The sequence below is a fragment of the Papaver somniferum genome, unplaced genomic scaffold, assembly GCF_003573695.1.
Source record: "Papaver somniferum cultivar HN1 unplaced genomic scaffold, ASM357369v1 unplaced-scaffold_117, whole genome shotgun sequence".
NCBI lineage: Eukaryota > Viridiplantae > Streptophyta > Magnoliopsida > Ranunculales > Papaveraceae > Papaver > Papaver somniferum.
This window is the reverse complement of record NW_020620714.1, coordinates 11,432,530-11,504,618: the sequence shown is the minus strand read 5'-3', so window position 1 is coordinate 11,504,618 and position 72,089 is coordinate 11,432,530. Positions and strand designations below refer to the sequence as shown.

General features: G+C 36.0%; 2 protein-coding genes across 4 annotated transcripts; both read left to right on the top strand.

Annotated features, from left to right (window-relative positions):
- The first annotated feature begins 33,972 nt into the window (after positions 1–33,972).
- On the top strand, positions 33,973–35,344 carry LOC113329866 (cytochrome P450 71B35-like). The gene is made up of 3 exons (XM_026576690.1): positions 33,973–34,338; positions 34,388–34,537; positions 34,817–35,344. The coding sequence occupies exons 1-3, from the start codon at positions 33,973–33,975 to the stop codon at positions 35,342–35,344; spliced, it is 1,044 nt and encodes a 347-aa protein (XP_026432475.1).
- A 14,485-nt stretch (positions 35,345–49,829) lies between these two features.
- On the top strand, positions 49,830–56,345 carry LOC113329963 (protein EFR3 homolog). Of its 3 annotated transcripts, XM_026576818.1 has the most exons (21): positions 49,844–49,985; positions 50,106–50,115; positions 50,417–50,579; positions 50,827–50,901; positions 51,129–51,244; positions 51,384–51,498; positions 51,631–51,759; positions 51,918–51,965; positions 52,078–52,241; positions 52,365–52,549; positions 52,649–52,941; positions 53,183–53,332; positions 53,457–53,741; positions 53,864–54,013; positions 54,200–54,275; positions 54,368–54,501; positions 54,680–54,883; positions 55,077–55,217; positions 55,327–55,452; positions 55,640–55,846; positions 55,957–56,345. In XM_026576818.1, exons 3-21 carry the CDS (start codon positions 50,445–50,447, stop codon positions 56,104–56,106), a joined length of 2,883 nt encoding a protein of 960 aa, XP_026432603.1. In that variant the 5' UTR covers positions 49,844–49,985; positions 50,106–50,115; positions 50,417–50,444; the 3' UTR covers positions 56,107–56,345. The 3 variants fall into 3 exon arrangements, with proteins under 3 accessions (XP_026432604.1, XP_026432602.1, XP_026432603.1); XM_026576819.1 differs by lacking the exon at positions 50,106–50,115 and having other exon boundaries at positions 49,830–49,985; positions 54,374–54,501; XM_026576817.1 differs by lacking the exon at positions 50,106–50,115 and having other exon boundaries at positions 49,830–49,985.
- Positions 56,346–72,089: the final 15,744 nt, after the last annotated feature.

Genomic DNA, 72,089 nt, shown 5'->3' with positions numbered 1-72,089 from the left:
GAAAATAAAATCAAAACCACAAAACCCTTGTTTCTCCTCTACGGCTCTGCGGCCGCAGCTCCTATTCGTCTCCCCAAAACCGGCCTCCTCTATTCTCTTGACTCCAATATACAAGTAGGTATTGCTGGGAAATAAGAACGACTAGATATAGATATTGCCGAAGCCCAGTCCAATAGTCAACCGATTTCTATATCTATATCCAGATCACTACCAGAGTCCGCCCAACTCCTGACTTAATATCTTCTACGTTGAGTGTAAACGCCATCCTCCAACAAAATCAAACCACCACAGATCGTAGCCCCAAGTCCATGCATAAACTCATCATTTCAGTAGTAATAAAACTCCAGAAGGACTGCAACTTCAGAGTACAGCCAACTGATTGTTTATTCTCCATCTCAACTATCCTCCATGGCTTAACCGACGAAACCCATCTTGACTGCTCCATTGTTCACGGCCATGACAACAACAACAGCATCTTAGTTTCTCTCCGTCTCTTGCCCTCCTGAATCTCATCACTGCTAACTGCAACTATCTCAGTATTCGATTACTAGAACTCCATTCATGCATTTATTCTCCATGAGCAACCGATAAAACGACACCCTCGAATATGCAGCACGCTCGTTCAACCTTCACCAGCAAACCACATACATCTCCACTTTCGATATTGATTTGTAGCACTAACCACCAACAGTTCATGGACTCCATCGTTGTTACTGTGCAATCGAGAATTATAGACTTCAGTGATCACCGTCTAAACCTCCTACCAGATATCCGACCTTCCTCCACTGTTCAGTCCGTCCATCTAGCCACTGGTCGCCTTCCGTTTACTCTTGTCGTGCCTGGTTGCACAAGCTCAGTCATCGAACTCCAATTCCATCTGTTGTTGTTGCATAACCAAATACCCAAAGTCCATTCACATCATAAATTCCATCGGCTGCAATCAAGCAGCAACAGCTCAATCACCACCATCGGTCTGTACATATCCAACACCCAGAAATCTCCATCGATCATTTACAACTTCAGTTCGATGCCATCTCCTTTCTCTCCCCTTTAAATCTCGGTCACAGGCCAACCAGTTTCTGTCCTTCTCAAGGATTTTGCTCCACCGACTGACAACAACTTTCTTCATTCTCTGATCTGCTGAATCTCGTCCCTGACTGGTTGCACAAGCTCATATCAAAAAGACCCACTGAGAACTCCGCATTAGCTACCAACATCAACGGCAGTGAACTCTTCATCTCCTTACTGATTTCAGCCATGAAAACAATTAAAGCCAACAGCTTTCTCCATTGCTTCATTATCGAACACAACTGATCATAGCCCCAGCCAGCTAATGGAGCTCTCCTTGACTCCTAGCGTGAATACACAACTTAATCCAGTGCATCTCCAACTGCAAAACCCAGCTTTTCTGCCAATCGATCACCACCGGTATGAGAATACCGACACTTCAGCCATCTTTTGCAACGCAGCCATCAGTTCATAGCACTCTCAAGAGCAATCAGAGTCTCCCCTTATGTTGCTGCCAAATTAATCTCTCGGCATAAACTAAAAACACCAGCAGCTGCGATTGCTCCATCAACACCTTCACAACCAACTACGGCACTAGCTCGAGTCCATATTAAGAGAATCCTCTGACTCGGCTTGAATCAAACAGCCACTGCTTCCATTTCTTTGGTTTTCACCCTATAGTGGACCACACGTGCTGTAAGAGTAAGGAAAAGAATTTTGTTCCATGCGGGCTTTTGCCGTGATATATAAGTGTTGCTGATACATACACAATATCAGGCCAGCCACATTTGGTCGTTTTCGTCGTAAATACCATGTAACTTCTTATTTTATCCGTTTATTTTTGAATGATAGAATTTGCTTGTACTTTCTACAAAAGCACTAAAACAATGTTATTAGCCAGTACATCGAGTCCTAGCTAGTATAAATATGGTTATAAAATGTAGCACTTACGTGCTTATCAGTGAGCTAAGTCCGCGAACCCAGTCCGCGAACTGGCGAAGTTCTCAAACCCGAAAATTTCTTCTGCAGTTTGTAAACTCCATCCGGGAACTTAAGTCCGCGAACCCAGTCCACGAACTTGAGTAGGTTATATCTAAAAGCGATGTTTGTGAACTTATTCATATTAACTAAGGAATGCAATTGCAAACCGTAGCTATATAATTCATGAACCGATTCAAGTGAATCACATCGTTTTTGCTTCAATTGTGTCTTGTGTAGTACATAAGATTTCCTTGCAATTGAACAACTCTCTAACTAATTCATTTGAGTCATTTGAACTAGTTATGGTGAAGAAGAATATGGTTGATATGAAAGTGATCATATGAATAACCATTTGGTTAACTATTGTTGTACCAACTAATGTACAAGTTTGGGTACGGTTACACAAGCTTAGAAACGTGCATTTCATTTGTGTATAACAAGCTATGTATTCGATCTAATGGTTGATAAATATTAGCTTGAATCTAATCAGTTTTTCATCTAACGGTGAATATTGAATGTTTTTTTACCAAGCTAACATTGATTCCAAACCCTGATTTGAAAGACTATATAAGGGAGAACTCTAGCAACTGGGAAAGCTAATCCTCACACATTCTGTGTGATACTAGTTGTGCTAAGCTAGAGTCGATTCTCATTTAACCTTTGGTTTCTTCTTCTAAACCAGGTTAACGACTTAAAGACTTCATTCGGATTGTGAAGCCAGACCGATACTACTTTCTTATAGTTGTGTGATCTGATCTTGTTGTTTCTATCGTACGAGTACAATTGTATTAATTGGCTTGAGATTTCTATCTCCGATAGGCAAGATAAAAAGTAATCACAAACATCTTCGTCTCATCGTTTGTGATTCCACAATATCTTTTTTCGCTGCGTCGATTAAGACTATTGTGAGGTGATCGATAATACTAGGCTGTTCTTCGGGAATATAAGTCTGTATTATCAATTGGTTCCTGTTCACCTTGATTTATCAAAAGACGGAACAAAACTCGTAGGTATATTCGTGGGAGACGGATTTATCTATTACTGTAGACTTTTCTGTGTGATACAGATTTGTTTATTAAAGTCTTCGACTTTGGGTCGTAGCAACTCTTGGTTGTGAGTGAGATCAACTAAGGGAATCAAGTACGTAGTATCCTGCTGAGATAAGAGACGTAGGAGCATAACTGTACCTTGGATCAGTATGAGATTGGTTGGGGTTCAACTACAGTCCAGACCGAAGTTAGTTTGGAGTAGGCTAGTGTCTGTAGCGGCTTAATACAGTGTATGTTCAATCTGGACTAGGTCCCGGGGTTTTTCTGCATTTGTGGTTTCCTCGTTAACAAAATTCTGGTGTCTGTGTTATTTATTTTTCGCATTATATTTTGTTATATAATTGAAATATCACAGGTTGTGCGTTGTTCAATCAATTAGAATATCCAACCTTTCGGTTGTTGATTTAAATTGATTGACACTTGGACATTGTTCTTTGGTACCATCCAAGTTGTCTCTCTTTGATAAAGACTCGCAGATTTCTATTTGATCGAGTATAGATCAAATCGAGAGATGGAGATATAAAATTCGTTGAAGTACTTTTATCTAGATTGAGTCTGACTGTCTAGTTGATTCTCTAGAAAGTATATTGGAGTTTGTCCATACAGATTGCTAAGCGAAAGATTGGGTGTGGTTGTTAGACCCCCGCTTTTTCACTATTGTTTCACAAAACAATTTGGAATCCGCTGGTACCCCGTAACAGAGTATACGGAGGGCCGCAGTGACCTTTTGTTCGGGACTAAAGCCTCGTATATGTCGTGCATCATACTGATAATTAAATAAAGGTTGTACCTGACAAAGCTCGGCAATAATCCTTTGCGTCAAGTTACGGCCCATGCGGAATCGTCCCTGAAAATTCTCTTCGGAATATACACAGTCATGATTAAAATAATCATGCATCATCTTTTCGTGGTAAAAATGTCGATTCCGCCACGTCCATCTTCTAGTCGCAACTTTATATGTCTTTAATGGCTTTGGTATGATCCCAAATTGTAATTGCAATATAAAATTTCGGCTTCTTCTATGTTGATTTGCATCTTCGTCTATTTGACGCAAAAACCCCATACACAATTCTTCATCTTCCTCAGACAACATTTCATCCATCTCCCTATCTTCCTTAGAAGAATCAAAATCAGAATTCATGATTGAAAATTGAGAGTAGATGAAATTAAGAAAAGATTGATCGGATGAAAGATTGTTGTGAATTTTTGAGATCAAATTCGAAACGTATTTATAGAGGTAGAAACTAGTGGTTCCGGTGACTGTTGGAAAGTATCCGTTGGCGACCTTGATACGAACGCCAGCGTGCTACGTAAAAATGCCAGCGTTTTTGCCACGAGCGCCAGCATTTTAACCTCGAGCGCCAGCATTTCTGTTACGCTCATGCGCTTAGTTATCTAACTCCCGGTGCTTTATCATAGTGGAAAAGCCAGTTTGGCCATCCACCTGGCTCAACAAAATAATGGATTTGGCCATTGCCATAGGAATTGCTCTAATCCTTTGTGAATTTGCGGCATCAAGAATTCTTTGAACAGTGTGAATCAGTGCATCCAAACATGTCAAGACTCGCACAATGGCGGAGCCAGAACTCCTATAATGAAGAGAAGGCAAAAATAAGTTAGGGTGGACAATTAGATATAAATAAGATCTCTATAAATACACTTTGAAACTTAAAATTTTAAAAATAAATTACTGTAGTGCTGGAGAACCATCTCACCAAGATAGGCAGCCGTCAATCCTCACAATGGATTGGCTCCGCCACTGTACTCATAAGCCTTAAAAGCAAGATTCTGTTGCTTAGAGTAAGACCTGATAAAATTAGAAATAGAATTGCAACACCTGAATGCACATGCTTTTCAGTTTCGTTATTATTATGGTACACTTTTTTTTTTTTGCAAGACAACGGGGATCAAATTTAAGCAGCAACGTTTTTGCCGTTAGGAAAACTTTAAGAATCCGTCCATCATTTATAAGGTGTTTGGATACCAGAAGCAGAGGTTAATATCAGAAGCCTGAGTTAAAATATTTTTTTATTTCTAAAATTCATTGTTAAATTATGTACCTAAATTAATTTCCGATTTTTAACCTTCAAAAATCAAAACATAACTTTTTATTAAGCATCCAAACAAGTTACTCTTCGAAAAAGAGATACTTTCATTTTTTTATTTTAGACTAAAAACAGGACGAATTAAAAAAAATGAAAGTATATTATTTCTAGAAACCGAGGGAGTATAAGATAGACACGCATGAAGTAAAGTAGAACTCTAAAGTAAACAGCAAACGCTGGACATGAATTGTTTGAATTTCTATTGGTGGCCAGGACATGCACATTGGGCAGCCAAGCAGCAAGCCAAGAGTATACAGAAGGAGTTCAACTAATGTGCATGCACTAAATGTAAATGCATCACAAAACATGCCTGGCCGGTTTATTAAACAAGTATTCTGAGATGAATTGCAAGAAGCAATGTGAGATCAATACCTTCACATATGCATGTTACATGCAATTCCTATCCTTCTTGTTTCGTTGGGTGCACTCTCGGTACCTGGAGGTGTCCAGTTTCCATGATTATCAATCAGATTCACTCACATTGTGTTTTTCTTCCCCAAGTTTATATATGAATTATCTATTAGGTCTAATTTTAATTTCGGTTAGAGATTTGTTTGACAATTAATGCATGGAGTGAAAATCAAGTTACAGGGGTGTTCAGAGATGTTCATGGAAACTGTCTGAAGTCATAAGCAGGACAATCATGATATTGTTCTAAAATTGTTTTGAATCTAGTTCTCGTAAATCTAGGGTAGGTGGTTTCAGAAAAAAAAAAAAAAAAAAACTCATTAGGGGAAGTCGGGAACACTCCTTTGACGACTGTCGATGGTCAGAATAATATTAAACTCAGAAAATTATCAAATAACAGTATACCAAGGGAGAAAATTATTCAACACCCAATATGCCATTTAAGTTCAGTCGGTAAAGGGAAGAAAATATTCCCAAACTATTTTTTGGTTTAGTTAGCATTTCTTTTCTCTCCCTCTATTTTTTTTTTCTTTTTTTTTTTTTGACTTTTTTCGGTTGGAGATAAGGTGCTTTTCTCTTTTTTGTTCTACTTGTATTAATAAATAAATATTTATTTAAAAAAAATGTTCTCCGGGGTGCTCAAGCTGCAAAAGTTACTGACTCTCTTATTTGCTAGTTGCTTTTTGGAAAAATATAGGAAAATATTTGGTGTACCCGGATATTTATCCCGAATAGTCTACCGTGTGAGAGTGAGAGAGCGTAGGCTTAGGAGCCAAAGTATAATTGAAATTATAATTGTCTGGTTTGGGATTTTATGTTAATTCAATTGGGAATTTATCATATATTTATTGGACCTTAATGAAGAACATTATCATGATTGATGAGAACGATGAAGATAATTGTTTCGTATTAGACACCGTTATCTATTATTTAAACATTTTTAGAGGAAAACAGGTGGCACACTGTCATTGGTTGGGACAGCAAGGGATAGGAAACTACAGAATAGGTGATCCGGAGCCGACTCTTAGCGAAATTTGCCGTTGGATCTCTCTTGGTATATTTCACGGGATAAAACCCGACAAATCTAACATTTCTCAAAAATGAATTCCCACGGGAGTATTATACAGTACACTCACTTATGCCATCTATAAATTGTTGGGTGCAATAATCAAAAACAAGGAAAAATCAAATAAGTAAAAGTTATTGATACTTAGGTCCTTTATAATGGAAGTGATCGATTTGATGAAACGGACGAGTTCCCATATCTCCGCAACAGCAACAAGGCAAAACTTTGGAAAAACAGAGTGAGTCATGTATTCAACATGTTGTCCTTAAGACATTAGCGCCCGGCGACACTCAAGAGTGATGTTATAGCTCTCACAGGACGGATATCTCTAGGATAAAACACTCTACTACACCTACTACTAACATATGTAGTAGATGCTCAACTTGAGCTTGGCAACTCCGAAAAAACCATAAAGGAAAATCTCGAACACTTGAGAAAATAATATAAAATGTTTTTTCCCTTAGAGATCCCTCTAAATATAGAGCAACCCCTTTCTCATAGATTTTTTACAAAAGTAGTGAATTTGTTTATATAATTGACAAATACAAGTTAAGATGAAAAACTCCCCGATCTGGGACTAAAAGGTTTATATAGTTTTTTTAAAACTACTAAAAATTAGAAACTCCACAATGTGGAACTAATAAATTTCATTCACAAAAGAAAATAATAAATTATAATTTTTTATTAAAACTTTAAAAAAATTATTTTTTATTAATCATTTTCCAACATAAATTTGTACTAAAAGTGCAACAATCGTAATAAAAAAAAATTATCCCGCACATTGGTTGGTTCTTCAAGTTTCCATAAAATCTGGATGTACTCTAAAATGCATGAGCAATTCTAAACAGACCGCTCAAAAAAACAATGTGGTAATTTCTGAGGAATCCAAATTAATTTGATTCCTCTCTCTTATGAAAACTCATCATTAAAATTATAGATATATATAGCCCAAAATACAAAATCTATTGTTAGGATTAGCAATTTTAGATTGATTTTAGATTTTCATATTTTACTCCGGACTAAATTAACCTTTACAATAAAAAAACAGTTATCGAAAACTACGGATAGGTTACGCATTATTCTAGGGGTGAAGACTTTTTAGTCCAGAAGAAAGATAAAGAGACCTAAAATTTCATGAAACATATCATGGGTCCCACACATATCATTTGCATGTCTTCCAGTTCTCCTCCTAACATTATTTTGTTGATTCTACTTGACTTCATCTATCAAACCTTCCTGATCATATTCATACTGCATTCTCGAATGATCTTAACTCAAACACTTTAATGCCTTACAATTACTCGAAGATGGTGCACTGATGATAATAACAATTATCACAACTGGTGATAATATCTGTTTTCACAAATTGCCATAATTAGAAGTTGAAAATTGAGATTATCACTGGTTGTAAACTTGTGAAAACTGGAATTTTCACACGTTTTTTTAGTCAAAACTCAAATTTTCACTGTTTTTTCAAATGAAAAATGGAAATTTCAACCGCTAAAAGTGTAATTCTCACTAATCTCTCTGGACGCTAATAAATGTGAAATTAAATTTTGGAGGGATTAGTATTAATCTCGTTTTATCACAAATTTTGTTGTAAACAAATTAAATAAAGGGAGTTTTTATAAATTAGATAAAGGGAGTTTTTAAAGGGAATTGGTTGAGGAGACAATTTCAACGGAGCTTTTGGGGAGCTTTTGTAGGGGTTAATTTTTATCTCGTTTTATCACAAAAAATTTTAACCAAATTAAGAAAGGTTATATTTGTAAATCAGTTACTATTATACTTAATTATGGGTTTACCATATATAGGATCTTAACGAAGGTTTTTCACCCTTATAAAGCATATTTTGGACAACTAAGGCAAGTCAAAGAGTGGTCCAGATTTCTTTTAGGGAAAACTAAATCTACGGCTGTACAATGATGAGTTTAATTAAATATCAATAATCAATAAATGTTCTATTAGAATTTCATAATAAATGTTTGTTTAGTTAATCAAATAAATATGTTTTCATTAATACAATACATAATCAATTTATCTTATCTAAATCAGTAAACATTAATGATGGTTGTGATGGTGGGTGGGGGTGCTGGATCAACGGTGGGGATAATGGTGGTGGGTGTTGGTTAGAATGGTGGAGTAATGACGTTAATGGTGGTGGTGGTGGTGGTGGAAGAAATAATGATAGTGGGATGAGAAAGATGTACTAAGGTAGATAAATTACTTAGTTACCCTTGGTTAATTTTTTTACTTGATATTACTTTTTTTAAAATTTTAAAATAATACTTTTGTTAATACAGTACACAATAAATTTATGTTATATTGAATCAGTGGATATTAATATTGGTTGTGATGGTGGGCGGGGGTGGTGGATCACCGATGGGGATAGTGGCGGTGGGTGTCGGTGTGAGAGTGGTGGAGTGATGACGTTAACGGTGGTGGTGCTCGAATAAGTAGTGGTAGGAAAAACTAAACCTACGGCTGTAAAATTATCAGTTTAATTAAATTTCAATAATAAATATTCTATTAGTATTTCACAATAAATGTTTGATTAATTAATCAAATAAATATGCTTTCATTAATATAGTACATAATAAATTTATGTTATATTTTTTGCGTATTAATCTAAATTTTCCATTTGGACAAGTTAGGAAAGATAAAGAGCGGCTGAAATTTGTTAGGGAAAAGATATATCAATGGTTGTGGTTGTTTATATCATTATTAATTTCACATAATAGATATTTTACTAATCTCTCATTATAAATGAAATATATTTTATTAAATAAATAATAAATTTGTTAATAATCATACGGATGATTGGGGTGGTCTTTGTGAGTGGTGGTGCATGGAGCCGGTGACGATATTGTTGGTGGTGGAAAATGTAGTGATGATGAGTGGTTCTGGTGATGGTAGTGCAGGTGCTCAGTGTGTTAATGGCAATAATGTTTATTCTATGTCGTTAAGACATAAGTAACATTTATTATGGAAGTAGTGGTTGATTTTCTTAATGTGAAAATATCAAAATAAGATGGTTATTAATACAAAAGAAACTATTATACAGGCTGACCACAGTTTATTCCGAAAAACAACCCCTGAAAAATCCAACGATAATAGGAATAGTAAAGGTTTTCAGTTGGTCTCACTACATGTTACGCCCGGTGATTTTTTCGAGAAAAATATTTAGCTCAACCTAGCAATTCTCAAAAAGAAAACATAATAATTAAAAAACATAGAAAATAATTATCATTTTATATAGAACCAATAGAAAAAATGTCAAAAATTAAAATTGACATAATTTTTTTACTTACTACGGAGGCCGCGCCGTTACGGCACGGGTGAAGTTCTAATAGATATATAAAGATGGACTAGAAAAAAAATTCCACCAAAACAACACTCTCACATGAAGATGGGACCTACCCTTTTTGGGATTTGCAGCGGGCCACTTTTGGTGGGGCCTATTTAAGAGTTTGCGAGACAAGTGTTTTTGTGTTGTTTATTTTGACAGTTCATCCAGAGTTTTTGAAAATGCATATGAAAAATCTAGAAATCTCTGGGAGCCGAGGCATAAGAAAGGAGAGGACTCTCTTTTCCAAAGTAATTTAGGCAGTCTGAACTGCCAAAACAACTCATTATGGGAGCATAGACTGCTCCACTTCAATTGTATAATCCATATGGGATTTTTTTTTTTCTCTACATGAAAAAGAAAGAAGCAACCATTTCTCCACATATATCCTACTAGTACTCCTCTCATGCATCTTAAAAGGGAGAAAAATGTCAACACTATATTTCGTATCTCATAACCGTTTCTCCAAATAAGCCTCATCATCGATATTGTTGCACCAAAGGATCATTAGTACCAAGCGGAATTTCACATCGTAATTGTACCAATGTTTAGATCATGAATTATTGTTGCATCAAAGGATCATGAATTCCCATCCTTTTTGTTTGGTTCCGTACACACTCGATATTTGAAAGTGCAGTTTTCAGGCTTAGTTCATTCATGTCTGGTACTTATGCTTTTCTTCCCCAAGTTTACACATAAAATCTCTATAATCTCTTTAACTTCTGTTCGAGATTTCTTTGAGAATTGAAAAAAAAAATGCACAGAGTAAATATCGAGGTATAAGGAGTTCTGAGATGTTGGTGGAAACTATTTAAAGTACTCGCCAACAAGGACGGACCCTAGAAGTATAAATTTTCTTTTAAGACCCGGGCTAGAAGCTTGGTCGAACAAAAATAAAATAAAATTTAGGCCTGTGGAGTAGCAAGATCATCCGGGCTTTAACCCCCTTTAACCCAGGGGTAAGTCTGTCCCTGCTCGCCAAACAATCATGTTATTTTCTTAAATATGCTTTAGGTGGTTGCAGAAGTTTATTCAATCTCTTAACTGTTTTTAAACATTAAAGATTAAAGATAAATAAATAAATAAAAGTTAATTAGACATGCAGACTACAAGCTAAAAAGATACTCCATCAATAATACAATAATGCCAAGTTAGAGGAGGATAATTGGTGTTGTACTACTTAATCATCATTCTTTGTTTAAGTATTATATTTTTGATGTCCCCTTTTGCTTTATAAAACAGGCTAGACTTTAATACTTCTATAGTACATAACTATTTTTTCTTCCAGGAAAGGCCGTCCGTTCATTTTCTACCTCCCGTCGTAAAGCAGTATTAATTACAAAGTTATGGCATCAAAATTGGAATCAAGCAACACAATTTCTCGGCAAACTCTTATCTCTGGCAGACTTCAATGCCATTATCATTGACGATGTTAAGTGTCTTTATTTTTTCCATGACAGATGTATTTAGGATGGGGAATGCTGGTCATTGGAAATGATAAGACTGCTACATGGGGTTACAGTGTTACCAAATTACACAAGCATAAACAAAACAATTAGCTCTCTCCTTGATTACTGGGTTGGTAACTTTTGTGGTTTATTCCAGTCGTATTAATTAAACTAGCTCTTATACAGTTCAGTAAACCTTTATTGCAGTCAAATATGTCACCATTAGGTTCAGATGTATTTTAAAGTACATATAAGGATTTATAAATCTATGACCCTGAACAAGCATAGTTGGACATTGTCGCACCACATGATTATTAATAATTAACAATGGTACATCATATTTGTAACAAGAGTTCTTGATAACTCCTTGTATGGCTTGCAGTACAAAGTGCATTCCACAGTGGATAACTTAAACAAGAAAGGATGTCAGATTCAAGATTATTTATGTTGTTTCTGTAATACAGAGGAGGAGGATGCTAATCATATCTTATTAAGGTGTCCTTTTGCAAAAAGTGTTTGGCAGCATTTTTGTTTCTCCTTGGAGATACAAAAAGATGGGTTAGAAGAACAATTCAAATCTTGGCATGCTTCCAGATGTAAAAATCTTGCTAACAAGATCTGGTATATTCTTCCTTTTGCAATTATATGGGTATTGCGGAAACTATTATATGGGTATGCGGAAAGAAAGAAATAGAAGGATAATGGCTAAGAAAATTGGCAGAGACAAGGAGATGGTCATCATTGAGATCAAGAGGATTATCTACTATTGGGGAGATCAACATTCTTGGTTTCGTTTCATAAGATTTAGGGATATCTTGATGAACTGGAAAACTGTTTTGGATAATGGTTAATCTGTAACTGCGTCTGACATTTTCTGATTATTCCTCTGGGCTTTTAGGTTCTCAAAGTACCTGTATTGGGCTTCTTTCCTAGATTTCTTTTTCTAATAAAATTTATCGTTTTTGGAAGAAAAAAAATCTAGAGTTCTTGATGGATCGAGAAAAAACCAGCCTAAAAATTATCGTTCTCACACTTTTTGTTTTTAGAGTTACATTTAACGGGGCTAGATGTACTGTTGTTTTGGACACCATTAAAAATCGTCCACACACAAAAAAAGGGATACATTCCCTAAAATTTTGTAAGGGCCTGGTTTGTATGACTGTTTGTGAGAATATTGTTTTAATTTTGTTTAAAAGGGCGGTATGCCCAGAATTTTTGTTCTTTTATTATGTCTCACGGCATTCCGGAACCCATAATTCTCGAAAAGAAACATTTTTAATGTGGACGAAGAATTCATTAAATAATCAAAATTATCGACAACAACTAAATTTATTTACCCAATCAGATCCACGGGATAGACACTATGCCCCTTTTTCTAGTTGGTATGCCCTTAAAGTAACATTTTGAGAAAAGTATTAGCCACTTTGATTATTATGCGCTTATTACAACTAAAATTCTACATGAAGTGAAATATAACTGTAAGCATGAACAACAATTTAGACATGAATTGTTTAAATTTAAAGGTTCAACATAATTTGTTATATTATCAGTTCATAGCCAGGACATGCACATTGGGATACCAGGTTGCAAACCAGGAGGATATAGAACGAGTTCAATGCGCACGCAGCAATGCATCAAAAAACATGTTTGACTGGTTTGTTAAACAAGTACACTGAGATAAATTACAATAATTTTTTTTTGAAGAATTGTTACGTCTAGAGTAACGATATATATATAAATAAGAAAAACTAGCATTTTAGCTAGCTCGATTAAATAAATGGAGGAATTGTTAGTTAGGAGTAGTTGTACACAAGAAAACACTACCTCTTTATTTATAGAGCTAGATTAAAAAATAGATGGAGGTATTGTTATGTAAGAAGTATATGTGTATAAGAAAACACTAGCTCTTTAACTGGCTGTTATGATGTTAAAGAATATGGATATTCGACACAAAACCTGTTTACAATTAGTGGATGAGCTATTTCATATTATTGAGTGTTTATTATAAGGATATAAGCAGCATAGGATTATTATCCTCGATATATACTTTTTTTTTTTGATAATCAAACCATTAGTATTTCATACAAAATAAGAAACGTTTACATGATGGTTTTTAAGAAAAAAAAAAGTACACCATAAGCACAAATACGATAATAGATGCAAAATGAAAATAAATTGCGAAGAGAAAGAGGGATCCACAACGATAGCACCCAAATCTTGTATATATGTAGAGATTGGAGAAGGAATGGTATTCGAAATCATAGTTCGATCATTTTGATTGATTTTCTTCTTAAAAAGAGATACTCCTATGAGAGAGGAGTGATTTGCCAAAAAAAATTATGCGTAGCGAGAAGCCTAGAAACCCTAGATTTATTATTCAGTTGAAGAATAATTAGATCTTTCCTCCGTCAAATCGTTGATGTACTTGTATCCAAGAAACCAAATCACGAACAAATCTATAGAACGAAACACTATCAAAAGTGCAGATAAAATCGCCCTAATAGTGAAGAGAATAATCTCCCTAATAGCGAAGAAAATAATCGCTCTAATAACGAATAGATTTATTCAAAATAATTAAACAACTCCTAAAAACAAACAATCTTTGCTCAGATCTAGCCCCAGAACGACTAGATCTGAGCAAAGGAGGAAGAAAATGATGGATTTTCTAGACTTTTTGGGAATGGGTGAAAGAAGAGACAGAGAGAGAGAAAATGCATATTGCACACCATTATTTTGTTTCCTTTAGTAAACATTCTATATGTGAAAACGCAGTTTTCATGATTATCAGCTAACTTCACATATTATTTTATGTTTTTATTTCCTATCTATATCGTAATCTATCTTCTGAACTGTTGTGATGATTAGAAGCACACAAAACACTTGCAAGTATACAAGGCCAAGATTTGTAATAAAATGATGAGTAGGGGTTTGTCCACAGGGAGAGGAGCATACAAGAAGTCTTCCTAGCTAAGGTGTGTAGTGAGCTAAGGGCAGGTAAAGCAATATGGCATACAGACAAGAACCACAGCAGCAAGGGAAGAAAACAGACAAATTAAATCAGCAAAGAACCAAGGCTTGGAAGCCAAGGGCAAGGTGAGGATTGTGCACTGACTTCAGTGCACAAAAAGCTTCAAAGTGCAAGGAAAAAAAAGCAAGAAAATTAACTGAATTGAAAGCACACAGGACTGAAAATGCAAGTTACTGAGAAGGGATTGGTGGTTAAGCCAAGGCTTAGGATCCACCTTGTGTCCTAATCAAATGACATGTTTCTAGGTTGTGTTTGATCCTATGCATACATCTAGAAATAGAAGAATACCAAATTGCTCACTAGTCTGCCCCTAGCATTGGCTGTCTTTTGACAGTACAGCCAATCACAGGCTCTATGAGCATTGGTATCTCCCATTTGCTCAATCAAAACATAGCAACAGGAGAACTATCCTAGCTTCTAGTCACATGACAGTGCACAAGGCTTCAGCTGAGCCTTGGCCTGATGCTGTTTAGCTCATGCTAAACATGAATAAGGCAATCACATTCATCACATGTAATAATTCAAGCACAACTAGCAACATTTGAGATAACTAAAAACTTCTGCAATGTTCAACTGTTAACTGACAAGCAACTAAAATTGAAATTCATTAAAATTTTGTGACAAATTCTCTACTGGCTAGTCCAGAGAGATATACAGTGTGTTTCACACACTCCCCATAACACTCATTTATACCCAATTACCCATTTAGGGTTTTCCCCCAATTTTCCCCCAAAACAGTGAAATTAGGTGAAATTGATTTACCTACTGTTGATGAGATACTCGTTCCATCTCGTCGACCCACTCTTCTTCTGCTTCTTCTCGTTCCTCTCATGCTCCAATTGTTGCTTTAATCATCACTTATATCCCCAATTTCTCACCTAGGGTTTCAGTGAGCAGAGAGATGAGAAATTGGAGAAATTAGTGATGCTAAAGAGATAGTACGTGATGGTGATGATGGGCTTAGGTAGAATAGAGTTGGGGAGAAGATAGTGGAGTGATTTGGGGTAAGGTGGTGGTGATAGAGACGGACATGGTGGTGGTACGGGTTCTGAAGGAAGAAGAGATGGAGAAGAAAGAAGAAAGGTGCGTTTGGCTGGGTATAGGGTGTTCGGCACTTGGGTGTGAGGCGAGTGTATCGAGTTTGATGATCTGCGACGCTGAGCCGTGGGATAGGGAGATGAAAGATCAATCGGACGGTGAGATGAAGTGAAACTTGTAGCGACCGCTGGATTATATAATACAACAAAATAAACGATGCCAGATGGAGTTAGGTGTTGTAGTGTTAGGCGGAGATATCAAACTTCGATGCACAGCAAGGGAGCGACCGTCGGATGCTTCTGAGAACTGATCTGACGGCTGAAGACGCAAGCGGGTATGGATTTGGGTTTTAGGCTTTTGGGTATAGAATATGGGTTTGGGAAATGAGTTTGGGCTTGGAAAACCTTGAGCCCACTTCTTCTTTAAGAACAACTTTCTTCTTCTTGAGCCCATTTCCATCTTTTTGGACGTGCGCTCCATTCTTTGCGGCTTCCTTGCGTAATTTCTCCCGGATTTTCACTACTTTTCTGCTCTTTTCGCTCCGCAACTCATCCAATCTTTATTTATTACCTAAAAATGCAAAATTAAGTAAGAAAAATATTTATTATTGAAAACAATGAAACTACAGAATATGGGATAAAATGTAGAATTAATGCATAAAAGATGAGTTAAATTGCCAACAAAAAGGGATAAAATATATACAATATTTGGCACTCATCAAATACCCCCAAACCTGAATTTTACTTGTCCTCAAGTAAAACAGAACTAAGGAAATCCTAACTATACCACTGTCGCTGGTCTCTCGAATGCATTTGGCGTATGCACTAAGCCTTTTAAACCACTAAGTGTCCCTAGTGGACGAGTTTAAGTCTCGTGAAGGTTTACCAGAGGTGTGCCTACAAAACCTAAGGACAAAATATAAGCTCATATTCCATCAAATGTGACATGTGCAAAACAGTTAAGCTCACATCAAAATGGAGATGTCAATCTAGCTATCGAAGGCACAATCCTAGCACTGATAACAAATAAGGACATGTGATAAGAGTGTAAAGTGTATCTACACATGTGTAAAGAAAGATCTGAAGTTATGACTACTAATCACCAAGAGATAGTTTCTCAGGCTAAGAACTGAGGTCGAAATCTAGCTAGCTGTCCGGACTTTACGAGAATTGTGAATGAGTTGGAGGTATTTCACAATTACTCGCGTTGTACATCAATGGCATACACCCTCCTTGCTTACAACACAAAAACACAAAAGATAACTATTTACATGACTCTTATTTACATTGACTATTCTCTTTTTATTTTTGGAACAAGAGATGATGGAATTGATAAATACTTGATTTTTTTTTTCTCTCTTTTTTTTTTCTGAATATATACATCGATTTTTTTTTTTTTTTTTTTTTTTTTTTTTTTTTTTTTTGAACAAGGAAACACTTTTGATACAAATACAAAAGGAAACAAAAAATTACATGACACTTTGCAAGAGGTAGCCCTTTTTGATGCACCCAGTTAAATTCGATGGTTGTCTTTCTTAGTGTAACCTCCACCTTCTATCCCAACCAACCAAAGAACAAGCTAGTCAAGTTTCGTTCAGTATTCTAAAGTGATTGGCAATCGTAACTTCCTATCCAACACCTTGAAGATCGAGGCCATACATGTATTGGTAGATCGTGCGCGTGCAAATTTCTTATCACTATGTGAATTGTGCTAGAATCAGGGTGCCTAAATATCTAGACTAAGACTCCTAATAAAAATACATATTTGCACAAGAGTCAACATTTCAAGGTAAATGAGCTCCATTTTTATGATTTTTCATTTTTTAATTTTTTTGAATTTTGATTTTTTAATTTTTTTGGAATTTTTCAATTTTTTCAAAAAAAAGAAGAAGGAGTTTGTTTTTAATTATAGCATAATATCGTGGTATCTACTCTATACCCCCAAACCTAAACTAAACATTGTCCTCAATGTTTCAAAATATGGAAAGAATTAAGATGCAACATATGGAAAGGGACATGCTGAGTAGAGTAAAAGGAGAGAGAATACCCGATTTCGGCGAAAGCAGAATTAAAACTCCGTTATTCAAGGCAAAAATCCAACATATTTCAGCCGAGATCATATTGGATTAGCAAAATATATACAAAAGGAACAAAAGGGTTTTTTTTTAAAATTTTATCTACTGGATTATATACAAAAAAATTCACCATACACTAAAAGTCTAAAGAGTTGAGGATCAACCCAAAAGACGAAGTGTAGACATTTCAACAGCTTCACACATATATAACAGGAAAGAAACGCAAGTGAAACTGTGAAACAAAATGAGCTACCCCCAAACCTGGATTTTACAGAAGATATAATTTTGAAAACAAAATCGCGCAGTTTCGGGGGTTCATCATGCAAAAGGTCTAGCTCGAAATGGACTGTTTTCGGGATGGGCAAAGAAATGCATTCCAACTGTGGCTCTTTAAAAGTGTTATATTTTGAAGCAAAATAGTCCAAGAGGACTTGGGAAGCACACAGTTCCAATCCTAGATTAGGAATTTTCAGAAAAATCGGTTTGACAATATGGGTACAAACCAAATCTAGGTTGGGTGGAAGGCCATCAGATTGTGACTTAGGTAGAAGAATAGGCATATCATTATCAATCAAATCAAAATCTTCTAACTCATCTACACACATGTCACATCATGCTCACAATCATCAATCAAATTGGCAAGATCACAATCAGAATTATCAACATCATCAACAGATTGATTTCGCATCGGCACATCAGGGGAAACATCACATGGAATACTAGAAGAAATATCATGCATTAAGGTCGGGGCAGAGAAGCCTAATGTATTTGAACCCAAAGGTTCCATAACATTTTTAGTATAGACATGTTCTTCTAACATAACATCATAATCATCATCATCATCATGATAGGCATTTTGCAATCTAGGATAATTTTCAATCCTAAGGTCGGAGCTATTACAAGAATAAAACTCTAATTCATGGGGATGATCATATCATGTGGTGTTGTTCCTGTTTCCCTAACGGATTCCCATTGATGGGTTTTCTCTGCAATCTCGGCTAAAAAATTCCATGCATCATCCACAGATTTATCAATAAACTCACCATTACACATAGACTCAACCATGGTTCGAGATTTAAAGTCTAGTCCCTCATAGAGGATGACGACAAGTCTCCACTTCTCAATTCCATGGTGCGGACATTCACTCAACAAATCATTAAAACGTTCAAAATAGTGAAAAACAGTTTCCTCATCCAATTGGACAAAACAATTGATACTTTGACGAATAGCGATGGTCCTATGGTGTGGAAAATTTTTTTGGAAAAATTGATTAGTGAGTTGTTCCCAAGTGGTGATTGATTGTGGTCTCAAACCGTAAAACCATGTTTTGGCCCTTTCTTTTAAAGAAAATGTAAACAAACGCAATTTCAGAGAGTCTTCGGACAAATGATCAGGTTGCATAGTCCGACAAATTTGCTCAAACTCTCTTACATGAGTATAGGGGTTCTCAGAATCGAACCCTCGAAATATAGGAAGTATTTGTATCATGTTTGCATTTATTTTAAAAGGGTTATTGGTTTGAGGTAATACAATACATGATAATGGAATTTGTATTGATGGATACATGTATTCATGGAGAGCACGAGGTTGGCCCATTTTGAAATGACACAAAGCCCACTATTTGGTTTTAATGGGTTTTAAAAATTTGGTTTTTGATGGGATATAAAAGAAAAAGAAGATTTGGTTTAAAAATGGGAGCAAAAAAAAAATTTTTTTTTTTGAATGGGAAAATATTTTTATTTTTATTATTATTTTTTTTTTAAAAAGAAAATAAAATTAAGACAATAAAATTTGGTTTTTGAAATGGGAGCAAGCCCACTGTTTGTCCTCTAATGGAATGGAAGGAAGGCTGCGGCTCAAGAAACACTAAATTTTAATTTTGAAAGTTTAATTTGGCCCAGTTGGTTAAGGCCCGAGGTTTGTTTTAAAACTTTGGTTTCGAGGTCCACTTTTGAGTGGAAGCAAGTCCACAATCAGTTATAAGCTCAGCTGGGTTTAAACCCAGAGTCCAAAATACAAGTCCAATGGAAGAATTTAAACAAGCCCACACAAAATAAATACAAGCCCACAAATTAAACAAACAAGCCCAAAAATAAATTATTACAAACCTAAAATAGAAAAATAAAAAGCCCAAAAAAATTGGGTTAATTATTACAAGCCCACAATTAAAGAAATTTGGAAGCCCACAGGTTGGGTTCTCTCAATGAATGGGTTTAGGCTTACCTTTTTAGCACAGCCCAGCTGCTCTGATATTGTTGCAAAAACCCAGTTGGGCTTTGGTTCTTTTCCTTGGTGGCGTCCCAGCAGAGGAAAGACAGGTTCAGAACAGCAGGTCCAACAACAAATGAAGTGAAGCGGATGCAGATGCAAATGCTATGCAGTGAAATGCAAAATAGCTAAAGAAAAACACAGATAAAACACAGCACCAATCCCCGGCAGCGGCGCCAAAAACTTGTTGTGATGATTAGAAGCACACAAAACACTTGCAAGTATACAAGGCCAAGATTTGTAATAAAATGATGAGTAGGGGTTTGTCCACAGGGAGAGGAGCATACAAGAAGTCTTCCTAGCTAAGGTGTGTAGTGAGCTAAGGGCAGGTAAAGCAATATGGCATACAGACAAGAACCACAGCAGCAAGGGAAGAAAACAGACAAGGTAAATCAGCAAAGAACCAAGGCTTGGAAGCCAAGGGCAAGGTGAGGATTGTGCACTGACTTCAGTGCACAAAAAGCTTCAAAGTGCAAGGAAAAAAAAGCAAGAAAATTAACTGAATTGAAAGCACACAGGACTGAAAATGCAAGTTACTGAGAAGGGATTGGTGGTTAAGCCAAGGCTTAGGATCCACCTTGTGTCCTAATCAAATGACATGTTTCTAGGTTGTGTTTGATCCTATGCATACATCTAGAAATAGAAGAATACCAAATTGCTCACTAGTCTGCCCCTAGCATTGGCTGTCTTTTGACAGTACAGCCAATCACAGGCTCTATGAGCATTGGTATCTCCCATTTGCTCAATCAAAACATAGCAACAGGAGAACTATCCTAGCTTCTAGTCACATGACAGTGCACAAGGCTTCAGCTGAGCCTTGGCCTAATGCTGTTTAGCTCATGCTAAACATGAATAAGGCAATCACATTCATCACATGTAATAATTCAAGCACAACTAGCAACATTTGAGATAACTAAAAACTTCTGCAATGTTCAACTGTTAACTGACAAGCAACTAAAATTGAAATTCATTAAAATTTTGTGACAAATTCTCTACTGGCTAGTCCAGAGAGATATACAGTGTGTTTCACACACTCCCCATAACACTCATTTATACCCAATTACCCATTTAGGGTTTTCCCCCAATTTTCCCCCAAAACAGTGAAATTAGGTGAAATTGATTTACCTACTGTTGATGAGATACTCGCTCCATCTCGTCGACCCACTCTTCTTCTGCTTCTTCTCGTTCCTCTCATGCTCCAATTGTTGCTTTAATCATCACTTATATCCCCAATTTCTCACCTAGGGTTTCAGTGAGCAGAGAGATGAGAAATTGGAGAAATTAGTGATGCTAAAGAGATAGTACGTGATGGTGATGATGGGCTTAGGTAGAATAGAGTTGGGGAGAAGATAGTGGAGTGATTTGGGGTAAGGTGGTGGTGATGGAGACGGACATGGTGGTGGTACGGGTTCTGAAGGAAGAAGAGATGGAGAAGAAAGAAGAAAGGTGTGTTTGGATGGGTATAGGGTGTTCGGCACTTGGGTGTGAGGCGAGTGTATCGAGTTTGATGATCTGCGACGCTGAGCCGTGGGATAGGGAGATGAAAGATCAATCGGACGGTGAGATGAAGTGAAACTTGTAGCGACCGCTGGATTATATAATACAACAAAATCAACGATGCCAGATGGAGTTAGGTGTTGTAGTGTTAGGCGGAGATATCAAACTTCGATGCACAGCAAGGGAGCGACCGTCGGATGCTTCTGAGAACTGATCTGACGGCTGAAGACGCAAGCGGGTATGGATTTGGGTTTTAGGCTTTTGGGTATAGAATATGGGTTTGGGAAATGAGTTTGGGCTTGGAAAACCTTGAGCCCACTTCTTCTTTAAGAACAACTTTCTTCTTCTTGAGCCCATTTCCAGCTTTTTGGACGTGCGCTCCATTCTTTGCGGCTTCCTTGCGTAATTTCTCCCGGCTTTTCACTACTTTTCTGCTCTTTTCGCTCCGCAACTCATCCAATCTTTATTTATTACCTAAAAATGCAAAATTAAGTAAGAAAAATATTTATTCTTGAAAACAATGAAACTACAGAATATGGGATAAAATGTAGAATTAATGCATAAAAGATGAGTTAAATTGCCAACAAAAAGGGATAAAATATATACAATATTTGGCACTCATCATGAACCAATTATAGAATTTTGAAAATTAAAAAGTAAACCTGAAGTTATATCAGGATACATATGCGGGTAATTCGGAGATGTTGGTGGAAACTATTTCAAATACTTAGGTCGAATGATCATGATATTGTCCCAAATATATTTTAGATGAATCCAGCAATAAGTTCATCGTCTAAACTCTTTGTTGTACATTTTTGGTGGAATAAATCTCTGTTGTACATTATTCAACATAGAACAAGCCCGTCAAGTTCAGTTCGTAAAGTGGAATAACTCCCTGCAAATGCTTATATGTTTCATTAAATGAAAATTCATGTTTTTTATTTTCTTATATCTTTTTTTTGGAGGTTAGACATGGTTTCCTATATTTTTTTTCTTCTTTTCTGACTCTATTAAATGAGTGTTTATTAGAGAAACTAAAATCTCTTTGACGAATAGTCGGTAAAACTTATTGTTTCTTCTTCTGTGTTACTTCGGGAAAAAATATTTATTCACTTGGCCTTTTATAAATTTGTACTAAAAATCAAACAATTGAAAAATGGTTTATGTTGCATGTAGTGGGTTAAAGATCATTTTATCCCGCTGGGTGTTCATTCTCGGATTTTTCGTGAGGTCTGGATATACTTCAATATACATATAAGAAAAATTTACTTAGTAGGCATCATTGTTGCAACAGAGGATTGTCAGTGCATTAAAGCCTTCTAGAAAAATATCCAAAAACCAAAAAAAAATAAAAAATAAAAAAATAAACCCACGAAAACCGTGTATTAGAAAAAGGTAGTTAGCTCTAAATTACATGAATGCGGAAATGGTCTCACAAAAAAGATAAAATTTAAACCGACAATCTGCATTGTTCCATTTGATGGCAGATCCTAGTTAGTAAACTCGCGAATGATTCACGAAATTTTTGAAATCATGAATTTTTACGTATCGTTCGCGAACATTTACAACTACGAGCTCCATACGTATATTATATTAGTTCCTCGCATTCGCGAATTATACGAATCCACAAATGATTCGTTAGTTTAGTTCTCCACAGATTCTATGACCATTATGTTTCTTGTGGGCTTACAACTTCCTGAATATATGGCCCAATTTTAAAACCCACGATTGAGGTCGTTTTTTTTAACGAAACGAAATGATAATCACTCTTCATATATGGTTGTACAAGGTTTCTTTTTAAATGTATAAGACCGAACAGTGGTCCCTAAAATTATACCTACGCACGTTGTTAAAAAGCCTTGGGCAACCTTTTGTTGTTGTATAAAAATAAAGATATTAATTACAAGTAAATCACTGTATGAAATAAATACCCTCTACATATGCATGTCACATGCAATATCCTTTTTGTTTAGTTTAGTACACACTCTATCTACATAGGTGTAGTTTTTAGCAATGTTAGTTAGCTTCACTTACATTATATTTTCATCCTTTAATTTATATATAAAATCTCCATTGCAATCGATCTTTAACTTCGGGAACAGATTTCTTTCAAAATTAAGAATATCATGCATGAAATAAAATCAAGCTACATGAAGTTCAGAGATGTTGGTGGAAGCTATTTAAAAATACTTTAGCTGAACAATAATATATTGTCCTAAATATGTTTTAGTTGGTTGTGGATAAAAAATTTGTTATATAATACGCTTTCTGGCCGTTTTTGATAGTATGAATGATTCTAGGTAGCAGTGTGTCGAGGGGTACATAAAGAAACAGTCTCAGAAAAAAAATGAAAATGGCAAAACGGTTTTAACAATCAACATTATTCTACTAGATGGCAGATGAGATTGACCGAGTCTTGTAATGGAGTTTTCCTTGCACAGTTGCACTATATTTGCTTGTCACCACCTTTGTAGTGAAAATTTGATGAATATATATTGTTTTCGTGTAGATTGATATTCTAAACTTACTTTAACATTGAAAATAAACAAATAAATAAAGACTAACGAGACTTGCAGACTAGGTGAGCTAAAAAGATATTCATCAATACGATGCCAAATTGCTTTTTTGTTTTGGGTCAATCTACAAATTTCAATTCATTCAAATCAAAATGGTGATTACGTGTTCGCTTACAAGATTAACAAAAACATCAAAATACATATAAAATATCAAGATAATCAAAACCCTAATACAAATAAGGATATCAACTACAAATAGATCGCGAAGAGAAAGAGTAATAAACCATAGAGATACCCATTTTTTGATTATGTATAAGGGAGAGATGATGGTATATTCCGGAAATAATTCCAACCATTTGATTTGGTTGTATTCTTCTTTGAAAAAAGATACTTCCGGAAGGAAAGAATATTTTATCCATAAACTTGTAGATCGAATCGCTGATGTTTTTGAATCAAGAGTAGCAAGCCAAATTGCTAATGCCCAGTTTAAAGCTAATTGATTAGTGTTGTACCACTTACTTTCTTTAGTATCCCAAGCTTTAATTTCAACAATATTTTTGCCGTCCCCTTTTGCTTTGGCTTTAATACTTTTCTTTTAATTAATATCGTAGGATAGGGCTGTTCATTTTCATTTTCTACCTCTCAACGGAAAGTACTATAAAATAATAAAAATTAAAGGTATCAAAATTGGAAGCAAGCAAGACAATTTCCTGGCCGACTCTTATTAAAAGCAGACTCCCATTATTATTGACGATGTTAGCCGTCTTTTCCGACGGGTTTTGCTCTATAAAAATGTATTTGCAATTAAGGCTGATCAATGGCTGGGGTTGGTGCGGATTTGGTATCAGCAGTGTCCAATATATTAAAATGACGGATATTAAAAGTGCATCCACGTCCAATTCATTACCCAACGGGTAAAATACTCACGGATGAACTGAATGGATGCGGGTGGATTGGTGGACCTCAAAACATAATTACAAAAGACTAATATTAATATTGTGTATAATAAACATAGATAAAAGAATATTAGTGATCATGCATACTGAGTCCATAATATCCTCAACTTTGTCCCTTTCTTTCATAATTACAAAAGACTAATATTAATATTGTGTATAATAAACATAGATAAAAGAATATTAGTGATCATGCATACTGAGTCCATAATATCCTCAACTTTGTCCCTTTCTTTCAATCTATTCCCAGTTATTCATCTGGTATCTAAATATAATTATTTTGCTCACGCTCTAGCTTATCCTTCATATTTTGGTATGACACCCAAACTTCCCTACGGTTTGGCAGAGATGGAGCTAAAGCCGAGCTAGACCTGGCTTAAGCCACCCAAAAATGCCAAAGTTCCCTTTTTTTCCACTACCTATTTAGTGACGAGGCGATCAACGGGCCTAAATTATAGGCTTAAGCCAGTCGTCTACTAAAGGTTAATCCTAAAAGCCCCTTCCGCACTAAATTTCTAGCTCAGTCACTGCATTTTGGTTATCCAACGGATGGGTGATATATCAACCGCGTCCAACTCGTGAAAACGACCGGTTTCAAAAATTCACCTGCACCCGATCCATCTGGAAACGGATTGCGTGTCCACCGGTTAAAATGCGGATTGGATTAGATAAAATCCATGGATGTGGGTGTTTTTGCTTACCCCTGTTTGCAATGAAGAAGTCCGGGCTCGATAAGGGGTTTACAAGATTAGCACTACTTGATCCACTGGATTGATAATCTCTGTAGAATTTGGTAAACCTCTAGGCTGTCGTATTTTTTAGACTAGTTTCTATGGAGTGTCACTGTCCTTTACAACTTACCTTTCACTATGTAAAAATTTTGCACCAGCTCTAGGGAGATTTTACTGTCAGGATAATGACTGCGTTTTGGGATTTTATCCTAAAATGGGACTACATTTGAAACATGTATCAATATACAATTGAAAATTTAAGCAAAATGCAGAATCATAGTTTCAATCAAAGGATTTAAGGATGTGACGGTTCTTTTCCCCTACACTTCCCATGTAAGTCATGTTCGTTAGGATCTGACTCGTATTCGGGTCTGACTCATATTCCGGTCAGATGTCAAATTTTTTGTTTTATTATTTTTCTGATTTATGACTCGAAGTTTTACTCGATTTAGCATCTGACTTAAACCCGGCTCGTTAAGTATATATGTGACTAAAATAAATTTCTTTTCTATGAATTAGTTTCAGATGAGTCAAATACATACGAGTAAGTTGAATCAAAAAAAACAAACTACAAACTAATATAAGGAGATAATATAGCCGATATATTGAAAAACATGCTTAGGGCAAAATGGGTAGCTACAATCATGCAATCCCTCGTACAAACCCCCACCAACGATAACAAACCAAAAGGTAAAAAACAATGAGAGATAATTTTGTCAGGTATGTAAATTGTCAACGTCACAAATCATGGCCATACTGACTAGCCATCCATATGTGCTGTATTTAGGTGAGCAAATGCCGTTTTTTAGCCGGAAAATGTGTCATTTGCCCAAATATTTTTAAAATTTGGTTTAAATGGACGAGTAAAAATTAGTATGGTGAAATGGACACCAAAAAATTAGCAAGGATGAAACTGGATTCATCCTGGTTTAAACGTAAAAAATAGCGAGGATGAAATTGGATGCATCCTGATGTAAATTAAAAATAAAAAAAAGTAATTGAAAATGGGTAGGATGAAACTGTTTACATCGTGACTATTTTTACATTTTTGTCCATTTAAACAGTATCAAAATCTAGATGTCTTTTTCACCCAGAAATTGTTGATTTTATTCTTTTTAACCAATTTTGTGTTTCTCAATTAAAATATACTAAAACGTTTTTATTTTTCCTTCCAAATAAAGGAAGGAATTCCTCTTCACATTATTATTTGACTGTCGGTCTTCTCTAATCATTTTCAGAATTTTTGGAAGATTTGGTAAATACCTTTTTGGAGCCTGTTTTAATTCTATACCCAGTTTTGTTGTTTCTTTAGTTTATATGTGATTTTGACAAAATTTTCTGTTCAATTTGGGGAATTCTGATATGTTTTTTTTACTGGAAACTTAGTATCTCAATCATCTAAGACATGGGGGTTGCTTGATTTTGAGGAATTTCTGCTCAACTTTGTGAATTTAAAATGATAAAGGAAGAAACTTTAATGTCTTTGAAACTTTCTTCAGTTGTTTTTTTGACTTTTTTTGAGAATTTTCTTCAATTTTGTCAATTTGGCAATTTGATCTGGTTTGGGTAGTCTATAATCCGATAAAAAGGTGGCTCTTTTGGCTGGATAATGCATGTTACACGCAATTCCTATTCTTTTTGTTTGCTTCCAATGAATCATTCACTGCACACTTAATTGATATAGGTGAATTGTTTCATGATTATTAGTTCGGTTCACACCTTGCACTAAGTGTTTCTTCCCCAAGTTTATAAAAAATCTCTGTTATTATCTATCTCTAACTTCGTTTGGAAATTTCTTTGAGAATTTGAAAATGTACATGAACTCAAGCGCCTGCGGGGAGTTTGGAGATGTCAGATGTTGGTGGAAACTGTTTAAAATCCTCGATATTATCCTAAATCTCATTTAGGTGGTGAAGAAAGAAATTCATTCAATAAACTCTGTGTTGGCCATTTTTGATGGTATGGACAATATCAAATAGTAGCATGCAGAGGGAGTACACTATTCAACCTACACCAAGCCCTTCGAGACCTTGTTGGTAAATCACGGATCCCAAAAATGGAAAATGTTTAAAGGTTTTGTTACAAGTTTTTTTACGGTCTTTTATCTTTATTTGTTTTCATCATATTATCATCCCTCCTTCTCGTTTTGATTTTTTTCGATAATTACTTAGCGCTGCAAAATTTATTTTTTCCTCTTTATTGGATGCTTTCCGAAAAGGCAAAATATATTACACAATTAAAATACAGTGGAAATGGAGACCATATACGCTGGTCCCGTTGCATGTTTCAGGTGAAATAACAATTTATCCCTCGCATGATGCGCTTCAAAGTACATACAGTAAAACAGTATCTAGTCAGCAAGTATCGTTGTTGGACATTGTTGCACCACTAGATTATGAGTGTGTTAACAATGAATATCATATTGTACAGTGGTGGAGCTGGAAAATAAAGTTGGGTGGCTTGAAAATTAAATAGATTTGTGGGGTGGTTTAAGCCTATGTTTTAGGCATGTTTTCTTTTACCGAACTTAAAACCGTGGTAAAATGAGCTTTTCTAAACTTTGGGCCAGCCCAAGTCACTAGGTAGTTCCGCCACTCGTATGTAACCAGTCGTACTAGACAAGAGCTTAGTTTGGTATTGCTACGGTTTTTATAAAAGCACTTTTCTGTTATGCATTGTTGTGCTTTGCTGTGAGAAAAAATCAGTTAGACGTTTGGTAAAATATTAATTAAGGTTAAAGCTGATTAAAAAAACAATTAAAATGTGCTTGATAATATATCAGATTCAACCATTGATGTTGTGGCGAATGACAAAAACAAACATATCTCTGAAAATATTTTTATTCAATTCTTTTGGGTTTAATAATAAATTAATTTTTTTATTATTAAATATAAATATATAAAATATTAAATTTAATAATTGTCGGTGTTATTGTGATTGTTTAAAAAAATTATTTTACTTAACCACTTTTTAATATAATATATATATATATATATTTAATTTTCAAAAAAACAAACAAACTAACATTAAGTAATTATTTAATATTTATTTTTATTTTATTTTTGACAAATTAAATGAAATGGTATCATAAAATAGTTTGAAAATAAAATATAATGATATCTAAAGAATAAAATATAAAAAATAAAAAATTGATTGTATATGTACTTAAGTGTAATTTTTGTCATTTTACAAAACACAATAGGGACAAAAAAGATAATTCAAACATTAAATTTTGATGGGACCAAAATTTATGTTTTTGTAGTTTTTAAAAGTTCCACCTCCCTAACTTGTAAAAATTGAGGAATTTGGGAAGTGTTTTGGGTTAAGAGCGCCCCCTTCCAAACACCAGAACAAGACAAAACAAATGAAGCCAAACTTGATCCCCTACGTGTCATGTGGGCATCCGTCATCGCTAATAATAATGGATCCCTGTGTTTCTCCATAGGAATCACAGATGAATAGATGGTGAACTCCAAGGTTTAGATGGCGCCACCTAGTGGTGGAAAGGAATGCGGGAAAGGGGTGGGAAACTGTACCAGCTTCGGTTTTGGCGATGAACATTGATCTGCCAGACCAGATCACGTGTTAAATTGATTGAGACTGGTACCACAGGGTTGCACTATATTTGGTTGTCATTATGGTCTCCAATGAATATTATACCGTACTTGCACTAACAAGGCTTAATTAGGGCCCCCAAAAATAATTGGGGGTCTTACCAAATTTATATCCATTCCATTTGTTTTAAGAGTGTTTCAAAATGCAGTGAAAATATTATTTTGCTCTTAATCTATAATAAAATTTAAAAAAAAATTTCACTACCCTTAACCTTAAGCGTCATTTCATTTCCATCTTTTCACAAAAAAAATCGGAGTCTCCTCTCCTCCATTTCATTTCCATCTTCTCTTCCATTAACGACACGAAGAAAAAAAATCAGTTACAGTTAAAGGGTCGTCAACCCGAAAATCCTGAAACCTAACGATTTTTCATATGCATGTAGAAACTATGAAAAATCGTTAGGGTATATGAGGAGGGATATAACGACCCAAATTCTTATTTTTCATTTTTTTCTCCCTGGATTAGAGTTGTTACCGTAATATAGAAACATATGACGATCCTTTGCGAACGACCCTTTTTTAAAAGTTAACGACTCTACGAGGCAAACATACAGCCTCTATGTTACAAAAATTAAAAGTGTCGTCAACTTACGCTAGGGAGTATTCCTAAAAAAAAAAATTGGCTCCACTGTTGCTAACTTGAAGGTCGTTACCAAAGGATTGTGTTTTGAATTAGTCTAAGAAGCTTAACGATTGTGGCCTTACTAACTCATTCATTACTCTAGGAAGCTTAACGATTGTGGCCTTAGTAACTAATTCATGTGGCCTTACTGACTCATTCATTACTCCAGGAAACTTAACGATTGTGTTTTGAATTGGTCTTAAGTAAACGAGTCATCATTTCTAACTTGAGGGTCATTAGCAATTATGATAGAGATCGTCATTTGAAATTTTAGGGTCGTTTATATATAAAAATTTTGGGTGACGATAATTATTAGAGTCGTCAGGATTTATTATATTATCATGACGATTTTTCATAACATGAAAAAGTCGTCAGGATTTATCATATTACCATGATGATTTTTTATAACCTGAAAAAATTATAGGTTTAAATCGTCAATGGTGGTATCAATTCATTAACGACTTTCCATATACCCTATTTTTCCACATTTTAATTCTAAAATCTTGTTAATCTAACCACACTAATTAACTTAATTTAATTAATTGTTAACATTAATCATTTGAGGACAGTTTAGGCATTTAAAAAAGATTGGGATAAGAATTATCCACCAATTACTATTTCATGACCTTTTTGTCATGTAGTTAGAGACCCTTAATTATTTTCCAGAGCCCATATTTGGTTGCCATTATGGTCGTTACCTTTGTCATGCAGTTGGTGCTTCGAATTTCTCCCAATTGATCCATTCACGTCCTTTTTCAAATCCTCCTTTACTTACGTCGTGATCTATGCTTCGAACCCTAAGCTTTAATCTGATGAAGTCTTATGGCTTCATTATAAAATGGAAACTTCCTTTAAGCTAAGTTTCCGTCTTGCTTTACACAAATTTAGTTTCGTTTTTTTGGATGGAGACCTAGTTTTGTAAAGTGTTGAAAGAAGAGCCCAATATTGATTTTTGGGATAGAATACTAGGCTTATTTCCGTATACATCTCTTATTATTAGTTAACTTATATTGTACCGAAGGAATGCTAGACCTGATAAAAGAAAAGTAATTGGTTAGTAATGAGAAGAAAATTCAAGCTTACAACTTTGGTTTTATCCCCATGATTTCGTGTTTAATAAGTGTGTCCAAAATCCATAAGTCGCAAGCCTTAAACAAGATTTAAAGTTTTCTCTGTCGACTTTATCTCCCACATAATCCAAGCCTTTATAAAGAACACAATTGGGGATATGCAAATTAATCGAGATATGAATGAATATTCTCATCCAAAGTCGTATTCCACCTTCAACATTTGGCGACCACATCCGGAGGTTCGTGCCTAGTCCACCATGACGCACCAAAAAAACACTAGCGCATGCCCGTTAGAGAACCAGTTGATCAACCAGCCGCCCAACCTGGAAGGCAAGAGAGTGAGAATTGTATCGAGCCCAATCATACAAGGAAGAACACCAGATGCCGCGCAGGAGAAAGATAAACAGACAGCAGTGGGGGACACACCTTTCACGCGGCCCTCCATGCAGGAGATGCAGAGAAAACTGGACGGCCACGTCCGGAGAGAGCAAGAGATGAGGAAGTTATTGAAAACAACCGAGGCCAAACAAAACACCAAGGAAGCGGCGAAAAACATTAGAGAGGAGGAGAAAGAGCCCATAATCATGTCGCAAGAGGCGATGGCTAAGAAACAACAGTACAAAGTATTTGCTTTATTGCATTTAATGCTGATTAGCTATGTCAAGGATTTGCTTTATTGCGTTTAATGCTAATTAGATATGTCAGCTGCTTCTGTCCCCTCGCAGCTGTCACATCTTTTTAGACTAGGGAATAGCCTCTCATCTTCACCGTCGAGGTAAGCTTCCTCGAGATAAGATAAAGCAGATTAAGAAGAGAGCTGTTGCTTGTCGGGATACTGTGTATCGCTGGGCTACTTCATTACCTTACACACGACCTCCTATACTGTGATGCATGTATAAAGAACGGAAAATGGATCATTTGTCCAAATAATTTTAAAGCATGGTTCAAATGGACGAGTAAAAATTAGTATAAGTAAAATGGACACCAAAAAAATAGCTAGAATGAAACTGGATTCATCCTGACTTAAACTTAAAAAAGAGTATGGATGAAACTGGATGCATCCTAATATAAATTAAAAATAAGAAAAAGTATTTCAAAATGGGTAGGATGAAACTATTTACATCCTGACTATTTTTACATTCTTGTCCATTTAAACAGTATCAAATTTTACAAGTTTTTTTTATCCAGAAATCGTTGATTTTGGTATTTTTAACCAATTTTGTTATAAAGAATTATTGGCATTCACACTTTTCTAGAGTATCAAACTTGTTTCCCAACATGATTACGAAAGAGCAAATCCAAATAGGACCCAAGGGAAACTACAATCAACGAGTTGTACTCGATTATAATGCTAATGAGTTGAGTTTACTTGGCATAATGGGTGGATCATGTACATTTGTGTCTGCTTCGTTCTTTGTTTCATTTCATTTTCGTCGTTGAATATGTATGTGATGTATAAGGAGGACCATTAATGCCTTATCATATTTGTTTTCGTACGAGTACTAAAAGTAATCCATGCCGTAACGGCACTGGGTAACGCTCAAGCAACATTACATACAAGAAGTCTTGGCAGATCGAAGGAAAAATCACACACAAAAACCGCTCCTCACAGCCCACCCATATACGTCTTCCGAGAGGCGGGGTTCACAAAACAAATATGTGAAAGGCGTTTTTTATCTTGTCTGTTTTATCGGTCCGTGGAGAACTACTGCATTACATATAACATCAAGTTCTATTAAAATCGTAATGCTTGTTATTGATTAAGATAGGGATATTTTGATTTTGGGTAACATAAAAGTGACTAAAGTTATGTTTGGGTCACCAAGAAATTTTAATTAGAATTTGGATCACAGGACCGTCGTTGGCCGTATTGACCGTTACTAAAATAATTATCATTTTAATTAATTTGAATTTAGTTAACAGTGTTAGTGACTGTCTGCATGTGACTGACATGTGTACCAAGACCCAGTTTTAATAATAACCCTAAAATCTAAATCGAGAAGCATCCATTTCTTCCCCTTCTCGTCTGTGAGTCTTTTGTTGTTGTCGTAATTGATTCGATGGGCTTCGGTCTGTGTGAATTGGGCAAAGATGATGAATCAGTGAACAAGAAAGAAGGCGATTAGTTGGTTGAGATTGTAAATTAAAGAGGTCGAATTGATGGTGATGAACTGAGGGGAACAATAGGTTCAGGTTTAGGGTTTGATGATTGATCCGAGAAAAAATACAATGGGAAATGAATGGTGAATGAAAGATTTGGAGAAGAAGACTCTGTTGCTGTGAAGAATTAGGGTTTGGTTTGAATTCTATTTGAATATTGATTTGGTTTGAAAATCGATCGTAGATAGATGGTGCTGTTCTCTTGGTGATGATTTCAGGTGGTAGTCGATGTTGATGGGTTTTGATTTGTATTTATTTTGAATCTGAGGAAGAACAAAGAAAATCTAAAAGTTAGCAGTTGTGGTTGCAGAAAGTGGCTAGAGTTTTGGTCATGTTAATTGATATTGCTACACAAACTAAACATAAGAAATTGGGATCAGGTTATTCCCATAACCTCGACATGGAGCAAAAACGGTTTGATGTGCTTACATTTTTCTCGACGCATAACTTCAATTGGGGTCTTGTATTCTGTAATTAGTGGATTTTTATCTCCGGTTTTTATTTTTGGACATTGAAGATGAAGATCCGTTTGGTTTGTGAAGATTTGTTCGGTTTAGTTAGTAAAACTAAGAAATTGTTAAGATCAATTTAGTAATTTCAGCATATAACAGAGTTCTCAAACAGTCAAGGCGGTTAATAATGGTCCAGTAACCCAAACTCTAATTAAAAATTTTGGCCGACCCAAACGCAACTTTGGTCACTTTTCATCCAAAGTCAACATATCTCATTAAGATATTATATCTCCAAAGAATATAGATCATATGTAACATAAAAAATTTACCTTCCGTATGAGTTGGACTGTTGGAGATGAGTGGATGAGTGGAAGAAACGAAACCAAGAATTCAACCAGCAGTGACGGAACTATAATGAGTAGCTTGTGTACTAGGTCAGATCTGTAAGTCCTCGACTCAACTACCTTTATAAAGACGTAAGCACACCAGAAGATGTACGAAAATCTATTATCTCTAGCTACTTGAATCATTTCGAAACATGGAGCTTTTTCCTTGCAATTTGGTTCTACTACTACTTCCTCTTATCTTCCTTCCTCTATACTTCCTCGTCAAATTCAGTCACCACAAACATAACATTCCCCCTGGTCCTCCGAAACTTCCCATCACCGGTAACTTACATCAACTAGGCAAACCTCCTCACCACATTCTACATAAACTCTCGCAAAAATATGGCCCCGTCATGCTTCTACAACTTGGTAGTGTACCCACGGTCGTAATCACATCGGCAGAGGCTGCCGAACAAGTCTTGAAAACATATGATCTTGATTTTTGTACTAGACCTCCTTTTGCTGGTCCGAAACGCCTTACATACAATTACTTAGATATATTGCTTTTGGCCCTTATTGTGAGTATTTGATAGAGATGAGAAAACTATGTTTTCTTCATCTTTTTAGTATGAAAAGGGTGCAATCAGAGACTTGCATCTCAGCCCGGAGAGAAACAAATCCGAACATAAAGATCTCATAGACGTTTTGCTGAAAATCAAGAAGGACGGATCGAGCACTGTTCGTCTCACTAATGACCATATTAAAGCAGTTCTTCTGGTACGTGTAGTAGACTGTAAATGAGTAATTTCAACCTTGTGTGTATAATTTCCACAAACCGGCCAACCCACCTAGACAGTGTCTACAACAGACGACCTAATTATATTAAGCAGCTGTGAATCTATTGATTGTTTACCTCTTTCTTTGCTTCACCATATGGCTGTGACGGAGAAAGTAGAGGTAACAATGAGTTGCGAGTAAAGAAAATTTGCTTTGTTTCGCATTGCATGTTTATAATATTCGAGCTTCTAAATTTCTAATACGAGAAAGCATATTTAGGATGTATTTCTTGCTGGAGTAGACACATCTGCTGTAACTATGAATTGGGCAATGGTAGAACTGGCTAGAAATCCAGACGCAATGAAGAAAGTTCAAGGAGAGATTAGGAACTATGTCGGAACAGCAAAAGGGAAGGTAGAAGAATCAGAGCTTGGTCAATTCTTGTACCTAAAAATGGTGGTTAAAGAGACTCTCCGACTACTCCCACCGGGACCATTGTTGCTTCCAAGAGAATGTACAAAGCATCACGTTATCAGCGGATACGATGTATACCCAAACACAAGGATCCTAATAAATGCATGGGCTATCGGGAGGAATCCAGAGTATTGGGACAAGCCAGACCAATTTATCTCAGAGAGGTTTAAAGATTTCTCCATTGATTTTACAGGAGGACAAAATTTTGATTTAGCACCCATATCGATGGAGCTAATCCTGGCCAATCTACCATACTGCTTTAATTGGGAATTGCCGAAAGGCATGAAAATGGAAGACAAAGCATTGAGGAACATCGGGGATAGGTACTCATAAGAAATATCCACTTGCACTAGTTGCCACCAAGTGCATATGATGCTAAGAAACAACAGTACAAAATATTGTAAGAATGCATGGAATTTCCAGTTCTCAATAAAAAATAAATGAATATCTATTTTTAAATAACAGTGTTCTTGTCATTTGCCAGGAGAGACTGCGTGTTCCGTGCTTGGTTTTGTGGACACTCTTTTTAAAGGTTTTTCAAAAGTGTTTCTACATGACTTTGTATTTCTAACTTTGATTTAACTCTAATGCAGAGATGTTAATCAAGAGAGAGTTCTGAAGACCATATATTCCACTTTGGAACAAAATCAAATTCATGCTTTCTCTCCCAGAAGGCCTCAAAGTGTACCTTCGGATGCCTTTTTATTTTCTTCCAAATTCCATTTTCAAGTTAAATAGAATAGAGATGTTGTTAACATTGAGATATCTAGCGATTTTTCCTTCAAAAAACAAATAATAAAAAAAAGATATCTAGCGATTCCTTTTCTTTTCTTTATAAAAATGAAAATTGATAGTAAAACTTGATAAAGAAACCCTGGCGTCACTTGCACATCATTAGGAAAGGAAAGTGGCAAACACGCGAAAAAATGTTAATAATGCAAGCAAACTTCACAGATGCACATCTTACAAACCAACTAGCTCTTTTCCAAGATCTTTCCAAGATACAAGGATATGCCTATGCGGAGTTAAAATTGTATAGAAGGTCACGCCCACTAATTCAGGGCTTCCATAGGCATAATGGGTCTAGATAATGACCTAAATTTCCCTATGGTTCTAACTAATCTCCAGACTGGAGAGTCTGAAAAGTGTGAAATTGACGACGTCTTGTTTAATATCATGCATTAACCAGAGCAGACAAGAAACCGAAGTTTCTATAAGTAACAAAACCTCGCTCGATTCATGACGGTTTCATGAAATGCGAGTTCCATAGTGGTATTCTCAGTTGCCTGGAGAGACCTCATGTTTCGAGTCCGATTTTCTGCGCACTTATTTTAGAGGTTCTTTGAAAATGAGCACTTCTAAAATAAAGAAGTGCTTTACATCAAGCATTTTTGTATGGATTAAAGTGGGTAGTGGAATAACGGTGTGATAGTGAGATGATTCCGAGACAGAATATGTAGATAAAGAAAAACTAGATGGCAAACTTTGTGATTCATGAACCGATATATTGATTGCTTGACTTGAATCCATTTGGGGGACAATTTTATGTTGTGTATATATATATATATAGATATACACAAATGAAGTGGCGGTGGTGATAATGATGGCTTTCAGGCTATGATGCACCGATACTGATATAGGGACACTAATACGGCGATACTGATATGGAGATTCATCACTTTTCAAAAAAGTAGGGATGCGGGATACAGAGGGATACATGTACTTACAAAAATATATATATAATAATAACAATTGATTCTGGTGAAAAAAACACATAAAATAAAATAAAAAAAAATCGATAAACACTCATTGGAATACTAAAAAAAGATAGATAAAAACTATCTAACAGCTCACTCACCCATCAAATATTTAACATACTGCCTTCATCAAATACCACGGTTTCTAGCTCTTGGTTGTTAAGTGAAAGATTTTCCACTTCAAGTTCTCGCACATTGTCAAGTGGATCAAATGCATCTTCACTAATTAATATCTCACATTCCACTTTATCTGATCCTTTCGTAGAAGACTGTTGTGAGTAAACATTAAATTCTCAACATTTTGGGGTTCAATCTTATTTCTCTTAATTGAAAGGATAAAATTATATGTGCTCAAATTTCTCTCTTAACAACACGAGGAACATGGCTTCCCAAGAAGCCTATAAAAGCTAAATTTTTGTAACACTGGATATGAAGCACCATAAACTAACCAACAAGTTTTCTTTCTTTATAGTCAACAGGTTATAAGGTTTAGATATAATTATTTGGTATGTTCATGAGCACAAATATCTCTAAATATTTAGATTTTAATTGTGTAAAAGGATTATAAATAGAATTTGCATATAAAAATATATGTTAAAATTATAGGAAGTATCCCTCTTAGAGTATCGCAGAGATGTCCCAAAATACCCCCTAGCCTTTTTGTAATTAAAAAAATACGATACTTTAAATGGAGTATCTGACATGTATCCCCATGTATCAATCTCCAAGTATGCGATACGGATACGGCGCCGATACAGATATGTCAACAATTTTGAAGTATTCGTGCTTCATGGCTTCGAGGTATGTTACCGTGATTGAGATTATATAGGAAGAGGAAGATAATCTTGGTAGGTGGTGGTTACCCAAAATAAAAATTAAAAAAATGGTAAGAGAATTGCATTCAATAGAAACTAAGTGAGCCTTACAACCATGAAGAAGGCTCTCCTCGTAACATCATTATACAAACTATTACACAATATAGTGATACTATGTTGATGATGGTGTACTGTTCCACACACGATTTCATGGTGAGCTTTCGCGGCTAATACATGAATGGAAAATTACTGCTAAACCACTCGCAGGTTAGAATGGCTTGGGTGTGCAACACTACAAAAAGGAAAAAGGGGAAAAAGAAAAAAAAAACCATTCTAGTTCTAGAATTTATATTAGTAAAACCTGTTTGGGGCACATTTATCAAGAATTTGGACCCTAAATTCATACTCCATAATTTACGGTATGAATTCCCATTCATCAAGAGATCAAGACATATATTCACCACACCACAAAGACATATATTCACCACACCACGGCAGTAAGAGCTTCTTCTATGGTCATGTGGTCATCTTCATATCAGGTTGTACGGAAAGACATCTTTATTCCCTTCCTATATTCCACCTACCTATTCCGTTCCCTCCAACCTAAACCACATATATGGGATTTGATTCACAGGTTCAGGTGAGTTTCTTTTTATTGTTATCTTTTTTATGTTTTGAAGCAATAATGTGCTTGTCTCTTTTTTGTTATACTTCTATTAATCATTAAACAAATATTTAGTTTACAAAAAAAACTCTCCAATACTCAAGACGCAAAAGTTACCGCTTCTCTGATCTGTTAGTTGTTTTTTTTTAATAATATATTGTACACTCACTTATGCCATCTATAATCGTGCACTAGAAGTTTCCATCCTGTTGCATGTTGTGGCTAAAGAACAATTTATCCCGCACATTGGTTAATTCTTGGATTTTCCGTGAGGTTTGGGTGCACTCTAAAATACATGTGAAAAAAATCTAAAAATCTCTGGGAGGGAAGGCAAAGGAAAGGACTCTTTTCCAAAATAAATTAGGCAGTCTTAAATGTCAAAAACAACTCAGTATCGGAGCATAGACTGCTCCACTACTTTAACTGTACTGATTGTCACGTGTCCATTTTTAGGCCTAAAATTTTTTATGGGACATGACCGAAAATATTTTGTGGTCTAGTGAATTAAGTTCACCCACAAGCACTCAGCCTTGCTCACTTGCATCAAGGTATCCATCTTCCTTCATTCTCAATGTTTTACGCAACAAAAATCATTCTTCTTTTTCTCTAACTCTTTATACTCCCATAAGCATAAGAGGTTTGCCATGCATTAATTTACTTAAGCAAACTCAACAAGAACACCAACGTATAACACAACATGCCATTTTATTGCATTAAGAAAGATTACATCAAACAATCCATCACATGGACTAAATAGGCTATTCACCATCTTTGATGAATTCCAAACTCTCTGTCTCCGATTCAGTGGTTCTTCTCCAATCGAAAAACCCTGAATTTATTGATCTCTAAGTTATTTATACATGCTAGGATCAGGCCACAACTTGTGTGCAACCATTTGCACATTGATGCCACACTTGTACTTGGTGTTTGGGCTTTTCCAAACATGGTTATAAACCCACTTTATAACCGCTCTAAGTCTTCCCTTTGCTCTGGCACGTGTGTGACGCATGTAACCAACTTATAACTGTTCTCATAGGCCAACATTGGGTCGTTCTTCTTCGTGATATGCTCCATTATTGCACTACTTCTCGTCAGGCTATGTTTCATACACTCTTGGATGCTACCAACTAGCATGAATACATGTCAATGTCCCTCCCAACAGTTTGGATAACTTTTGCCTACAAGACATAAGCTTTACTTGCATGATCTCTTTGTCGATCAAATGAATACAATGATGCCTTTGGCATGCTTCACTACTGCACTGGCATTGGCCAGGCCTTAGGACAATGCATAAGTTATCTCATGACTTATCTTGCATCCCTAATCCATTCCTTGAGCTGAGATAACTCTGAATATAGAATATGCAACACTATCGCATAGTGTTTCACATATCAAATATATTTTCTTGTCTCCGCCATGATGGCTCTTCATCGCTCGGACAATGCATCTTCATCTGCTAGGCCACTCACTGCAGTGTTGCGCCATGATGGCGCTAAACTGACTAGGACGGTAACACTAATCCATAAGGGATGTTTTTTTTCTCTATATACATAAAAGAAAAAAATAAATAAAAGACAACCATTTCTCCACATTCGTCTCACTACTACTCATCTCATACATCTTAAAATGAAGAAAGATGTTTGAACACTCTGTTTCGTATTTCATAACCGTTTCTCCGAATAAGCCTTATCATTGACATTGTTTCACCAAATGATATTAGTGTACTAACAAGGGAATTGTAATTTTCCCGTTGTCCCGTTAGACCGTGAATTAGAGTATTAACAAGTATTTGCAATCATTTATAAAGTGTTCGAATATCATAATCAAAAGACAGAAAGCAAACACATTTTGTTTCAAAAAAAAGTTAACCTTTTTTTAACAGATTGAAGTTATTTTAAAATTATTTACCCAAACTAACTTTCAATTTTTCGACTGTAAGGTGAAGTCCAACAGTAACATCTGAATGATATCCAAACTTAGGAAGTAGAACTGTAAAAGTGGACAACATAGGTTAGACATGAATTGTTTAAATTTTCTTGTGACGGCCAAGGTATGATCTTTTGGCACCCAAGAAGCAAATATGAGAGTATATAGAAGGAGTTCGGCTAATATACATGCACTAGATGCCTTACAATGCTGGACTGCTTTGTTAAACAAGTACATAAGATAGAAGCAATGTGAAACTAAAACCCTTCACTATGCATGTCACATGCACTTTTTATTCTTTTCGTATGGCTCGGTACACTCTCAATTCCTATCCTTTTTGTTTGGTTCCGTACACCCTCGATATGTGGAAGTGCAATTTTCATGCTTATTAGTTCAGTTCACTCATGTCCAATATTATGTTTTTTTCCCCTACTTTACATATAAATTCTCTGTTACAATCTCTTTAATTTACGTTTGAGATTTCTTTGAGAATTAAAAAAATAAAAATGCAGGGAATAAATATCGAGGTATTGGGAGTTCTGAGAAGTTGGTGGAAACTGTTTAAAGTATTCGCCAATCAATCATATTATTGTCTTAAATGTGCTTTAAGTGGTCGTAGAAATTAATTTATTAGGTAAACACTCTCTTGATTGTTTTTAATTCTATATACCTTAATATTAAAGATAATTAGACATGCATTGAGGCAGACTACAAGCTAAAAATACATTAGTTTGTAATAAATCTGATAAATTTGCGACAATGCCAAGAATCAAGATATAGGTAAATGGTTAGTGTTGTACTTTAGTCAATCATTATCTGGTGCCCCAAGTTTTTTAGTTTACAATACCATTTTTGATATCCCTTGCTTTGTAAAACATGGTTAAACTTTAATACTTTACATAACTATTTTTTCTTGTAGGAAAGCCCGGCTGTTTGTTTTCTACCTCTCGTCGGAAATCCGTAGTAATTAAAAAGTAATGGCATCACAGTTGGAAGCAAGCAAAGACAATTTCTCGGCAAAGTCTTATTTCTAGCATACTTCCACACCATCATCATTGACAACGTTAAGTGTCTTTATTTTTTCCTTGACAGAATTTACTCTATAAAAAATGTAGTTAGGATGGGTAATATTGGCCATTGTAAAACGATAGGACTGCTACATGCGGTAATAGACTTATTGTGTTACCAAATTAAACAAGTATAAATAAAATAATTAGCTCTCCTTGATTACTGGATTGGTAACTCTCGTGGTTTATTGCAGTCATATTTATTAAACTAGCTCTTATAGGGTTCAGTAAACCTTTATTGCAGTCAACTAGCTCTTATAGTTCAGTAAACCTTTATTGATGTCGTATATGTGGTAGGCCTCAAAGTTATTATATTTAAATGCAAAACATTCCCCGGCAACGGCGCCAAAAACTTGGTAGGCCCGGAGATATGTATAAAATTAAGCGCAATGAAAACGCGGGCCTACAGTAATACCGCAAGTGCACGGTCGTCGGTTGTAGCTCGTGCAAGTACGGGTCGATCCACAGAGATCGGGTGTGTTTTGGAGTGTTCTAACTATTTGGGCTCTAAATTTGCTAATGGGCTTTGAATACCAAAGGGTCTTGAATATCAATGGGCTTTGAATACCCTTAGGAACTGTTGCTTTCACAATAAGAGCAAGATGGGCTTTGATTAACTGTGAAGCAGTTTGGGCTTTGGTCTTTTGAATTGCACTGGGCCTTGGATTCAGTCAAGGATCTGGGCCTTTGGATTAAACCTGGGCTTTTATTTTGGTCTTCTGATGAGCTCAAGTTGTGCTCTGGGCTTTTGGGCTCAATGGGATTGAGCTAACAGTGGACTGTGGGCTGGGCTTTGGAGAGGAAGCAGCAGCAGCAGCAGTGGCAGCTAGGGGTGAACAAGGCAGCACAGCAACAGCAACAAGAACAGCATCCAACTAGAATGCAGTAACAAGAACAAGGAGAACAAGAATTGCTGCCTTGCACAGCAGCAGAAGTGGCAGAGAAGGCAATGCAGCAGCTGCACAAGCAGTGCACAACAGCACAAGGCCAAGAAGAAGGAAAGGCAGTTAACAGGAAAAGAAGTAGCAGCAGGGGAAGAAAACAGTACAATGCAGCAGTGCAATGCAGCAAGGCAAGTGCACAGCAGCAGTGCAAGGCAAGTGAGAAAGAAAAGATGGCAGTGAACAAAACAGTGAAGACAATAAAGAAAACAAGCAGAGAACAATGCAAGAACTAAACAAAGCAAATACTACATAGCAAAGAAAGATAACAAAACAAACCAAGGCCTAAGGCCAAGGGCAGGGATGTGGAGAAGCTAACAGAGCAAAGCTAAGGCATTCTTCTAGAGTGGGAAGAGAACTAGCTTGCTCATTGTCACTAGTGAGCACTAGTTTCTCCCCACTATTCAATCAACACAATGCACCTAAGCATACAAAAGGAATGGCAAGATAATCAGCTTGCTATGAGCACTGATTTCTTCCATTACACAATCAAATCAAAGCTTCAAAGGCTTCTAGCCTAGCATTCCATCACTTCACAGTGCACAAACTTAACACTAAACTAAACATGGCACTAACAGTGACAAATTAAAATTAAACAGGAACACATTAAATAGGAAATTAAAACATGAAATTAAAACATGCATATTAACAGGAAAATAACAATTTTAACAGGAGCACATTTAACAGGAGACAAACAATTTTAACATATGCAGTGAAATTGAGCAGAACACATTAAAGAGAAAAACATTAACATTAACAGGACATGAAAGTCCTGGATGCCGGCTAATCCAAGCATACTTTTACAACACACCCATAGTTCCTATTTATAGTCCACAACACAATTAGGGTTCTACCCATTTTCCCAAAATAACAGTAGGCTAGGGTTTGTGATTACTCACCCAATTTGACACAACCACTCCATTTTGATGTCGACCCATGCTTCTATTTGTTCTCCTGTATCACCTCCATGCATCAATTGCTTCTCTAGCACACGTTAATCCATCAACCCATAACCTAGGGTTTAGGTTAGGTAATAAGTTGATGGGATAAAGGGCTAGAATGATGGGGGGAAGTTTTCAATCACGTGTAGGATGATGACGGAGGTGGTATGGTGGTGGACATGGTGGTACGGCGGAGCGGCAGTGGAGTTGGTGGTGGAGCAGTTGCAGAGGAGAAGGAAGGAAGGAAGAAAGAAAGAAGAGAAGAATGGGTCGAGTTTAGGGTATAGGTATAGGTTGCTAGTGTGTGAGGAGGATCCATCGAGTCTTGATGTTCTGTGACTCTGAGCTGCGAGATGCGAAGATGGTAGGTAGATCGGACGGTGATTCGGAGGCAAGCGAAAAGCGACCGTCGGATGAAGGGATACAACGAAGTTAACGGCTCTAGATGGGGTTAGGTGTTGTAGTGTAAGGCGGAGATATCAAACTTTGATGAACAGCAAAGGAGCGACCGTTGGATTCAACTACCATCTAATCTGAAGGCTTGGAATTTCAGCGCTGTGGTGCTTGGCAGAGACTTCAGATTTTGATGCTCTATGAAGGAGCGACCGTCGGATGCTTCTGAGAACTGATCTGATGGCTGAGAACGGAGGCGTTTTTGTGTGTAGAAAATGAGGTTGTGCGCACCATTCTTCGCGGCTTCCTTGCGTAATTTCTCCCGGCTTTTCACTACTTCTCTGCTCTTTTTGCTCCGCAAGTCATCCAGACTTTATTTATTACCTAAAAATGCAAAATTAATTAATAAAAATATTTATTCTTGAAAACAATGAAAATACAGAATATGGGATAAATGTATAATTAATGCATAAAAGATGAGTTAAATGCCAACAAAAAGGGATAAATATATACAATATTTGGCACTCATCAATATGTTACCATGAGGTCCGGATGTTTACGGATAAAGATTTATAAATCTATGACTATGAAAAAGCATAGTTGGACGTTGTTTCACACTTGCACCACGTGATTATTAATAATTAACAATGGAACATCATATTTTTAAAAAGAGTTCTTGATGGGCCGAGAAAAAAATTTCCTAAAAATTGTCCTAGTCACACTATTCTCAAAAAAGTAACATTTTGATGTGGAATAAAAATTCATTAGTTAATTAAAATTATCACAACAACTGAATCTTCTTTACTCAACTGAATCCATGGGGCAGAAACTATGTCCCTTTTTCAGGTTGATATTCCTTTAAAGTAAAATTTCGAAAAAATATCAGCCATCCATCGGTATGCGCTTATTACAATTGAAATTCTACATGAAGTCGAGTATAACTGTAAAAATGAACAACAAAATAGAAGTGAATTGTTTAAATTTAAAGTTTCATCATAATTTGTTAAGATTATCGGTTCATAGCCAGGACATGCATATTGGGCTACCAGGATGCAAGCCAAGAGGATATATCAGGATTTCAATGCACACGCACCAATACATCAAAAAACATGCTTGACTGGTTTGTTCAACAAGTACGAGAAAAAAATAGATAAATTACAAGGAAAAAAAGAGAGGAAGAATTGTTACTTCTAGAGTAATGATGATATATATAAGAAAAACTAACATTTTCGCTTGCTGGATTAAATAGATAGAGGAATAGTTAGTCAGAAGTAGTTGTACACAAGAAAACACTAGCTCTTAATCTAGAAAACTAAGATTAAAAATAAGATGGAGGTATTATTATGTCAGTAGTATATGTGTATAACAAAACCCTAGCGCTTTAACTAGTTGGAATAATGATAAAGAATATGGATATTCAAACCAAATTCTATTTACAATGGAGGAGATATTTCATATTATATTGAGTGTTTATTATAAGGATATAAGCAGCATGGGATTATTATCCTACATGTCTCATACCATTATCTTGTTTCCTTTGGTACACATTCAATATGTGACAATGCAGTTTTCATGATTATTAGTTAACTTCACATATTATTTTATATTTTTATTTCCCATATATATCATAATCTATCTTTTACATCAATTATATATTTTTGAGAATTAAAAAGGAAAACGTGGAGTTTTATCATGTTACTGATGTGGGAAAATCGGAGATGTTGGTGGAAACTAATTCAAATACTTAGGCTAAACGATCATGATATTGTCCCAAATATGTTTTATGTGGTTTCAGAAATAATTTCATCATCTAAACTCTCTCTTGGACATTGTTGGTGATACGAATGATTTTAGGTAGCAATGTATAGAAGGAGTACATTATTCAACATGTAATAAGCTCGTCAAGTTTAGTTCGTAAAACGGGATAACTTTGTGCAAATGCTTGTAGGTTTCGTTAGAATTTCTTTTCATGTTTCTTATATTCTTATATCTTTTTGGAGGTAGGATGGTTTCCACTATTTGTTGTTCTTTTATGTTCTATTAAATGAGTGTTTATTAGAAAAACTAAAGCATCTTTGATGATTAGTTGGCAAAACTTATTGTTTTTCTTCTTTTTTACTTCGGGAAAATATATTTATACACTTGTGCCTTTTATAAGTTTGTACAGAAAATGGAACAATTGAAATATAATGGTTTATGTTGCATGAAGTGGGTTAAATATCATTTTATTCTGCTGGATATTCATTCTCAGATTTCCCGTGAGGTCTAGATGTACTTCAATATACATATACGAAAAATTTACTTAGTAGGCACGATTGTTGCACCAGAGGATTATCAGTGAATTAAAACCTTCTAGACAAACATCCAAAAAAAAAAAAAACCACGATAACTGACATTCTATATTAGAAAAAAGTAGTTATATATAAATTACATGAATGCGGAAATGGTCTCACGAAAAAGATAAAATTTAAATCGACAATCTAACATTGCTCCGTTTGACGGCAGATGCTGGTTAGTAAATTCGCGAATGATTCACGAATTTTTAACATCATTCGCGAAAGTTTACAACTACGAGCTCAATACATATATTATATGGCTTCCTCACATTATTCGCGAATTAAATAAATCCGCGAATGATTCGTTACTTTAGTTCGCCACAGATTATATGACCTTTATGTTTCATGTGGGCCTACCACCTCCCAATTATATGGCCCAACTTTAAAACCCACGATTAAGATCGTTGTTTTCTTAATTAAACAAAATGATAATCGCTTTTCATATATGGTTGGCCAAGGTTTGTTCTTATATATATAGACAGAACAGTGGTCCCTAGAACTACACATACGCACGCTGTTAATAAGACTTGGGCCACCTTAATCTCGGAAATCGACTTTTCCGATAGGGTGCTCAGTTTTTATTTTTTTGTTGTTGTATACAAATAAAGAAATTAATTACAAGTAAATCAGGATATCAAATCTATACCCTCCATATATGCATGTTACATGCAATGTCCTTTTTGTCTGGTTTAGTACGCACACGATATGCAGAGGTGTAGTTTTTAGCAATATTAGTCTGGTTCACTTACATTATGTTTTTCATCCTTTAGATTATATATAAAATCTCTATTGTAATCCATCTTTAACTTTTGTAAGAGATTTCTTTCAGAATTAAGAAAAACCATGCATGAAGTAAAATCAAGCTACAGGAAGTTCAGAAATGTTGGTGGAAACTGTTTAAAAATACTTAAGTGGGACAATAATATATAATATCCAAAATATGCTTTAGGTGGTTGCGGATAAAAATTCGTTATATAAAACGCTCTTTTGGCCGTTTTTGATGGTATGAATGATTCTAGGTAGCCATGTATCGATTGGGTATATTATTCAACATACAACAAGCCCATCAAACTCAATTGGTAAAGCACAGAAGCTTGCTTCCAATGTTTATAGGTTTCATTAGGATTCCTTTCTTCTATTTTTCATATTTTCGTTTTGTTTTGTTTTGGAGGTTAAGTGGTCGTCTCTGTTGTTGTTCTACTTATTATAAGTGAGTGCTTATTATAAATAAAATCTCTTGGGACATTCGGTTATCTCTCCAAATATTTTTATTTGAAAGTTAAGTATTGTATACAAATTTAGTAAGATTTATCATGCATACTATGTATATATAGTTTTCAATTAAGAAAATAAATCAAATTGCTTGAGAAGACTCTTTCACTTTTGCGATACTAATTCTTCTTTTTTTCTTTTGTAGTTACTTCGAAAAAATTTATTTACATACTGATATTATGCCTTTCATAATTTGTACTGAAAATGCTATGAATGAAATACTGTCGAAACGAAGGCTATTTGTTGCATATAAAAGATTAATGTGGTAATTATATAAATGTCCCTTGTTTTGATGGGCTTCACAAATATCCTTATCATATAATAAATATACTCCTCTCCATCTAGAAGCCCATCAGGGGTCCATTAATTATTTTTTTGTCTCCAAATTTACCCTCCTATCAATGAATGAAATAGTGTGGAAACGAAAGCCATTTGTTACATGTAAAAGATTGATGTGGTAATTTATCTTGTTGAAAGTCATGAGGTCTAGATGTAATTCCATATACTATACCATATCGTAAAGAGGCATTCTAGACAAACATGGAAGAAAAAAGAAATCCACCAAACCTGATACTATCATTAGAAAAAAAAATGTGATTAACCTTTCCGTTTACCTCTCTTTTCTATCTTCTTCCTTTTCTCCTCCCTTCTCAAAAAAAAATAATCCAAGAGTTGTTTTATCTTTCTTGCTCAGATCTGAGCAATGATTTCTTTTTCTTTTCTAGTTTTAGGTAATAGATATCGAATAAGATGTATCTACATCGTTTTTTGTGTCTTTCGACATGTTTCTTCGCCGTTTTGGGGCGATTTTTTTTCGTCGTTGTGGGGCGAGTTCTTCAATTTTTGATGGCTGGTTCGTGGCTTGCTTCTCTCGATTCAATAACATCAACGATTCAACACTCCTTCCTTTCAGAAGCATCTCTTATCTTGGAAGAATACAATCAAATCAAATGGTCGGAATTGTTTCTGGATAGTACAATCATCTTTCCCTTATACATAATCAAAAATTGAGTATCTCTGCGGTTTATCGCTCTTTCTCTTCGCGATCTACTTGTAGTTGATATCCTTATTTGTATTAGGGTTTTGACTATCTTGATGTTTTTTGATGTTTTTGTTAATCTTTTAAGCGAACATGTAATCACTATTTTGATTTGAATGAATTGCAATTTGTTGATTGGCAAAAAAAAATAAAAATTTAACAATCAATATTGTTCCGCTGGATGGCATATTAGATTGATCGAGTCTTGTACTAAAGAGTTGTCTATGCACGGTTGCACCATATATACTTGTCACCACCATTGTAATGAAAATTTGATGAATGTATATTGTTTTCGACCAATTTTAACCGGCAGTGTTATTTGGCTCCCTAATCTCCACCTCTCTATTCTTCTCCCTACAATCTAAATCTCATATTAAGGGAAAAGTGAACCCCAACTGAACCTGAATGCGGATCTCGATATGAATGTGGAGTTTAGATTATAGGGAGGTGGAGAATAGGAAGCCAACTAGCATTTCCATACTTTAACATTAAAAATTAAAATAAATAAAGGCTAATTAGACTCGCATACTAGGGAAGCTAAAAAGGTATCCCATCATCAATACGACGCTAATGCCCAAATTAAGGCTAACTAATTAGTGTTGTACCACTTACTATCGTTCTGGGGTGTCCCAAGCTTTAATATTCAACAATATTTTTGCTGTCCCCTTTTGCTTTGGCTTTAATTTTTGTTTTTTTAGCACATGACATTTCTTTGTGGGAAAAAGGCCATTCATTTTCTTCTGCCTCTCACCGGAAAGCAGTATTAACGTAAAAGTATCAAAACTGGAAGCAAGCAAGGCAATTTGGTGCCTTATTAATAGCAGACTCCCATCATTGTCGACGATGTTAATTAGGTGTCTTTTCTCACGGATTTTGCTATTTGCAACAAGGAAGTCCGGGCTCCACAAGGGGTTCACAAGATTGATAATCTCCGTAGAATTTGGTAAACCTCTATGTTATCGTATTTTTTAGGCTAGTTTCTATCACTGTCCTTTATGACTTAATTTCCACTATGTAAAAGTTTTGATTGCGCGTTTTTGGGTTTTATCTTTAAAATGGGACTACATTTGAAACATGTGCCAATATATAATTAATTCAAGTAAAATGTGGAATTACATCTTGAATCAAAGGATTTAAGGATGTAACAACGCTTTTTTCCTCCACTTTTCGTGTGAATCATGATAGTTTGGGTCTGACTCATGTTCAGGCATTTAATTCAATCCGACTCTAATGTAATTTTTTTTTGATGTATGACTCGAGGTTTGACTCAATTCAATATCTGACTCAAAACTATTTGAGTTGGATATTATTTTATACCCGGCTCGTTAAATATATATTTGACTGGAATAAATTTCTTTTCTATGAATTAGATTCTGATGAGTCAAATCCATACGACTCAGTTTGAATCAGAAAAAATAAACCAACTAAGAGCTAATAGAAGGTGATAATAAAGCCGATATACCCGAAAAACATGCTCATTGACATGCTTAGTGCAAAATGGTGAGCTACAATCATACAAACCCCCACCAACGGTAACAAACCAAAAAGGTAAAAAAACAATGAGAGATAATTTTGTCAGGTATGTAAATTGTCAACGTCACAAATCATGGCCAGTAATATGGAAAAAGTATGTGCTGTATTTAGGTGAGCAAATGCCGTTTCTCAATTAAAAAATTATTAAAACGTTTATTTTTCCTTCCAAATATCAATCTTTCGGGATTGAATGTACCATAATCCAAAATATAAAGGAAGGAATTCTTCTTCACATTATTATTTGACTGTCAGTCTTCCCTAATCATTTTCAGAATTTTTTGGAAGAATTGGTGAGTGTTTTTGCTTACCTTTTGGAGCTTGTTTCAATTCTATACCCTTTTTTGGTTCTTTCTCTAGTTTATATCTGATTTTGAGAATTTTTGTTGTTCGATTTTGGGGATTCTGATAAGGATTTCACTGGTAAGTTTAATAACTCAATCATCTAAGACATGGGGGTTGCTTGATTTTGAGAAATTTCTCTTCAAGTTTTGTGAATTTTAAATGAAAGAGGGAGAAACTTTAATGCCTTTGAAACATTCTTCAGTTGTTTTTTGACTTTTTTGAGAATTTTATTCAAGTTTATCAATTTGATCTGGTTTGGGTAGTCTTTAAATTGATGAAAGGTGGAGTTTTTATTGATATTGGTGGACTTGGTTGATTATTGTGACCTTGGTCTGCTGAATTTTGAAATTTTGATTGGTGTAAATAATTTGTGTTTCAGAAGTGAATTTGTGGAGAAGAAGGTGAAGATGGGAGTAATGTCGAGACGGGTAGTGCCCGTCTGCGGCAACATCTGTTACTTGTGTCCTGCTATGAGAGCTAGATCAAGACAACCTGTTAAACGTTACAAGAAAATTCTATCCAATATCTTCCCAAAGAATCAGGTAAAATTGTTGGTTCTCAGTTTCAAACAGCAATAATTTTGGTTCAGGACCTTGAAATGTAGTACAATTTTGTCGATGAATTTGATGTTACTTAGGTTTCTAGAGCCGAAAAATGTTGACTTGAAGAGAGATAGATAAATTGGTTCATTGGGTTGACGCAGTCCTCAATTTTGTGCTGTTACTGTATTGGTTAAGATCAGTTGGGAGGATTTCGGTTGCTTACTGCTTTCATTTTGTAATTTGGTAGGACGCGGAGTTGAATGATAGGAAAATTGGCAAGCTATGTGAATATGCTTCGAAGAACCCTTTGCGAATCCCCAAGGTATTGCTTACTCTCTCTTTTCAGTAACCGCATCATTTATGGTCTACACTTAGTATATTGTTGGAAAAAAAAATACCTCATTTGTATGGACAGTACTCTCCTAAGATGCCACGCGGTTCAAACGAAAATATTCTACCTATTTACAAACGTCGTTCCAGCGCATCTTTTAGCTTATTTGCTCAGAACTAACTATGTTATGGTGTGTTTATCTCATTTCATTTCTGCAGATTACAGAGTACTTAGAGCAGAGATGTTATAAAGATTTGCGGATTGAGCATTTTGGTTCTGCAAAGGTTGTATTATGCATTTATAGGAAATTGCTATCGTCATGCAAGGATCATATGTAAGTCTAATAGATGCTGTAACTCATTTGTTTGGATGATTTTGGTAAATGGTGCACTTGCATCTTTTAGTTTCTCAGTTAAACAGAAATTACAACTCCTTTGTTTATGATACTTATGAAACCCTTCCAATTCTTGCAGGCCATTATTTGCCAGCAGTTTATTGTCCATTGTACGGATTCTACTGGAGCAAACACGACAAGATGAGATGCGCATTTTAGGGTGCCACACACTTGTTGATTTTATAAATTGCCAGGTACTGTATCACTTTCTACCTCTATGTGGATTGTAATATTTGATTACAAGTGGGTTAGCCAGTCTCGAAGATGAAAGAATGATGAAGTAACACTCTACTAGAAAACTAACTTAAAATTTTGGTGTTAATTAGATAGATAGCACACACATGTTCAATTTAGAAGGCCTCATTCCTAAACTTTGTGAACTGGCTGAAGAACCTGGGGAGGATGAAAGAGCTCTTCGTTTACGCTCAGCTGGATTGCAGGCACTTGCTTTCATGGTAAACTATTTTTTTAGTGCCTCAGTTTCTATCTTCTATTTTCTGCTTTCCAATTTAATCCCCTTGTAGAATTCCAATTGCTTCCATTTGTTCCATGGAACCGTGTATTTCGTGGGACATTTTTTTCTCATTTTCTAACATAATATGCTTGTTTCTAGGTGTGGTTCATGGGTGAATATTCCCATCTCTCAATGGACTTTGACAATGTGAGTTATCCTTCTCTCAAGTATCTCTTCTTATGTTCTGTTTAATTTCACATCGATATATCATCACAATGTTCGATTTCATAAAACATTTTTTGTTTTCATTTGTAAACAGATAATTGCAGTAACATTAGAGAACTATACTGATCTCGAAATGAATCCTGACAATAGCACGCAGCAGCCTCAAAATTCTGAGCCTCATGGCCAATTGGTCGTGCACAAGGCTGGTGGAGCATTACCAGACTCTGTAAATACCAAGCGTGCGTTGGATCCTGCAATGTGAGACCCCCCTTACCAATGTAATGTTTTTTATGTTCTTCATGTCTAACTATATTAACTTTGCTGCTCATGCTGCAAAAGCTCTTCGTTTCGTTTTCTCACTTTTTATTGCGATGTTACCAGGAGCCCCACATACTGGTCTAAGGTTTGTCTACACAATATGGCCGGATTTGCTAAGGAAGCAACTACAGTACGGCGAGTTTTAGAGCCTCTTTTTCGTACTTTTGATTCTGGGAACCACTGGTCTTCCGAGAGTGGGATTGCTTCTTCTGTTTTATCAGATTTGCAATTGCATATGGAGAAGTCAGGTGACAATTGAAGTTCCATTTTCTATCTTATCCTATTCACAAGTTTTCTAAGACTTATAATGTGTAGCCTTTAACTAATACCAGCTTCTTTACATGCAGGGCAAAATACCCATATTTTATTATCTATGCTAGTCAAGCACTTGGATCACAATTCTGTCTCTAAACAACCCTGTATGCAGATTGACATTGTTAACCTTACCACTTTCCTTGCTCAACATGCAAAGGTTCACGCCTCGATTGCAATCCTTAATGCAATAAATGACTTGATCAGACATTTACGTAAATGCATGCAATTATCAATGACACCGTCCCCAGACAAGGATGATACAGATAAGTGGAACATGGATCTTCGTTCTGCGATAGAAGAGTGCCTTGCACAACTCTCAAATAAGGTATTTAACTATTTCTACTTGTTTCTTTTGTTCTCACATCCTGCTTGTGTCCAGGTGTTTGTCGTAAATTTCCATCTTTCAACAGAAAAAAATACCAAAATCTAGTATGTTGTCCTCATCTTGTTATTGAGACCATTTTCGATGAGTAAGGCCAGATAGATTATTAAACTTGTGCAATTCTTATGTTTATTGTCAACGAGTGTCTACTTATTGATTATGAGAATTGATTGTTAATAACCAGGTTGGGGATGTGAGTTCAATTCTCGATATGATGGCATTGATGTTAGAGAAAGTTCCTACTACACCTGAGATGGCCAGAGCAACTATGTCAGCTCTTTACTGCACGGTGCAAATAATATCTACCATCCCTAATTTATCTTATCGCAAACAGGCAAGTTTCATCTCATACCCACATTCCGACATTCGGATCCTTGTTTAGTGAAAATCTTAGATGATTCCATTGCCGGTATAGAAACAAAGTTTTGGAGATCATAATACTGTGTGTTCCTTTTCAGGCTTTCCCTGAAGCTCTGTTTCAGCAGCTGATGTTATGCATGGGCCATCCAGATCCTGAAACACGAGTTGGAGCCCACCGTGTGTTCTCTGCTGTGCTCATGCCTTCACTTAAGTTTCCTTGGTCGGATCCTTGTGGAAAATCTTCACTACCTCTACCAGGTCTCTCTTCTTCAGATGGTCTCTCTGAGAAGGCGATGAACGGTAGATTTGCAGAACATGGACAAATTAGGGATAAACCAGATGTCTATGGAGTTATTAGAGATAACAGAAGCCAAAATTTGGAGGTGGGTATGAAGTTGATGGATGCAGCTCGTAAATGATAAGGGTTTCCTTTTGTCTAGGCTTCATTTATGATAATACATATTCAACCATCTTACTGTTTATTTGCTTTCTCCTTATTTTTCAGGGTTTAAGTTCCCTTCGGTTGAGTAGTCACCAAGTGGATTTTGTGCTTTCGCTGATCTGGGTTCAGGCAGCATCCACAGATAACACTCCTACAAATTTTGAGGCGATGTCTCACACTTTTAACCTTGTTGTTTTGTTCTCCAAGCCCAAGGTGAGATTTCTGCCACATTTACTACGAAAATGTTCATTTCATGTTTGACGAACAAAATTATATTTCTACTGTCTCATTGTTCCTTCATAAGTACGTGTTCATTTGATTCAAGAAATTATCCTGTATGCTCTTTGATAATAAGCTGCTTAATGACTTTCCTGGAACTGTTTCTGGCGATCATGACAGACTTCCAGTCATACGGCTCTAATTCAGTGTTTCCAGCTGGCATTCTCACTTCGAAGCATCTCTCTCGAGCCAGAAGGTAAGTTCAATAGATTCATTTGCAGTCTTTTCTCTCTCTCAACAGTTCAGGAACTAATAATGTGGTTACTTTCAAATATGATTCTTTACAAGATATAGGAGGTTTGAAGGCATCTCGTAGGAGGTCTATCTTTACCTTGGGGTCATCCATGCTTATATTTTCTGCCAAGGCAGCGAATCTTCCAGAACTACTTCCCTGTGTTAAAGAAACTCTCACAGATATAACGGTCGATATTTTACCTTGTTGTTGTGAATTCTTATTCCTTTGCATTACTTTAAATCTAAAAAAAATATTAAAAAAACGATTTGTTCATTCTTTCAATATTGATATTAATTTAAAAAATTATGAGACATAATTACGTAGACAGTTCAAACCTTGATATTAATTTAAAAATTCCATGACAGGTTGATCCTTTCCTTGAGCTGATAGAAGATACTAGGTTGCACGCTGTTTACGTGACTTCAGATAGTGGAAAACCAGCATACGGATCACAGGAAGATGAAATTGAAGCTTTAAAGTCTCTTGCTGCAATTGAAGCGGGTGCGGGTGATATAGAGATGAAAGGAATTGTTATATCCCACTTCACGAAGTACGGAAAATTATCAGAGGTAATTTTAACGTGCTGTGACTTTACGTTATTTATGCACTCAAATCACTCCAATGAATTAATAGTGAGGACACCTCGAAGTGCGGCAAACTGTAATCTGTGGATGAATCACAACTTATTGCGGTTGGCCTCAGAAACAATAAGTAGTACTACTACAGTCTACGAAGTTTACCAACTATTTTTTTCGCTTGCAGGATGAAATATCAGGAATCAAGGAGCAGATTCTTCAGAGGTTTTCACCTGACGATGCATATCCTCTGGGAGCTTCTTTGTTCATGGAGACACCCCGAGCATGTTCTCCGCTTGCAAAAATGGTTTATCAGGCTTTTCATGAGGTTAAAACTCGACTTCTTGTTCAGTTGCTTTTCGTTTTCTCTATCATTTTCTATGGATAACGTGACAAGATTATGCTAATTGGCTAACATCTCTCTCTGTCTCTCCCAGGTCATGCCGGACGCCTTGACAGATGAAGAAGCCTTCCCTGAAGGAGATGAAGATCAATCAGAGCGCAGGTCATCCCTCTCAATCAACACGCTCGACATTATAAGCGTTAACCAATTATTGGACTCGGTATGCTTGCAACCTCCATGTTTAGTTTGTCCTTGACATCAAGAATAATGAGTATGAGCTACTGCCAGCTTTATTCAGCGAGGCCTATATAATACTGCATCTGATTAACCTTGTTTGATAGAGAATTACGTAGTACGGAATCATGATATTGTGATATATACTCATTACTTTATCGCCCAACTTACAGGTTCTGGAAACTGCAAGGCAAGTTTCAAACCATCCTGTTTCCACTACCCCCGTACCTTATGCCGAAATGAAAAATCAATGTGAGGCCCTTGTGACTGGAAAGTATCAGAAGATGTCAGTGCTTAGAAGTTTTAAGAATGGAAAGGAAGTTGTTGGTATTGGCTTTTCCACACGAAATGAAGATAAAGTTTCAGCTTTCTTAGACATGGTATGACATTTCTTGATCGCAGTTTTCAGAATCAAAACGACACTTTATAGTATTATTATCATATGTACATTTCTTTGTTTTCTCATTGCTCTTCTTTTGTCGCATTTCAGATAGCGGATCCTGTGGGGGGTTATCCAAAATCGAAAGATAGTAAGGTTCAGAGTCAAAATCAACTCTTTTATTCAAGTGAGTACATACAGTCCTTTAGGTTACCGCCTTCAAGCCCTTATGACAAATTCTTAAAAGCTGCCGGATGTTAATGAGACTGACCATCTGAATGATCTTTGTGTTCCATTCTTTAATTATTGAGGCTTGCTTATTGTAACATAGTTTTCGTCCCCGGGATCAATTCGTTTGTGATATATATTTAACTGGTATATGTGAAATCCAGAAAATGGAGATGTAGAGAAAGAAATTGGTATGTAAAAAAGGTACAAGCAATGCTAGTGTGATTCTTTTGCATAGGCCATCAATATATTTTATAGCCTTCTGTTTTTCATTTCTCGGCACAAAATATAAAAGATCAAACAGGTTGATTGGTTTAGTTAACAATTTTCATTGATCCTTTTATACTTCTACCTCATTAAAAGCCGAGCTTTCAATTATCTTGAACAAACGTTAATCAGTTCGTACCTTCAGTATAAAAGTCAGCAGGAGCCGGGAGGTCTTCGATTCTTCTCATTATTCTCGACTAGCAAAGATGCACACCGTGAAACATATCTTGAGATATGGAATGTAAGTATGTAACCCGTGTCATCACGCGCTGTCATAAAAATTGTAATTCTGATGAGGGCATCTTGTCGTGGTAGTGGTGGATATGGCGGAAATAGTGCGGAAAATTCTGATTATCCGGATATTGATGATTCCAGACCCAGAGAGAGGTCTTTAAATCTCTCTTGCAGCGTAGAGGGAATTATTCTGAAATCGTTGATATTGGTACTAGCCACGAATTGGAGGCATGTGACGGAAATAGCTCAAATGCAGTTTCTTTCTTCCCTCGATAGGCTTTGACGAGCTGGTCTAGCAGTGGGGCTGGCCCAGCTAGCTTGGTCTGCCTAGGTGGTGAGTTCAGTTTTGCCAGTCATTGCTATACTTATACTACCTTCTATTATTTTTTATTTTTTTTGAAGCATGAAATATATTAGATTAAACGGGTACGTAATATCCATAGAGTCTGCTATTACAATAGAACTGATAGGTTGCAGAATTGTATGTTCCCATACTGCTGTCGTGAATCTTCCTACGGAGCAATCATCCGTTGCTCGGTTTGCTAAACCATCTGTCGCTTGATTTACTTCTCTATAGACGTGGCTAACGGTATATTGCTGAATTTATGTGAGCCTTTGTTTGATCTCTGCAACCAGGTCAGATATATGCCAAGGGGGGTCTGTATCTGAGGTTATAAATCTCATTAAATTTTCCGAATCCGTTTCAAAATTGGACTTTTGGCCATCCTCTTTCCGTCGCCGTTTTAGAGGTTATGTGCATGGCCCAGGTCTCCGCTGCAAGTGTTGGGTGATGCCTAGAGGTTGTGATATTGCTAGGATAGTGTTGGTTTCCTCATTTCTACAAATAATACCTGCTCCCGCTATTCCGGGGCTTTCTCTTGATACGCCGTCCGTGTTGATTTTGATCATATCTGATTGAGGCTTGAGCCATCCTACAAAGATGGTTGAAGTTGTTACTATTCTTTGTGCAGGGTTTGCATATGGCTGCATCCCAGGGAACACCGATGGGAGGTGTGTCTTGGCCCAAGAATATTCCTGCTGGAGCTTGATGGCCATTTGCATTGCATTTATCGGATTTTGTTGATGTTGACGATACATCACACCGTTCCTGGTTAACCATAAGGACCAAAAAAAGAAGCATAAGGTTGTGGTTATCGGTGCAGGCATTTTTGTTTGAAGGATTTCGGATATGGTTGTTTGGTGAGTAAGTGAATTGGGTATGCCTTGCGAGGCGACGTGAAGGTTTCTGAGGTGATTTAGTAAGAGGTTCCAATAATCTATAGTTGTTTGACAATGTAGCAGAATGTGACTGGATGTTTCGGGATTAGAACTGCATTAAGGGCATAGGTTGGAGTTGGTGAGATAGATGCGATAAAGTATTTTGAGGGTTGGTAAACCCTCATTAATTGCTTTCCACAAGAGAATATGTACTTTTGGCGGACATGGGAGTGTCCAAAGGAAGTTGGATGGTGGAAGGGGGTTTTTGTGAGTTTGCGCAGAAGCGCTAATGAGGCAGTTGTATCATGAAGCAGTAGTATATTGTTTGCTTTTGGTAAAACACCATATGATCCTATCAGGTTGATTGCTCTGTGGGATGTGTATGTTAATGATTCGTTGAATTATGGGGTGGGGTAGTAGGCTTAATCTTTCATGATCCCAATTTATGGTTGACGGGTCGATGATGTCGGCTACTGATTGTATTGGATAACAAGAAGCTGGGTTAATGGTATTTTCAAATTGTGGTATCCAATTTGCTTGCATAGGGGTGTGCAATCCATCTCCTATTTTGTGGAAGAGATGTTGTTTAAAAAACGGTATGAGAGAGGCCCTTTGCCTCCACTGAGGGCTAGGAGAAGACGGGAGTAGTGGGATGCTTTCGAAAATGGGGGTATGATCAAGGTATTTTGCATTATGTAGTCTGGCTAAGATAGAGTTAGAGTTTTTGTGAATGTGCCAAACTCGTTTCATGAGTAGTGCTTTGTTGTATTCCTTACTACTTTGGATACTGAGCCCTCCTTGTGATTTTGGTTTGTGGAGCTTGTCTTTTCCCAGTAGGTGGAGTTAACTGATTGAAGAATCGTGACCCCAGAAGAAGTTTGTCATGATACGATCCATTTTCTGGTGGATATGAGAAGGAAGTATTTGGGTTTGCATGAGGTGGTTGGCATTAGGGGTTAGTGATGATTTCATGAGTTCGAATCTTCCTGATTGGTTGAGGCATTTGGTCATCCATACTTTTTCCTTGCGTGACGGTCGTTGAAGAAAATGGGAAAATATGTGGCTAGAGGATCTACCATGTTTGAATTGTACTCCTAAATAGATAGAGGGGTTTGATGTTGTTGGCATGTTGAAATCTTGGGTTAACTTATCTACCTGGGGTTGTTCTAGCTTCGGGTGATGTATTAGAGAGGATTTAGAGTCATTGATGTGTTGACCCGCCGAGGTCCCGTAAGCCTGTAGCAGTAGTTTCAGGTGATTGGTTCCTTATGGAGTTGCTTTATATATTATTAAGAGATCATCCGCGTACATAAGATGCGGTGTTGGTGGAGCTTTTTGAGAAATGTGGATCCCCTCTATCTTATTTTGTTCTTAAAGTATTCCCAAATTGGTGGACAATATTTATGCGCAAATAATAAAGATATAGGAAGATAGAGGGTCTCCCTGTCGTATTCCTATGGTTGGAGTGATGTATCCATCCGGTGTGCCATTGATATTGATTGAGTAGGTTACCGTAGTTATGCATAGCACAATATAATCCAAAAAGTTGGATGGGAAGCCTAAGCTGGTAAAAGCATGTTTGATGAATCCCCAGTCCAAGAAGTAATAGGCCTTTTGAATGTCTAGTTTTAGTACTATTTTAGGATCCTTCGTATGGTATGATGTCCTGATATGGTGAAAAACTTCAGCTGCGATAGCTACATTATCATGAATAGATCGTTGAGGTACAAAGGCACTTTGGTATGGGCTTATCAAAAATGGGAGTATAAGTCGTATGCGGTTGACCAAGATCTTTGAGATGATTTTGTAAGCGACATTACATAACCCTATCGGTCTATATTGAGATGGTTTTGAAGGATATTCAATCTTTGGGATTAGAATGATGTTAGTGTGGTTCATGAGAGGGTGAATGTTGAATGACTCAAAGAAACATCAGAGCGTAGCAATAAGTTGTGGTTGAGTTGTTTCCCAGAAAACTTTAAAAAACTTACTGGTGAATCCATCGGGTCCTGGAGCGCGGTCCGATCCTATGGAGAAAAGCGCATGTTTGATCTCCTCAACGGTGACTTCCGCTGTTAGTTTCTCACACCGTCGAGGGTTAACCTTGGTGTTATTTCCTTGAACAGGTTTTCATCAATTACTATATTTGGAGCCGTATACTGGTCTGTGAAGTGTTCAAGCATGATCCTGATAATTATTTTCTTTGTCGTTAATCCAAATATTTTGATGATCCTGAAGTTTTCGTATATTGTTCCAGCTTCTACGAATTGTGGCCTTGATATGGAAGAATGTGGTGTTACGTTCGCATGACTGAAGCCATTGTATTTTAAATCTAGCAATCCAATAAATTCAGGTGTTCAATTCGGAGTTTCTTTTCCTGTTGAATCCAGTTTTCCAATGCAGCTCAAGTTTGCGTAGCACATTGATGTTGGGAAACTTTAATTTTCGCGGTTGACTTTTTGATTAAAGTGGGTAGATGGCCAAAGTTGATCTTATTTTATTCAGTTAGAGTTTCACTGGTTGAGATGAGTTTGAGCTGGAGGTTTAAAGGTGGATCTGAGTCCTATAGTTTATCCCATGACGAGATAAAAACTTGATGAAGTTGAGGGTGAGATAGTCATAGATGCTCAAATTTATAATTCTTACTCCCTTGCCAGTCCAAGGCTTTCATTTGAAGCAGGATAAGAGCATGATCTAAGGTTATTCGTGGTAGGTGTGTGATTCCAGCATGAGGGTTGGCTTTCCTCCAATGTTGATTTGTTACTGCTCTATCAAGTCTTTGTTGGATGTTGTCATGACCTTGTTGGTTGTTTGTCCAGGTGAATGGGTCTCCTATGAATCCTAGATCAATATAGCCCATCTAATCCATTAAATTGATAAACGGTTGCGTTTTTTGCATACGTAACCGGTCTGCCTTTTTTTTCCGATTTGGTCCAATACTTCGTTGAAATCTCCCAATAGCAGCCACGGTGTTGAAGTGCTAGGAAAAATTGTTTGCAAATCTTTCCACGGGTTTTTCCTTGGGTCCGAATATGGTGGGCCATGTATACCCGTGCAAAACCAAGGTTGGGCTAGAGCAGCAGGTGTGACGAGAGCATATAATTTTGGGACTTCAGGATGACTTTGATGTTGACTCATTTTTCCATATAGACATAAGCCCCGCCTGTTAGAGCATTGCTCGGTCGAATTCGCATACGTTGCTATCTCAAGCATGTTTTTCCAGTTTAGTTGCCAAAACTATATGTCTTGATTTCTAGACTACTTATAGATAAGTCTCGGTTTAGGACAATTTAGTGTAGTTGAGCTCCAGCCTCCATGGCGATCATCTTACGAAGACGAATAGCTACTCAAGGAACCAGTGAAACTTCATCCGACTAAAAGGTATGTGGAGACTTGAACTTATCTAACGCTCAAAAGTCGTCTAAGTATGATAGTTTTCATACATACACATTTTTTATTTCGAGCCGAGTTTACTCGCCTATCTTTTTCTCGAAATATGTGTTGGTAAGCTTTCGTTTTAACCACTTTTCATCTTTACCCATGACGAAAGTCATGATGACGTTTCAATCTTGAAAATATCTTTGATGACGATAGTCGTGAATAACGATTGTTATAACATTATAGAAGAATGTTTCAATGATTGAAATGTAGAGTTGAGATTACGTAACCAACTATGGATATAAGCATATATAGTGTGTTCGCACATTAGTGTATAATCCATGTGTCAGAAACCGAGTGTGTGCATATGTGTGCATATGGTATTGGTGAATGAGACGGGTTGGGTACGCGTACTAGCGGAAGTTTTCGAACCGAAAATTTCTGTTGAGTTTGTAAGTTTGCAAACTGATAAATCAGTCACCTTAGGTACGCGTACCCACGGAAGTTTTCGAACCGAAAATTCATGAACTCAAATCTGGTAGCTACGGTACACGTACCCGTACAAGTACCCAAGCTGGTTATATTTCTCAAATCGGAAGTTCATGAACTTAAACAAAAAAATAATAAGGAATGCAATCTTTGCAAACTGTGGCTATATTGTTCATGAATTGATTCAAGTGAATCAAAACGATTTTGTTTCAATTGTGCCTATTCATAAAGACCTAAGCAATTGAACAACTCTTCAACTAGTTCTTATGAGTCATTTGAACTAGTTATGTGAAGAAGATGAATACGGTTAATATAGAAGTACTCATATGGCTAACCATTGGTTAACTATTTGTGAATGAACTAAGTGTGCACGTTTAGGTACGGCTACTCAAACCTAAATGAAATACATTTCATTTGTGTGTGACAAGCTAAATTTCGATCTAACGGTTGAAAGATATTAGCTTGGTTGAATCAGGTTTTTCATCTAGCGGTGAATATTGAATGCTTTGTTACCAAGGTAACTTGGATTGCAAACCCTGATTTGAAAACTATATAAAGGAGTCATCTAGCAACTGAAAAAACTAATCCCCACACCTCCTGTGTGATACTAGTTGGTTTTGCTAGAGTCGATTCTCCTTTAACCTTAGGTTTCTTCTTGAGACCATGTAGGTTAACGACTGAAAAACTTTATTGGGATTGTAAAGCCAGGCGAAACTACTTCTCTTGTAGTTGAGCGATCCGATCTTGTCATTTTCTATCGTACGAGTTCAATTGAATAATTGACTTGAGATTATATCTCCTGTAGGGCAAGATAAAAAAAATAGTTTGTGATTCCGCAATATCTAGTTTCGCTACCATACGATTTAGATTATTGTGATGTGATTGATACTTCTAGGCTGTTCTTCGGGAATATAAGTCCGGGTTATCGATCGGTTCCTGTTCACCTTGATTTTATCAAAAGACGAAACAAAACTTTTAGGTTTATCTGTGGGAGACAGATTTATCTATCATTATAGACTTTTCTGTGTGATACAGATTTGTTTATGAAAGTCTTCGACTTTGGGTCGTAGCAACTCTTGGTTGTGGGTGAGATCAGCTAAGGGAATCAAGTGCGTAGTATCCTGCTGGGATCAGAGACGTAAGGAGCGCAACTGTACCTTGAATCAGTGTAATATTGATTAGCTTTCAACTACAGTCCAGACCGAAGTTAGTTTATAGTAGGCTAGTGTCTGTAGCGGCTTAATACAATATGGTGTTCAATCTGAACTAGGTCCCGGGATTTTTCTGCATTTTCAGTTTCCTCGTTAACAAAATTGCTGGTGTCTGTGTTATTTCTATTCCGCATTATATTTTTTTATATAATTGAAATATCAAAGGTTGTGCGTTTGGATCAGTCAATTAGAATATCCAACCTTTGGTTGTTGATTTAAATTTATTGACGCTTGGATATTGGTCTTTGCTACCATCCAAGTTATCTCTCTAGTATTTGATAAAGATTCGCAGATTTCTATTTGCTTGAGTATAGATCAAATCGAGAGATAGAGATATTAACTCTTTGATATACTTTTATCTGGATTGAGTCTGACTGTGTAGTTGATTCTCTAGAAAGTATATTGGAGTTAGTCCATACAGATTGCTAATCGAAATATTGGGTGAGGTTGTTAGACCCCCACTTTTTTAATTGGTATCAGAGCAGGCAAACATGTTCAAGACCTCAAAAGTCTGTGTTTGTAGCGATCTGACTAGATGGCCAGTAAAATCTCTGAGAAACGCGTCACCAGAAATAAAGACTATGTTTCATCAAAGAGAAAGACTTTCAATCTCGGTTATAGATGAACCTAGTGTTCAAATGAAACAGACCAGTACTGACATGTTTTATCCCGATGAATCTGACTCTGTTGCTCAAGAGGAAACAACTAGAGAGAGTAAAATAATTCTAAATCTTGTTATAATTCAATCTAATAGATTAGAACAGTTGAAAAAACATGTCAATGTTCTTATTGGTGTAGTAAAAGACTGTGGCTCCCGTGAAAAGGATTCTTATAAAGAAAAACCTGAAGTTCGATCAACTCGTATCTTACTTGAGGCAAAACTTAAAAAGAATGCTTTGTACATTGAACATCTCTTAAGTAAAATCTCCATTCAAGGATGTTCAAAAGGGTCCTATACTCCATCTACTTCTACACAAACTGAAAGAGCTCTAGTTTCAAAAGTAACTTCAGATTCTCTTCCCACTCAAACTGATGCACAGGGGATTCACACATCAGTTAGAAGAGAGAAATATCCAAACGATAATGTTAGGTCTGCAATCTCTAGTCACTTATGTTATCATAAAGCGTGCCTCTTTTGTGAATCAAAAGGGCATAAAGTGCAAACGAGGAAACTCAAGTTGAAAAACAAATCGTTGATTCAACTTCAACACACCTTAGATTTGATTCTTAAAGGTGTAACTGACATTCGTATGTCTAAACCAATTGGTTTTATTACACGTCCGGTGTTTCCTACCAGGAAAGTCAGTTCAATGAGTTCCTCAAATGCACAAAAACATAATAGACCTGTTGACAAATATCGTCCAAGAAGAACTCATGTTCTCTCTCCTGTCAGAAATGGAGATAATGATAACCCTGATGTGAAACATGCATCAAGTGAAGAATACAGATATGAGAAGATGGATGACAATCTTAAATTGATTATTGAAGGATATAAAGAAATCATCAACAGGCTGACTGCTCCATCTAGGCAACACTCATCGGGTAAGAATTCTTACTATGTGTCTTATTATGATGATAGTAAGTTTTATTGATAATTTTTCACATCATGACAGCCTTCCTCCAAAGTACAGAAGGAAGAGTTTTAACCAAAAACAATATTTATTTGATGAGCTAAAAGCTCATACTTGTGCTACTTAATCACAAGGTTGGAATCTTCACACAAAAATCCTGGTTGAGAGATATGCTCAGGTATACTTGTTGGCAGTGGTATTTTTGGTTTCTCAAGCTATTTTCTTATCGTCTTTAGCATGAGTATCTTTGCGAAAATGCTTGCACAAGTATTTTTTTTTTTACTGTGATCAGTTTTTTTTTTTCTTTTTGGTTAAACTTGGTGTTACTCTTGTACTCTAAAATTGTTTCTCATATGAGACATTTTTTTTGGGAGTATTTTTGATTTCCTCATGTGCAAAGAGTTTTCTGCAAGGTCGTGTGCGAATGACTCTTGTCCTTCGTTTGTGTCAAGATTGATCTCGTACGGGCTACCCGTGTGTCTGGCACGAATCAATTAAGGAAACCCTAAAAACTCCTTCCCTAAGAAACCTTTAAGTACTCGACCTATTGAGTTATGTAAGTCACGTACGCATACTCTAGGTTTTGGGTTGTCAAAAATGTCTTCTTCTTCATCTCACTATGGTGATTTTGCAAAGGGATTTCTTGAGAAATGTTTCGGTTTCGAATCAAAAGGGAGGAAGAAAAGAACTCTGGTAGAAGATGGTGCACCCAATGCCTCATGCTACTATGCATACTCACATCAAGATTTTGAGTTGGAGGATATGGTTTCTGCTGAAGTGGTTCATGATTTTCTTAAATATTTTGATAAAGCAAAGTTGTAACTTGTTGATACTATGAAGGATCTTGATGTGATTAGAACTGAGTTGAAAAGGGTTACTACTGACCTTGGTCTCATAAAGTCACATGTTAAAGGACTTTTCAATGAGGATATCTTCTCTGAAGATGCAGTTGATGATATGAATCACAAGCTCAAAGGTCTCGAAACCCGTGAAGCTGTCGAACGTGAACTTTGATGCAGCTTACGATCAGTTTTCTGGAAGACATTGTTTTTATTTTTATAGGAAACTTCTTAAGAGAATTTTATTCTTGTTTTTGTTTAAGAAGGATAACTAGAGTTGGAATAGCCATTATTGTGAGTACACATAGCTATGTCCAACGTTTTCATCTTGCAATGTTTTTAGATTTATTTATTTAAATTCTAAAGTGATTGGGAAGATGATGTTTGCAGTATAAATCTTTATGGTTTTATATGTTGCAATATGTTATGGGATATGTGTGTTTGCACCCGTGAACTATTATTGTCCCATACGATATCAAAAGTTATCTCTTTCATATGTCGATATGCATGTATTAATACAAGATCGTTGAACTTTTGACAAATAAAAGTTAAGACTATTATGTCAATTCTTTGATGGAAGATAGGTTAAAATCTTTTGTTTACAAAGATTATGTATATTATATGTCGTTATGCAAATAGTGATGAAGATAGAATGAATCTTTGTATATTCTGCAGTATTGATCTTCCCTGATCCATATTTTATGTATATACTGTGCGTCTCCATAGGTTTTCTAATGTGAGCATTTCCATTTAAACAAATCATATATTCATTTGTGATTAATTTGGTTGTGTATTCCAATTAAATTAATCATGAGTTCTCTTATGATTAGTTTGATTGAGAAATTTTGGATATAAAATCATTACCCTAGGGTTTTTGGTGTCCAAAGAAATCCTTCTTTTCTCGTAAAAGTAAGGTCGCTCTTGTTGTTCTTTCGGATATAACATCAAATGGGGGAGAGCTCTTTTGAACTTGCGCTTAATTTCCATATCTTTGTGGGGAGTGCGGTTGTGGAATACTTGAGGGGTTATCTTGTATCTTTATAAAATCCTTGATGAATGCATTTAGGTTCGGCTTTATGATTGCATCTAAACAAAGTTGATATGTACTTTTCTTTGGTCTTGAAGCATCTCCGTGGAAATTTCTTTAGGATCCCGTTTTCGTACCTTTGCCAATTTTATTGACAAAAAGGGAGAGAATTAATATGTAGTTCACACTACAAATACATATGGTTTACGTGTTTTACGGATCATTATGTAAGGGGGAGTGGTTTTCATGTTGAGATGAAAGTATTGACTAAGGGGGAGTGATACATATTACCATAGTATTGTTGTCGAAGTTGTGATATAAGAACATTGATATTGTGTAATAATACTATGACACTGTATAACAATGATCGAGAGCTTTTGTTTTCTCATTGTTATGGCTACGGATCTTCAACAACTATGATGCTGAATTGAACATCTATGGAATCATGGGAGTCCTACGTTGCTCTTGTCTGGACTTTCTAGAATAGGGTATCCACTTATGAATAGAGGTTAGTACTTGGAAAAGACGAAGTTTTCAAGTAATGTTGAAGCACCAAGGAGATCAATCATGTGGACGAGAAGCTACAAAGTTTTATTTATTTTGTAATCCATATGTATTGATAGTTTTGCCACTAAAATTGACAAAGGGGGAGATTGTTACAGCATTGCTCGGTCGAACTTGCATGCATTGGTATCTCAAGCATGTTTGTCAAGTTTAGTTGTCAAAACTAATGTCTTGATTTCTAGACTACTTATAGCTAAGTCTCGGTTTAGGACAGTTTAGTGTAGTTGAGCTCCAGACTCCATGGCGATCATCTTACGAAGGAGAAGAACTACTCAAGGAACCAGTGGAACTTCATCCGACTAAAAGGTATGTGGAGACTTGAACTTATCTGTCACTCAAAAGTCTATCTATTATATCTCCTACTCTTAAGACAAAGTCGTATAAGTATGATAGTTTTCATACATACACATTTGTTATTTCGAGCCGAGTTTACTCGCCTATATTTTTCTCGAAATATATGTTGGTAAGCTTTCGCTTTAACCACTTTTTATCTTTTCCCGTGACGAAAGTCATGATGACGTTTCAATCTTGAAAATAGCTTTGATGACGATAGTCGTGAATAACGATTGTTATAACATTATAGAAGAATATTTTAGTGATTGAAATGTAGAGTTTATATCATGTAAACAACTATGGATATAAGCATATATAGTGTGTTCGCACATTAGTGTATAAATCCATGTGCCGGAACCAAGTGTATGCATATGTGTGCATACGATATTGGTGAAGGAGACAGGTTGGGTACGCGCACCAGCGGAAGTTTTTGAACCGAAAATTTCTCCTGAGTTTGTAAGTTTGCAAACTGATAAACCAGACACCTTAGGTACGCATACCCGTACGCGTACCCACTGAAGTTTTCGAACCGAAAATTTCTGCTGAGTTTCTAAACTCAAATCTGGTAGCTATGGTACGCGTACCCAAGTTGGTTATATTTCTCAAATCGGAAATTCATGAACTTAAACAATGAATCAATAAGGAATGCAATCTTTGCAAACGGTGGATATATTTTTCATGAATTGATTCAAGTGAATCAAACCGATTTTGTTTCAATTGTGTCTATTCATAAAGACCTGAGCAATTGAAAAACTCTTCAACTAGTTCTTATGAGTCATTTGAACTAGTTATTTTAAGAAGATGAATACGGTTAATATGGAAGTACTCATATGGCTAACCATTTGAACTAGTTAGTTTCGATCTAACGGTTGAAAGATATTAGCTTGGTTAAATCAGGTTTTTCATCTAACGGTGAATATTGAATGCTTTGTTACCAAGGTAACTTGGATTGCAAACCCTGATTTGAAAACTATATAAAGGAGATATATAGCAACTTGAAAAACTAATCCCCACACCTCTTGTGTGATACTACTTGGTTTTGCTAGAGTCGATTCTCCTTTAACCTTAGGTTTCTTCTTCAGACCCTGTAGGTTAACGACTGAAAAACTTCATTGGGATTGTAAAGCCAGACGAAACTACTTCTCTTGTAGTTGAGCAATCTGATTTTGCCATTTTCTATCGTACGAGTTCAATTGAATAATTGACTTGAGATTATATCTCTGATAGGTCAAGATAAAAAAAAATCACAAACATCTTTGTCTCATCGTTTGTGATTCCGCACTATCTAGTTTCGCTACCATATGATTTGGATTATTGTGAGTTCATTAATAATTCTAGGCTGTTCTTCGGGAATATAAGTCTAGGTTATCAATTGTTTCATTCACCTTGATTTTATCAAAATACGGAACAAAACTTTTAAGTTTATTTGTGGGAGACAAATTTATCTATCATTATAGACTTTTCTGTGTGATACAGAGTTGTTTATTAAAGTCTTCGACTTTGGGTCGTAGCAACTCTTGGTTGTCGGTAAGATCAGCTAAGGGAATCAACTGCGTAGTATCCTGCTGGGATCAGAGACGTAAGGAGCACAACTGTACCTTGAATCAGTGTGATATTGATTAGGGTTCAACTACAGTCCAGACCGAAGTTAGTTTGTAGTGAGCTAGAGTCTGTAGCAGCTTAATACAGTGTGGTGTTCAATCTGGACTAGGTACAGGGGTTTTTCTGCATTTGCGATTTCCTCGTTAAAAAAATTTCTGGTGTCTGTGTTATTTCTGTTCCGTATTATATTTTGTTATATAAATGAAATATCACAGGTTGTGCGTTAGGATCAATCAATTATAATATCCAACCTTTGGTTGTTGATTTAAATTGATTGACACTTAGATATTGGTCTTTGGTACCATCCAAGTTATCTCTCTAGTATTTGATAAAGACTCGAATATTTCTATTTGCCTGAGTATAGATCAAATAGAGAGATAGAGATATTAACTCTTTGATATACTTTTATCTAGATTGAGTCTGACTGTACAATTTATCTAGAAAGTATATTAGAGTTAGTCCATACAGATTGCTAATTGAAATATTGGGTGAGGTTGTTAGACCCCCGCTTTTTCACCCCCTTATGCTGATTTTAGGAACTGTGCAGTGATTTGGAAATTGCAGAGTCTGCACAATGCGCAGAATTTGAAAGTCATTGGCCAAAGTTTCAGATAAAATTAATATGGTTGGTTTGTATATTGATCTAATTCCATTAAGGTGCTGAACTGTTGGTGGATGGTTTAAACCTTGACAGTTCCATGCGATAATAGACATATCTTACCAAATGAAATGCTAGGGGGAGAGGTGAATTAGGATGGAGAGAGTTGAGAATTGAAAGGTTGTATAGGGTGATATCGATTATGTTAGATCATGGTCGAACTCGCAAGCATTTCTATCTCAAGCTAGTTTGTCAAATTTAGTTGTCAAAACTATACCTCTTGATTCCTAGTCTACTTATAGCTAAGTCTCGGACTAGGATAGTTAAGTGTAGCTGAGCTCCATACTCCACGAGGATCATCTTACAAAGACGAAGGACTACTCAAGGAACCAGTGGAACTTCATCCGACTAAAAGGTATGTGGAGACTTGAACTTATCTATCACTCAAAAGTCTATCTACTCTATCTCCTATTCTTGAGACAAAGTCATATAAGTATGATATTTTTCATTTATGCACATTTGCTATTTCAATGGGAGTTTAACTCGCCTATATATTTCTCGAAATATGTGTTGGTAAGCTTTCTTTTTAAACATATCATCTTTATCCGTGACGAAAGTCATGATGACATTTCGATCTTGAAAATCGCTTTGATGAAAAATAGTTTGTGAATAACATCTATATAAAATCCTCTAAGAATGTTTCAATGATTGAAATGGAGAGTTGAGATTATGTAACCATCTTTGGATATAAGCATATTTAGTGTGTTCGCACATTAGAGTATAAATCCATAAACCGAGAAACAAGTGTGTGCATACAGAATTGGTGAAGGAGAATTGTTAAGTATGTGCACCCGTACGCATACTGGCGGAAGTTCACGACCGTGAATTTCTGCTGAGTTTGTAGTTTGCAAACTTTGTTAACCAGTCGCCTAAAGCATGCGTACCCGTACGCATACTGGCGGAAGTTTTCCACCCGAAAAATTCTGCTGAGTTTGGAATCTAAAAAACCAACTCATCCGGTTACTTAAGTACGCATACCCGTATGCATACTTAAGTTGGTTATTTTCTCAAATCGGTAGTTCATGAACTTAAACAAATAAATTCTAAGGAATGCAATCTTTGCAAACCGTGACTATATTGTTCATGAATTAATTCAAATGAATCAAACCGATTTTGTTTCAATTGTGTTTATGAATATAGACCTAAGAAATTGAACAACTCTTCAACTAGTTATTTTGAAGTCATTGGAACTAATTATGAGAAAGATGAATACGGTTGATATTAAAGTTCTCATATAGCTAACCATTGGTTACTATTGTTGAACCAATTAAGTGTACACGTTTAGGTACGGCTACTCAAATCTGAATGAAATACATTTCACATATGTGTAACAAGCTAAGCTTTAATCTAATGGTTAAAAGATATTAACTTGAATCTAATCAGGTTTTCATCTAACGGTGAATATTGAATGCTTTGTTACTACGCTAACATTGATTGCAAACCCTGATTTGAAAACTATATAAAGGAGAACTTTAGCAACTGGAAAAACTAATCCCCACACCTCCTGTGTGATACTAGTTGGTTTAGCTAGAGTCGATTCTCCTTTAACCTTAGGTTTCTTCTTGAGACCCTGTAAGTTAACGACTTGGAGACTTCATTGGGATTGTGAAGCCAGACCGAACTACTTCTCTTGTAGTTTAGTGATCTGATCTTACCGTTTCTATCGTAAGAGTACAATCGTAAGATTGGCTTGAGATTTTATATCTCCGATAGACAAGATAAAAAGAAATCACAAACATCTTCGTCTCATCGTTTGTGATTCTGCAATATCTTATTTCGCTACCATACGATTAAGATTATTGTGAGGTGATTGATAATTCTAAGTTGTTTTTCGGGAATATAAGTCTGAGTTATCGATTGGTTCCTGTTCACCTTGATTTCTATCAAAAGACGGAACAAACTCGTAGGTTTATCTGTGGAAGAAAGATTTTATCTATTATCGTAGACTTTTCTGTGTGATATAGATCTGTTTATTAAAGTTTTCAAATTTGGGTCGTAGCATCTCTTGGTTGTGTGTGAGATCAGCTAAGGTAATCAAGTGTGTAGCATCTTGCTGGGATCAGAGACGTAATGAGCGCAAATGTACTTTGAATAAGTGTGAGATTGATTAGGGTTCAACTACAATCCAGACCGAAGTTAGTTTGTAGTAGGCTAGTGTTTGTAGCGACTTAATACAGTATGGCGTTCAATCTGGACTAGGTCCCGGGGTTTTTCTGCATTTGCGGTTTCCTCGTTAACAAAACTTCTGGTGTATGTGTTATTTATATTCCGCATTATATTTTGTTATATAATTGAAATATCACAGTTTGTGTGTTGTATCGATCAATTGTGATATCCAACCTTTGGTTGTTGATTGGAAATTAGTGATCTTTGGATATTGGTCTTTGGTACCATCCAAGTTTATATCTCTTATATTCAATCGGACTCGTAGATTTCTATTTGCTGATTGCAGATTGAATTAGAGATTGAGATATTTAATTCCTTAATAAGAGCAATTGACAGTTTGATAAGGGCATGTATAAAACTTGCAAATTGATGAATCAAATCAAAAAAAGAAGAGACCGTCTGATGATTTTTTTTCTTCTTTTCTTTCTTTCTTCTAAACCAAACAAAAATACTCCAAAA

What these genes read in the sequence shown, in the direction of transcription:
- LOC113329866 (XM_026576690.1), top strand. Translation starts at nt 33,973, where the DNA reads ATGGAGCTTTTTCCTTGCAATTTGGTTCTACTACTACTTCCTCTTATC. An exon ending in TATTGCTTTTGGCCCTTATT is followed by an intron (nt 34,339 to 34,387) that starts GTGAGTATTTGA and finishes TCATCTTTTTAG; the next exon opens with TATGAAAAGGGTGCAATCAG. An exon ending in ATATTAAAGCAGTTCTTCTG is followed by an intron (nt 34,538 to 34,816) that starts GTACGTGTAGTA and finishes AAGCATATTTAG; the next exon opens with GATGTATTTCTTGCTGGAGT.
- LOC113329963 (XM_026576817.1), top strand. Translation starts at nt 50,445, where the DNA reads ATGGGAGTAATGTCGAGACGGGTAGTGCCCGTCTGCGGCAACATCTGT. An exon ending in AAACTCTCACAGATATAACG is followed by an intron (nt 54,502 to 54,679) that starts GTCGATATTTTA and finishes ATTCCATGACAG; the next exon opens with GTTGATCCTTTCCTTGAGCT. An exon ending in TTTCAGCTTTCTTAGACATG is followed by an intron (nt 55,847 to 55,956) that starts GTATGACATTTC and finishes GTCGCATTTCAG; the next exon opens with ATAGCGGATCCTGTGGGGGG.